At 37.1% G+C, this 72,089-nt stretch overlaps 4 long non-coding RNA genes across 9 annotated transcripts in view; 1 reads left to right on the top strand and 3 right to left on the bottom strand.

The window, feature by feature from the left end:
• Window positions 1–4,967: 4,967 nt before the first annotated feature.
• On the bottom strand, window positions 4,968–8,643 carry LOC141634416 (uncharacterized). Its single transcript, XR_012539133.1, has 3 exons — window positions 8,432–8,643; window positions 5,381–8,239; window positions 4,968–5,267 (listed from the first exon to the last, which is right to left on the bottom strand). It is a non-coding gene; the product is annotated as an uncharacterized LOC141634416 (long non-coding RNA).
• A 10,429-nt stretch (window positions 8,644–19,072) lies between these two features.
• On the bottom strand, window positions 19,073–23,005 carry LOC141627233 (uncharacterized). The gene is made up of 6 exons (XR_012536802.1): window positions 22,788–23,005; window positions 22,130–22,194; window positions 21,795–21,828; window positions 21,513–21,559; window positions 21,313–21,368; window positions 19,073–19,954 (listed from the first exon to the last, which is right to left on the bottom strand). It is a non-coding gene; the product is annotated as an uncharacterized LOC141627233 (long non-coding RNA).
• Window positions 23,006–39,059: 16,054 nt separating this feature from the next.
• On the top strand, window positions 39,060–45,234 carry LOC141626717 (uncharacterized). 6 transcript variants are annotated; one of them, XR_012536309.1, is made up of 6 exons: window positions 39,060–39,369; window positions 41,078–41,147; window positions 41,371–41,495; window positions 43,411–43,515; window positions 43,803–43,890; window positions 44,858–45,234. It is a non-coding gene; the product is annotated as an uncharacterized LOC141626717 (long non-coding RNA). The 6 variants fall into 6 exon arrangements; XR_012536308.1 differs by lacking the exon at window positions 43,803–43,890; XR_012536307.1 differs by having other exon boundaries at window positions 43,803–45,234.
• Window positions 45,235–70,431: 25,197 nt separating this feature from the next.
• LOC141626514 (uncharacterized) overlaps window positions 70,432–72,089 on the bottom strand; it is a 1,869-nt gene continuing 211 nt past the window's right edge. The window contains exons 1-2 of the long non-coding RNA XR_012536094.1: window positions 71,053–72,089; window positions 70,432–70,723 (exon numbers count right to left, since the gene is read on the bottom strand). The exon at window positions 71,053–72,089 is cut by the window's right edge and continues 211 nt beyond it. This is a non-coding gene — a long non-coding RNA (uncharacterized LOC141626514). The remainder of the gene's footprint in view (window positions 70,724–71,052) is intronic.

The following is a 72,089-nucleotide window of genomic DNA, read 5'->3' as shown; positions in this document are numbered from 1 at the left end:
GCTTAAAGGTCGGGTTGTCATTTTAGCTAAATGAAATGCACATTTTGTAATGTAAGCTTAAGTTTAGCCTAAAGAAGTTATATGGGACTTAAAATGAGATATACTCATAACATTTTACGACATCCTAATCTTAGGTAAACAAGTACATTGTTTTTTGACTCGAGATTTGACGCTTTTAGGAAATGAAGACGGTTGTTGACCCGGACTCCAAATGTACTCTAATTACTGCCAAAACGACCGTAATGACACCTAGATGACAACCAAGGGGTAGACACACGTGTACGAGTTACCTTTTATTAACCTATTTACAAAACGTCATAAAATTGCGACATATGTTAAACATGCGGACCAATCATCACTGGGTGTTTGGCGGTAGGTGCAGAAACGAGGTGTCTACATCTCCCCCAAACCAAACCTTTTCTTGTCTCCAAGCAAACTATAAATGCAACTAAAGACAACTAGCAGAACGGGACCAACTTACCAGCAACAAATTGTCCACCCAAGCCAATTTAATGCAACAGATTAACAAAGTAGCAAAGGGTCAGATGCAAACGAGTTAAATCAATGTTTTAAAACTACTGAACCGTCGATCTTGCAAGACTCATATATATCGGACTCTCATGGGTCGCTCATCACATAAATCAAGAACAAAGTGAGTATAATTTTGTGAGATATAAAGAAATAAAGATGCTCACCTAACTCGGCCCATAAGAACATGCATGCAACTAACATGAAACCGATTTCTACCGACCGTACATATGCATTCCAACCAATTAGGACCAAGACATTACATGCCGAGGACTTATATATAGTGTGAGGTGAGGTGATTGGGTAAGAAGGGTCAAAACAAATTTGGATAAGTGGGGGTAAAGCCAAGCTAGTACAACTGTAACCAAATAATAAACTTATTCCGCTTCGCTACTCAATACAAAACGTAAAATCGTGCCATTGTGGCAAAACATCATTCATACCATCAAAAGACTCCCCGTGAGAAATAATGATAGCATGGGAGTCATATTCGGCAACCTTCTTCATATTATTCTTCTTTTTCTTCTTTTTTTTTTTTTTTTTTTGCCTTCTTTCAACTTTCTTCCATAATTTTTTTCAAACTTTTCCATTTCATTTTTTCTTTTTCTCATTCTCCTCATCTTCTTAATTCAAGACGGAATACCAAATTGATAATCACAACACACCTAAAATAACTGTTAAACTAGCTTGACTAAGGTAGGCTAAATTTAGGATCGTAGTTAAATAATGGGTCAAAACATGTTAATTTGGCTATGTGAGCTTCATTGGTAGAAATGAAAGAAGAAATCGTAAGTACCTCTCCACATGTGTCGCCGCCACAAACTCGAATGCATACAGGTACTAAGAAAATAATGTCATACTCGTGCAATATGATGTTACATGTCTTATAAGGAGTACTACTCACATCCTAAATGAAACCGGTCATGAATGTCACCAGTTTATCAAGCTCTAAATCTTAGAATGTATATATAGTTTGCCAATATTAGAGTCAAGTCTATTCGTTCAGCTAAGTTCAAACAAAAACTCGTAGATTATGCAAATAACCATGCCAACAAAAATGTTAAGAGAGTGCAAGGCAAAGGTAAAAAGACTCAATGTAGCATAAAAGTCATAACGTTCCGACTCAACCTATATGCAAAAATAAACGTGGAAAAGTTTTTGATATTTCGAAAATTTTTAGATTTTGTTTTGAAAAGTTAAAACTAATGCATGCAGTAATAAACGTGCAAACTGAAATGCAATAAAAATAGTATGCAGACACAGATATGGGTGCATATCACCTCCCCAAACCAAACCGTACAATGCCCTCATTGTACTCAAAAATAGGGAAAGGAAATGAAAATTAAAAAGAAGAATGTAGCTTCTGAAAACTTACAAGATAACGTGAAATAAGGACCTCCCCAAACCAGTCAGCAACAAGGGAGATCATAAATAGCCCCATAACATCGCAGCACGCGAGTCAAGGTAAACGAACTCGATCGAAGGAGTAAAGCACTCGATCGAGTAAAAATGGGGCATCGGAAGTGCTCGATCGAGTAACCAGAGCACTCGATCAAGAGGTCATCAAATCAGGGTGCTCGATCGAGAGTAGCAGTACTCAATCGATGGAGGATGGTACTCGATCGAGGAGAAAGAGTACTCGATCGAGCTCTTTAAGCCTGAACTTCTAGGCGTCATTTGAAGCACCTGCAAAAACGCGACAAACAAACCATAGAACTAACAAAACCAGTTCAAACATTCCAGTTTATCAAAGTTTCCAACTAAATCACACGAAACAACTAAAAGTTTTTAAGCAAAGTACAATAAATTACAAGCCGGGTTGCCTCCCGGATAGCGCAGGTTTAAGAGGTCCCGCACGACCTTTTGGCTTCAGATTTCTTGCTCATCTAGATGGTCGAAGTAGAACTCGACGTTGCCAACATAATCATCTGCTCCATAGTAATGCTTCACATGATGGCCATTCACTTTAAATCTCTGGCCCTTGGGATGCTCTAACTCAACGGAGCCAAACTTGGTGAAAGCAGTCACTGTATAAGGGCCACTCCACCTGGACTTCAGCTTACCAGGAAATAAGTGCAGTCGGGCACTAAACAGCAGCACCTTCTGCCCAACTTGAAATTCTCGCGGTATTATTCTCTTGTCGTGCCACCTCTTCGTTTTCTCCTTGTAGATGCGCCACTGTCGTAGGCATTTAGCCTAAACTCCTCTAGTTCATCTAGCTGCAGTAAACGGTTCTCACCACACAACTTAGTATCATAATTCAATTCACGAATAGCCCACCAAGCCTTGCATTCTAGTTCAACAGGTAAATGACAAGACTTCCCATAAACCAACCGATAAGGTGATGCAACAATCGGTGTTTTAAAGGCAGTCTGATATGCCTATAATGTGTCATCTAATTTAAGTCTCCAATCCTTCCGTGATTTAGAAATAACCTTAGCTAAAATCTTCTAAAGTTCCCTATTAGAGACCTCAACCTGCCCACTGGTTTGGGGATGATACCCCAAACCTCTACGATGTTGGACACCGACTTTAGACAGTATAGTTGTAAGTTTCTTTTCTTTAAAATGCATGCCCCCATCACTAATGACGACCATAGGGACACCAAATTGGGGGAAAATAATATTTTTAAACAATTTAATCACGGTCTTGGCATCACAGTTAGGTGAAGCAATTGCCTCTACCCATTTAGACACATAGTCTACAGCTACTAAAATATACCTGTTACCCTTACTAGATGGAAAGGGTCCTTGGAAATCCATGCCCTAGACATCAAAAACCTCGACCTCTAGAATGCCATTTTGAGGCATCTCATGTCTCTTAGATATATTTCCCGAGCGCTGGAAAGCATCACAAGCTGAAACAAACACTTTAGCATCTGCAAACAAAGTAGGCCAGAAGAAACCAGACTGAAGTACCTTAGCCACAGTTCGCGACGGACCATGGTGACCGTCATAATATGAAGAATGACATCCCTCTAGGATTGCTTTGGTCTTCCACTGCGGAATACACCGTCTGTAAAGACCGTCAGCCACACTCCTTAAATAAATAAGGATCATCCCAGAAATAGCGCTTCACATCATAAAAGAATCGCTTCTTCTGTTGATATGACAGATTAGATGGCAGCACACCACCTACAACGTAGTTAGCATAATCTACATACCACGGATCAACACATGTGTTAGTAGCAACAGCAAATAGAGAATGGTCAGGAAAAGAATCATCAATAGGTAAAGGATCCTCTCCCTCCTGCTGCGATAACCGCGACAGGTGATCAGCTACTACATTCTCTGCGCCCGTCTTGTCTTTGATTTGCAGATCAAATTCCTAGAGTAGGAGTGTCCACCTCAACAATCGTGGATTAGCTTCCTTCTTAGCAAGAAGGTGTCTCAGCGCAACATGGTCCGTAAAAACAGTAACTGGCGAACCTATCAAATAAGAACGAAATTTCTCCAGCGCATAAACAACAGCTAATAACTCTTTCTCAGTAGTAGTACTACTACTCCTGAGCCTCATCCAGAGTTCGACTCGATAGTAAATCACACTCAAAGCTTTGTCTTTTCGCTGCCCCAACACCGCTCCTAGTGCATAATCACAAACATCACACATAATCTCAAATGGAAGCTCCCAGTCGGGAGGCTGGATAATCGGTGCTGAAATCAAGGCCTGTTTCAACCTGTTAAAAGTAGAAAGACACTAATCAGTAAAAACAAATGGGGCATCCTTTAGTAACAACTGTGTAAGTGGTTTAGCAATTTTGGAAAAGTCCTTGATGAACCGGCGATAAAATTCGGCGTGTCCAAGGAAACTCTTCACTCCTTTAACATTAACAGGAGGAGGTAATTGCTTAATCACTTGCACTTTTGCTTCGATGCCCCTATCAGAAACTAAGTGTCCGAAGACAACTCCCTCGTTGACCATAAGTGACACTTCTCCCAGTTAAGCACAAGATCAACCTTAATGCAGCGCTGCAACACTTTATCAAGGTTAGACAAACAATTATCAAAATCACTCCCATAGACGCTGAAATCGTCCATAAAGACCTCCATAATAGACTCTATATACTCATAAAACATCCCCATCATGCACCTTTGAAAGGTAGCGGGGGCATTGCTTAAGCCAAAAGGCATTTTACGATAAGCAAAAACACCTTGAGGAAAAGTAAAAGTAGACCTAATCATTGGTCGGGCTTGGGTCAGGCTCGTGCTAAAAAAAACAGCCCAAATACATGGGTCGGGCCAGACCGGACTTGGAAGGCGGGTCAGATTTTCAGGCCCAAGCCCATACTGTTCGGGCTATAATGGGCCTCGGGCCAAAAATGGGCCAAAACGGGCCAGAAAAAAACAACCGTGAACAACTAACAAAATGGATTTGTGAACAAACTATTAGCAACGAAATAAATTTGTAAGTCTTATGCGTTTAACTTCCAACCATGAGAACAATACCATAGTACCATATATAACTCATGAGTTAACAAAAAGGTTATTTAATACACTAACAAATTAAAGTTGTACGATAAAAATAGCAAAATATGGAAATAACAACCAACATCCGCAAAGTACTACAAAGTACAATACAATAAATAAAGTAGCAGTAGCCACTTGAAAAGAAAATATGGCTGCACAATGCACCCTTGTTTCGGATGGAGCCTCTGGGGAGTAGTAATATAAAGATCCATCAGCTTCAAATTTCAAAAGCATCGTCACCATCATCGTCAGTTTTGCCAAGAATAGAAGACCCTAAATAGACAAACGATAAACAAATTTTCATCAGATTAACAAGTTGATAAAAATAAAACTTGTGTAAAATATTTTTTCGTATAATCAACTTAATAAAAATATAAAATACTTACTAAGAGAGAAATTCTTTGCTCGTAACCAATCTTCGTAGCAAGCAAGTGACTCAATAGTGTGTGATGTAAGTGAAGCTCGCCATGGATTAATCAACTTTTTTCCCATACTAAAAGCCGATTCCGAAGGAACGAAAAAATTGGAATAGCAAGAACATCACGCGCCAAAGTGGCAAGTTGTGGAAATTTAGACGATGCGCCTTTCCAATAATCCAATATATCAAGTGGAACATTATAGTCATGATTCTTTTCCTCCAAGTATAGATCAATTTCAAATTTCTCAACCAATACTTTCGGCCTCTTACTCATCCAAGAACCAAAACTCATTAACCTCTCATTTATCCCCAAGAGGGATGTCATTAGCACTAGGGGTGTTCAGAATAAACCGAATCGCAAAACCGAAAAACCGTCCATTTTTAAGGTTCGATTAACCGAACCATTTCGACAAAGCGGTTCTTTGAACCGAACTATTAACTTTATTATAGAAAAGGTTCGGTTAAGGTTCGCAATTTTAGATAACTGGTTAACCGCGAACCGAACCGTTTCACAAAAAAGAAAGCAAAAAATTAAAATATTATATAAAAAACTGTTCGTTCGTTTAATTTTCTTAGTGTATCCAAACTTAAAATTTCTTACTCCCTCCTATTCCAAATAACTGTCCCATTTGCCATTTCCGTCTATTCACATAACTGTCCCATTTGCCATATTTGGACATGTTTTTTTACTTACCTACCCTTGGCTCTTTTCTTTATTTACCACCCCAGCCACCTCTAAACCATCATATTCAATACTTTTCATTATTTAACTCCTATATTCTTACCCCTATACAATACTTTTCATTATTTTAACTCCATTCCTTAATTTTCGTGCCATTGTCCAAATGGGACAGTTATTCGGAATAAGAGGGAGTAGATTGATTAATGCTAAAGTTTATCTTATTAACTTTATTGTTGGATATAATATATAATGAAAATTTAATTAAACTATTAGAAAAAATTCCCAAAAATTAACGAAAATTGAAAAAAAAGTAATATAGAACGATTATCGTTTAACCGGTAACCGAACCGCTAATAACCGTTTCAAGTGGTTAACCGAACAGTTTTTAACGGTGCGGTTTAGGTTCGGAGTTTTGCCGAACCGAACCGTGTGCGAACCGAATTAAATTAGAGGTTCGGTGAACCGAACCGCGAATGAACACCCCTAATTAGCACCCACATCGTTCATATTACCAATAGCAATTTGCTTACCCACCTGACTGTAATCCTTAAGTAATGTAGACAATGTTTCTAGCATTTCTTTTGTCTTCTCCTTGGCATAAGTATCGTCATCGTCAGAAAGAGTAGTGTAACAATACTCAAAAAATGATATCTTATAGCGAGGATCCAAAACACAAGCACAAGAGAGCAACAAATTTTATCTACTCCAATATTTATCAAACTTCTTTTATATTGGTTTAACCATGTCAACCAAATATGCATGCTGTCCATTTACCACTTCCTTTAATAAGCACTGTATTTCCCACACCCCTTTAAAATACACATTTGTTGTTGGGGTTTTAGATGCTGAAAATTCAGTAGTAATATCATAGAAAGTTTTCAAAAACCTATGGATAGTAGACACTTTATCCCACTCTTCATTGCTAAGAATATGTTGCATAAGATCCTTATCTTTTTCAATCACATGATCAATAGGACATCTAAAGTAAAGAGCACGATCAAGCATCAAATAGGTAGAATTCCATCTCACACAACAATCACCACGAAGTCTTTTTTTTGCATCCAGATGATAAATGTGTTGAGAAACTTCATAAAACTTTTTTTTCTTTGGTATAGAATGCCTAAAATGCTTACCAATGGCTCTAATCTTATCAACAACCCCATCCAAAAGTTTCAAACCATCTTATACGATGAGATTTATAATATGACAACAACAACGAATTTGAAAAAATTGACCATCGAATAATAGATCACTTCCACTTCTAAGGAGTTGTCGTTTAATTTCCACAATCATGACATTATTGTAAGTAGCATTATCTAATGTAAATGAAGTAACTTTATCGGCAATATTCCAGTTATTCAAGCAAGTAGAAACATCATCGCCAATATTAACCCCATCAAAAGGAGGTGTCAAAGCGCCAAAACTAAGTATTCTCTTTTGTAATTTCCACTCACAATCAACCCAATGAGCAGTTATGCAAATATACTCGTCTTGAGTACTATTATTCCTCCAATTATCGGATGTAAAAGCAATTCGACCCGGTGCTTTTCTTAGATCCGCTTCAACTAATTTTCTCTCCTAATCATGTAGTTTAAGTATATCTCTTTTGACAGTGTGCCTACTCATCACTGTATAAGTAGGACACATACGAGAAGCCATATACTGAAACCCAGGTTCATCAACAATAAAAATGCATGAGCACCAACAGCAACAAACATGCAAATAGCTTTCCTTATCTCATCGAAATCTATAGTTTGTGTTTTTAAAGCCATACTTTGTGTTCCACCAGGTTCTATTTTGGAGCCAATGTAAAAATTCCTAATATCTACATTACGACACGCCATACATTTTTTTTTATGTCTCATCATATGAGAAGTCCCATTCTTAGGATTTGCATAGAAAGTTTTAGAGCAGTAATTACACGTAGCTAACTGTTCAAATTAGGAGGCGGCAACTTATTCATATGATTCCATACCTCATACCGCTTATCACCGTCAATTTCAGGTTGGTTAACTTGTGTTACTCCTCCAACATCTTCCTCTAAGTCAGGATCAATATCATCACCCACAACCTCATCATGATCTTCATCATCAACATCGACAACCATATGAACAATATGTTCTCTTGTCCCCATTTCAACAGAGACTACAATTAAAAAGAAAAAAAATTACATTTACAAATTGTACAGTTATACTGTTATACGTAATAATCGTGATTGCTTTTAATTGAAGAAATGATATATTTAACCACAAAAACGAATAGAAACCGCAAGGAAATCAAATGCAAAATACTCTTGTATAAAATTAGATAAAGTGAAAGATAAACGAGTTAACAAACCTGGATTTTATTGGAACTTTTGAGTGCCACTGTGAGACAAATTGAAAGTAAAGATGAGATATTTATAATCAAATAATGATGGAAGGCTAATAGACGAACAAGTTGTGCCATTGAATTGGAAAATCGAAAAAAATGATGGTGATTTGGGAAATCTGGAAAAATGAAGAACCTAGGTAAACTGGTAAATGAAGAATTTAAGAGGACGTTAGGGACTTGGGAATGTGGAAAGTAGTGGAAAGTAGTGGTGGGGTTGGGTTTTACTTAAAAAACTAGTCGCTGCGCCGCGCCCTTCCGGGCGCGGAGCTTCAATTTGACGAACATTTGACATGATGTTCAGTTAATTCGTTTAAGTTCAAGTGTGCTTAGCTTTAGATTGGCAGGTAAATTATTTAACGTGGTTAGCCTCCACCGTTTCATAGATTGAACGTTAGCGGTACAATAAAATCATGGCAAGGTAAATGCTATAGTTTAGCGTCAGTTGTATTACGTAAAAGCACCGGAAAGGCATGATAAACTGGGCAGGTGGTATTACGTACAAGCAACGGGAAGGCGTTGGTGGTATAACGTACAAGCATCAGAAAGGAATGATAAACAAACACCAGGAACGGTGCCTCATTTTGGCTAATCGTTTAGGCTAACCGTTAGGATGTAACTGAATAGAAAAGGATGTTATGCAAGATACCTAATTACCTATGGTACAATAGTCTTAAAACATAGAGTGAAATGCGTGTGCAGTAAGACAGCTATTTTTTTAAGATAACAGGTACCCAATGCAAATCGAAATAAAGAATGAGATAACAGACAATTAACGATTTTACTTTTAAAAAGCTCTCTAATGAGCAAGGTGCCTCGATCTAACTAAATAGTATTAGTTAATAGGGGTGTATTTGAAAGATAAAAAAAAAAACTTTCCTAAATGCACTAAGCAATAGGATTGGAATACCCTACATAATCCAACTCCTTACAAACTTATTGGAATACCTTACAAAATAGGCCTAAATGTTTAAAGTAGCTAAATCATCTGAATGTCCTGCAAAATTCAATTTCTTTACACTATAAATCAAACAATGTTGAACCCACAAATTTTTACCACAGTATAGCCAACGTATTCAAGAGAAAATGTCATATTATAAACTTACGGAGCTGCAAAGAGCCTGCCCAAATAAATGTAACGCAATAAAATAAATACAACACAATCTCACAAGCGGCACGCATTCTCTGCGAGACTCAAATGATTTTTCAGTCGTGTGAGTAGCACCATATCTTGCATGGAAACTGTCACCCTGCACGTGAATATATAGTAACAATCAACATCTACATTCCTTAGCAACAGTATGAATAAACGAACATTACGAATAAACGACGCGTTGAGATAAACTACAATGGACAGATCATAAACAGAATAAACAAATTCCAACTCATCTTCCATGAAGTAGACACCTCATTTGACACCGTGATTTATCAAGGAATGAAATTGTTACCTCAAGAGCCCTTTTTTTGTGATAGATCGAAAGCTAACCGCCTGAAATGGCCTTAATCAAATAACTCATCACGCCACACAAAAAGATTTCAGGCGTAAGGGTGTTGAGGTTACCTTCAGAAGGCGAAACAATATTGTCATGCTGAAAATAAATACTCCGTACTGAAAAACGGAATCTCTGAATGGGAATATAGCAGCAGCAAGACGACACTCCTCCAAAAGTCCAACTCATCATGAATGAGTTAGCGTGTGTTAATTGTGAAATCGCTATAAAATACCATGATACCAGTCAGTATCTCAAATATTAAAAATGACTAAAACACATAATAGGACCTGTTTGAAGCAGAAGTAGAAAGAACAGCCACATATTAGTCGTAAATACCACACAAGGAAAACAAGAACCACAGTACCCCTCGATAAGGATATCGACTCCGCTAGCTTCCTAGTATGAAAAAGTGATGGCGGACTAAGTTACCTCACTTTGTAACAGTTTAAACCACAGGGTTCAAAGAACAATAACCAACCAAATGACCCACCAAGTTTTCCTCAGTAGGCAAGTCCCTTTTCAACGACATTCAGAAAGCGTCTATGCCCAGCCCTGCCAAAAAAAGATTAAAAAGATCACACCACCAGTTTAACAAAAGCGCGGGAGAAGAGAGGATACATGCTAACAAGAAGGCAACCAACATATGCAACGTGAACCTTTCTTTGAACAACACAAACTGGGTAACAGGGAGATCGTTTAAAAGGAAGAGTATGCCAACTTAACTACTCAAGGAAAGTGAAAAAGAGTTAAGAAGAAGCACGGTTATAACAGTGCTTGGCACATGAAGAGCACAAAAGACTGTTCCAGGACATTATTTCCGGAACTTCTGTCACCTTAAGTCCGATTACTTTTAAAAGACGTTAATAAAGTAAGTAGGTACTCTCCCCCCACATGCTTACTCAATAATTTACACTATCTGACTCATTTAAATGAGTACCATCCCTCTAGTCGCTTATAAACAGCTATCCAACTCAAGTACACAACATACTTGAAAAAAGAAAAAAGGGAGGAATTAATACTTAGCTTAGCTTTACACCTCATCTATAGATCATTTATTAGATGTTCTATTTTAATGTAAAGGGCGTCGCGAAGAAAATCCAGCTTAGTTATCTATACACCCAAAGCACAATTCACACACACCTCTGAATCTCCGACATCATTGAGCATTTCCAAAACAGCACAACACTATACCTCTATGATATCTACCAAATGCTTCTAAAACACTTAAACTACAACTCAACGTCTTACCCCCCTGCCCACAAACAATGAGCTCTTCAAAAATATCAATAATCACAAAAATCACATTAACAACAGCAATAAATGGCCGCTAATTCGCTAACCTTTTAGGAGAATTAAAAGCAACTCCAGCCTAGGCTCGTGCCCACAATTCCAGCCCCTGCAGTGAGTAGTTACATCTATTAAAATAACACAATAAGTACCGAGTAGCGACATCTATTAAAATAACACAGTGAGTAGTGACATCTATTAAAACAAAACTAAAGCTCCTCGCTCTAGATAAAATTTGCACTCACATGTCCTAAGGAAGTGTAGAATCATCAGTGCTTTGATATAAGAACAAGGAACCCCCACTTTCAATGCTAAGAAACTTCAGGGATGCCAAATCTGTACTCATTTGTAACAGAAAAAATGTCCACACAAACCTGCGGCGATAGCAGCCTGTGAAAATGTACATCAATGCCAATTTCAAGTTGCACATAAATCACAGAGTTGCAAACTGAGTTAACTTACCAGATCCTTGTAGAATGAGGTGTGTTCAGGAAGTAGATCAAAGTCAGCATCCTCTCCTTAACTGGCATATTGCTCATCATAAAATCTTGCATCAAGTTGCCCAGCTTCATAACCAGGAGCACCAGATAAGAAAGCAAATACCCTAACTGTAGTATAATTACAGAGAAATCTGAGTCTCTAAGATCCCAGTCATTCGATGTTCCACGTATTTTTGAAAGCAGCATACAATCATTCAATAAAACTATAAAGCATCAATACCTAATGCAAAAGTGGTTCCATATTCGGATCCAAGGTAACTAAAAAGAGCTTCCCTTGCCGCGAACCTCACCCACCAAGTAATTCACCATCTAACTTGACCAGTGGTCATTGGTTCAAGAGTTGCAATGGCAGATGCGATTTGATCCTTACATGTCTCAACCTGAGCAATGACACAAAACCCCAAGATTCAATGGTAAGTTGGTGACATACTGGTCAAGAATGAAAACAAAGGTACAACATCTTCAAGCTCCATTAGAATGGTCCCATCTGATTAAGAAAGTATAAAAACATTCTTTACTACTGGAACGGGCCCTTTCACATCATATAACCCTAATAGTGCTCCCGTTGAAAGTGGTGCAAGATATATTTAAACTAGACCAGCAATAATCAAGAGAAAAATAACCACACAAGGATTTCCACCCTAACCTTACAAAGCTGCCAATAATGCACTCTTGATAAGATCCTTGAACTCTTCAGAAGCTGCAAAACAGAGTTAGTTCAGTCATAAAGAATTTACAATAAAAACACGGAACATGACCAATAGCTACATGAACAATTGTCTAACGTATGACCGTTCACCACTCCCAGCTTACATTCTCTTTTTTCAATGTTATGATAAATCCAAAGATACTCCACTATTCGTATTATCGAGATGTGAGAACATGTAATGTCTCACCTATATACCCTACATCATGATAAAGGTAACATCCCTGACAACTCTACCTAAGGTACAACCCCAACCTTAGTCCGGGCACTGAGCTACTTATCACCCTAGGTCTGGGATAGTATATATTTCAAGAAAGTCAAAAGCCATGACGGCTGAAACCTATGTTACAAAATCTATAAAAGTGGAGTAAGAAAATATTCCCTCCTCTTTTTCGTGTAGGCGACCTCATCGTAGTAATTGACAAAGGATGAGAGAACAGACTTCCAGTAGAAGAACGATTAGATAAAAGTGGAAATAAAATGAAAATAAAACGAACCATTAAAGAAATGAATGTAATAGTCAAGAACAATGATGAGGAAAATGATCAAAATTACCCAAATTACCATCTTTCCCATTTTCTTACTCGACTTCTCCCTCCCGCTCCCCTCTCCTCCTTTTTCTGAAAACGTAAAGAAACATTATAATCCATATGTTTGAGATAAATGATAGCATATAATCAAAAGCTTGATGTATTGATTTCCCAAGTTCATTACACCCCAGGTTGTCTATGGCTCTTGAGCCCTACAAAGATCTCTCTGCACAAACGTCCCTCCCCCCATCAGTGAATATCTATGGTTTGAAGACAATTTTAGGCCATTAGCAGTAGCAAGTCGGCGATTAAAGGCTTATTCCTATCCTTACAACATACTAAAGCGACTAATTACAAGTTATACATACAATTCTGTAGTTAGCGTATTAGTGAGCTAATTAGGGGGCAGCCACATTAATCAATACCAGATATTTGGGAGACTGCTCCGATAATGATAACCCCACCGTGAAACCTAATGCCCTATTGAGTCCTATTATGTCAAGAGCAGCTTTGCAGGGGGAAGATTCATAAAACTGGACTTTCAAAATGCCCAAGAAAAAAAAAACGTAGAAATATAGAATCAAAATGACATTCGTGGCTTTAATTTCACTTACCATATGAGTACGTCGTGGGAAGCCCAGATCGTATCGCCATACCTAAGTAGGCTATCACAAACTGGAGCTTTATACTGTCTTTAGGAAGTGGCGGTCATATTATTCCTGCTCTGCCACTTGAAACAAAGGATACATTAACAGTCTGCTTCACAAAGTTCAATCACATTAAAGTCGGTCAAAAAAAATCAAAGCACATTAACAACAAATTAAATTAGAAGAACATAACCAGGAAGCAATCCAAAATAATAGTGCGTGATTAGAGAGAGAAAGCGATTAGAGAGATAAAGCGATTTTTCTTCGTGATCTGCAATGGCAAAACGCAGGAAAGCCGCTTACAATAATAAACAATCATCCAAAAATAATATTACATCATCTAATACTAATCACAAAAATACTAGTACTACGCTACATAATACAGAGCTGAGGGAGATTGTTGCGGAGGTCTGTCAGGGCGAGAGTTCGAAGACGGCTGAGCTTCGGGCTTTCAATCTGGACAAGGAACTATTGCCGATAAATGAAAATTCAGCAGCTGAAGAAGAAGGTTGGACAGAAGTCACTAGGAAAGGGAGTTCGTCCTCTTCAATTAATTCTGGTAAGCCTCTTCTCAAAATTGATCTAGCGGATGTACAACCTGAACTGGATTTCTGGTCCACCTCGGTCTTCTGTTATGTCCTCGGAGCAAATCCACCTGGTACTGTGGTGAGTAGATTTGTACGAAGGTTATGGAAGAATCTATCGAATGATAAAGTGTCATTTCTGGCAAATGGAATATGTTTGATTCGTTTTCTTAAGCCTGAAGATAAAGTGACTGCTCTTCAATCTGGTCCTCTATTCCTTGATAATAAGCCTTTTGTTGTCAAGGATTGGAAGCCGGACTCTAAATTGTGTAAAGTGAAACCTGATACTATTGCAGTTTGGGTTCGTTTTCATGATTTGGATTTCAAATATTGGGGAGCTGCTTTACCAAAAATTGCAGGATTGGTAGGGAAACCTATTAAGTGTGATTTAGCGACTAAGGAGAAGGAGTTTTTGGGATATACAAGGTTTCTAGTGGAGGTTAAGGTTGGACTTCCACTACCTGATATTGTTGAATTTCTGGATGAGAAAGGAGTCTTACAAAAGCAACAGGTTCATTATGAGTGGAAGCCCTTGGTATGTTCTCGATTCCATGGAATAGGTCATGATGAGGCCATGTGTAGGAAAGCTTAAGGAAGCAAGCGACCTACTGTTGTTAAGAAGGTATGGGTGCCAAAAGTTACTGCTAAACCCAAAGCAGCTGAAGTTCATCACAAGAAACAGGATAGTGTAGAGGGGTCACTCCCCACTTTTAATCCTGCTACTGTGGTGACCCATATGCCATACCAAGGCACTGTTCTCAATTCTATTACCCCTGCTAGAATGTTGTCTCATAAAAGAGAAGGGATTCAGAGTGGTCCTTCTTTTCTGGAAGCAGTCAATAATTCTCTGAGAAGGAATATTCTGAATAGCTTGGGGAAGGGGAGGTTTGCCTTAAATATTCATCATGGATAGGATAGGCTTTTGGAATGTTAGAGGCCTCAATAAATGGAATAAGCAAGGTGATGTTAGACGTTTCTTGCACATGAATAATGTAGGGTTCTTTGGTCTTATTGAAACTAGGGTTAAGAACATTAATGTTAATAAAGTTCAGCAAGGGCTTGGCTCTCACTGGCAGTTTATGACAAATAATAATATTCTGGATAAAGGGAGAATATGGATATTGTGGGATGCTTCTCGGTTTACTATTGTTGAACTTAGCAAGGAACTTTAAGTGGTGCATCTGAAAGTTACTCATTTAAGCTCTGGATTCAGTTGGGTTCACTCTATGATCTATGGTTGTAACAGAGATTGTGAAAGGGTAGATCTCTGGAGCTCTCTGAAGCAACTAAAGAATAGTTTGGTGGATCCTTGGTTGATAATGGGAGATTTCAATAATGTTCTTCACTCTGATGAACGTATTGGATCTCCTGTTACTCAGGCTGAGGTCCAGGGTTTCCAGGACTATGTTGATGAATGTCGACTTTATGATTTAGTTTCTTCAGGTGCTTTCTATACCTGGAATAACAAACAAGATGGCATTGATAGAGTGTTTAGTCGTATTGACAGAGTTATGGCTAATGATCAGTGGCTTCTTCAGGGGCCTTCTGGGACTGTTACTTTCTTGCCTGAGGGTCTTTATGACCATAGCCCCTGCCTTATGGAGCTGTGGCATACCTATCCCAGGCAAAAATCTAGATTCATGTACTTTAATGTGTGGGGCAAAGATGATCAATTTCTGAGCATTGTTCAGCAGGTCTGGGGTAAATCAATCACAGGATGTTTGGGTTTCCAAATTGCAAAAAAGTTAAAGCTTATGAAAGGCCCTCTTAAAAAATTGAATAGAGAAATTTATGGGGACATTGTCAACTCAGCTCAGGTGGCTAAGATGGTTTTCGAGGATATCCAGGGAAGGCTTCATCAGGATCCTACAAACACTATGCTTATGGCTGAGGAGAGGATTGCTTCCAAATCTTATCAGGAGTTGGAAGCAGGAAAGATTCTGTATCTTTCTCAGAAAGCTAAAACTCTTTAGCTGAATAATGCTGATGAAAATACTCATTATTTTCATAATACCATCAAAGCCAGAAGGGCTATGAACAAAGTCTTAAATATCCATGATATTAATGGTCAGTTGTGTGTTGCAGCTGATATCATTGAGCGAGCTTTTTTAGAGTATTATGAGAGACTGTTGGGCACTTCTGAGGCTTTGGTTAAAGTGTGTGCTGGAGTTGTTAAACAAGGGAAGTTGGTCACCCCTGAACAGGATACAGCTATGTGCAGGACTGTTACTAAGGAGGAGATTAAACTAGCCTTGTTGTCTATTCCCATTGAGAAAGCCCCTGGCCCAGATGGTTTCTCTTATGGATTCTTCAAGGATGTATTTAATATTGTTGGATATGAGGTGTGTGGTGTTGTCCAAGAATTCTTCAGGAGTGGTAAACTGTTAAAGGAGTTTAATGCCACTATCCTTACCTTAATTCCTAAAAAAGACTGTCCTGCTTCTGTTACTGACTATTGACCCATTGCTTGCTGCAATGTGATCTATAAGTGCATTTCTAAGGTCATTTGTAATAGAATTGCTATCACCCTTGCTGAGATAGTGAGTCCTAATCAAAGTGCTTTCCTTCAAGGGAGGCATATCATTGATAACATAATGATATGTCAAGAACTTGTGAGGCTCTACAACAGGAAGACCTATTCTTCTAGGGTCTTGATGAAGGTTGACCTCAGGAAAGCCTACGATTCTATTGAATGGGAGTTTGTAGGGGGAATGTTGTATGCTCTGGAATTTCCTGAACCCGTGATAACCTGGATCATGCAATGCCTCACCTCTCCTTACTAGTCTCTTTCTCTTAATGGGACTCAATTTGGTTTTTTCAAAGGCAAGAGGGGTCTCAGGCAGGGAGACCCCATGTCTCCTCTGCTCTTTACCCTATGCCTTGAATATTTTACTAGGATTCTGAGTGTGGTTACTCAAAGACCAGAGTTTAAGTTTCACCCCATGTGCAGGAAATTAGGCTTGTGTCATCTTATATTTGCGGATGATCTCCTTCTATTTTGCAGAGGTAATCTGGGCTCTGTGAAAGTTCTTATGAGAGCTTTCCTTTCTTTTTCTGAGGCCTCTGGTCTTCGCATGAATCAAGAGAAGTCTGATATGTATCTTCATGGATTGACTGCTCTGAATGCTGAAGCAATTCTGCAGCTCCCTGGGTTCAAACTTGGTCAGTTCCACTTTAGGTATCTTAGTATACCCATATCATACAAGAGGCTCACAAATGCTGAATGTAACCTTCTGGTGGATAAAATTGTGGCCAGGATACGACGTTGGGAGGCAAAAAAACTGAGTTATGCGGGAAGACTAGTCTTGGTAAGGTCTGTGTTGTCTCAGCTGCACAGCTATTAGTCTAGGATTTTCCTTATACCTAAGGGTTTCCTCAGTAGAGTGGATGCAGTGTGTAGAAATTACTTGTGGTCAGGCACTGATGATTTCCACAAGGTGCCAGGAATTACATGGGATACTTGCTGCCTTCCTTATGATAGGGGTGGGTTGGGCATCAAGCACAGATTCTTTTGGAATCTGGCTGTTCTTGGGAAATACACCTTGGTGGATTTCCCAGAAGAAGGACACTTTGTGGGTGCAATGGGTGCATCACATATATTTAAAACAAACAAACTGGTGGGATTACAAGGCTACTACTAACTCTAGTTGGACTTGGAGACAAGTTTGCATAGTTAAGGAGATTTTACAGGCTGGGTTCCTTTCTAATGGATGGCTAACTAAGGAATATGCTCTGACAGAGGTTTATGAATGGTTGATCAGGGATCATTTGCAGGTCAGTTGGGTCCCTTATGCTTGGAATAGGCTATGCTTACCAAAGGTTTGCTTCATTAATTGGGTGTTTGTGCACCAAAAACTGATGACCAAGGATAGACTTCTGCGGTTTGGGGTCATTAGTGATGGGCTTTGTGATTTATGTGGTGCACATCAGGAGAATCAGCAGCATCTCTTTTTTTACTGTGTATATAGTCAGAGGTGTTTGACTTTACTTCAGCATTGGTTGGGTTATGACTGTCAGAGAGACATTGTTACACGGCTCATAACATGGAGATGTAGGTCTTTGCTACAAAAGAAGGTTGTCATGGCAGCCTTTGCAACTCTGATTTACTTCATCTGGCTCAATAGAAATTCTGCTCGAGTTGAAGGAGTGGTACAGCATCCTCAAGCTATGCTGGGAAGGGTTCAGAATGTATTACGAGGGAAGATTGACTCTTTAGGAAGTTGTAAGAGTTATAGGAAAGCATTGATTTGGCTTCATAAGATAGACTTAGTCTAATGATACCTGAATATTGTAAGATGTGAAGTGCTTGGTGTAATGTTCTTAATTATTAATACAATTTATATTTCACCAAAAAAAAAAAAAAAAAAGAACATAACCAGAAACAATAAGAATGATCCAAAGCTACTTTTCTTTGCAGATTTGATATCAGAAGAAGGGCCGCATCTACTTACAACAAAAAAAACAATAACAAAAACCATATTACAACTAAGGTAAAAAATGGTACAGTTGTGGTCAACGATTGGGTTGGTCTGGTCGCACACGTGAGAAAAACTGCAGAAACTAAACCTGATAATGTCATTGTTATTGATGGAGTAGATAGTATTAGGGAAGGGAGAAGGGAGTTCAGGAACTCGGGAATGTGAGATGAGCAAATTACGGACTATTTTTTTTTAGCAAAATAATTGTGAAAAGTGTCCGTCCCACGTCCCACTTCAATAAACTGGTAATTGAAAAACCAACAACAGCCTTGAAATACTAAGCAACGACCCACCACAATCAAACACAAAAATGCTTTAATCATCATTAGCATCAGAAGTGCTAAATTAAGAGTACAAATTTAAAGAAAAAGTAGAAAACCTAGATCCGATATGTGGTGATGGTTCCGAGCCTAGACGAGTCAACTCGGTAGGTACAATCTGAAGCATGAAAACCTCCAGGAACAGTATTACCTACTGCTCCAACACCCTACGCATCTGCCTCATCACCTCCTACACCATGGTCTACATAACCACCACTCACAACCATCAGCTACCACGTGAGCAGCAAACAGAACTCAGTCAGCTTTAGCTTCAATCAACAAACCCCAAGCTCACACAAACAAAATCTAATGAAATATTAAGAAAAAAGTAATATAAGCAAACCCATTGAAACAAAAGAGATCAGATTAACTGAAACAAATATATATGAAAGAAGAAGTTCTTGTTCTCTTACTAAATGCATACCCTTGACTGAAAAATAGAACTACATTTGAAATTTATGAAATTCCAGTTATCTTACTGAACGCGTATCATTTGGCACAAATGTCATATGGAACCCATCAATATCTAATCCGGTAAACTCCAATAAAAAATAGCAACCCATCAATATCCAATTCCAAGGAGCACAATTCGTGTACAGTAAACAGGGATAAAGCCCATGAATCCTCAAAATAACTAAATGATCAAGTACCTCACCGCACACATTGAGCTAAAAAGTACATGACCCGTATCAAAAGCAACTGACCTGCAATTTATCAATAAAAAAAATCTATGTACAATGACAGCAGGTTCACCGCGACCGCCCACCATTTAAAACATAAAAAACATGCATACGTGAATTCTAATAAAAAATGAACAAACGCAGAAAAACGGAATTATATCTACCGGATTGAAGAACTTACCGTGCATTAGTATCAACACTTCCACCGCCTCAGACCTCATGCTCACCATCAAACCGGCAAACAATGTGATTAATTCATACTGACCTACAACAAGCAACATGCGCCATTGATCAATTTGACAACGCTATTGCAAAAATCAGACATTGTAGATGGAAACGAAAAGCACAATTAGAGGTATCCGACATGCAATACCCACATCAAACAAAACAGAAATAATCATTTCCCAACCCTAATTTCTCGCGCATACTAAAGTATCTTGATGTATAAGTTGGACCCAACATCTTGACAACTCAGTAGTCCGAATCATAATTTCATTACTTATGTGCACTGGTAGGTCATGTAACAGCCCACATCTAATGGCCATACACCAACCACGCTTACGGCTTACCTGACATCACCAGTTTTCTATAATATGAAATATTTGCAGCTCAGTATAAATTATAAGATAATAGGCACGAATTCAACTCTAAGTTGAACCACAATTCGGGCTCTAGGAAGGAGGCCAGGACAAGCCGAGTTTAAACAGTATGGCTAAGTTGGAGTTGGGCCATAGAGTCCCTACCTTTGGCCCACCCACTTCTGCAACTTCAGTGCATCTATAAACCATAGAAGACGATAGTCGCCTATTGAAGTGCCTAATCACAATTAGTTAATTAATTTTTGTAAGATGGTCATAAATGTGAGACTTATAGGGTTAACTCTAGCCTCTAAGAATGCGGAACCAGGGTGGTCAATGAAAAAAAAGTAATACATGTAATCTAAGTCGTCGGCGTCAGCATCACTGCCCATCTCCTCATCAATATTGGTAACAGTTTCACTCTTGTACGAGAGATAGACCAAACACAAATAAACTAAATAAAACCACTGGAAAAATTAAAAATGGTGTCAATCCGAAGATCTCAAAATACCTGCCACATAGATGGCCAACACTGGCATAGCCATCTATCTCATAACAAATCACCTTTATCATTTTTGACATAATGCAAAGGTTACTATTCGTTTAGCTATCATATTAACGTCTTACCACCAATGATTCTGTCACAGATCCATCATAAGTATCCGTGTAGGTTTCCATTTACAGCAAACGAATGAAAAATAAGACCAGGAAAGAATATCTAGGCTTTACTCCAACAATCGACAAGATCAAGAAATTGAAGTTTGGGAAGAGGTTTAGTTGTATTTAGGGAAATAACACAAGCTAAATTGCAAAGTGACATTTCAAAAATTATAAACAAGACGGACAAATCAGAATGGTGCAGAATGCACCTATTACAGCAAAATTATGGAAAGGGATCATGAACACTACTGCAAACACCCACGATAACATCCCTAACACCCACAATAACAGTCGAATAGGTAGAATCCACCTATGCATCAACTATGTAAAATAAAAGCAAACTAACCCTATTAAAGTAATAACCTAATTAAGCAACAGAGCTTACCATCAACTGTTGACCAACAACCGTCTTGCAGGAATCACCCAGAAACACCGAGCACACTATAAAAAAAATAAGACGCGGGCTACACATTCACCATCCACAACAACAGATGAATAGTTAGAAGCCGCCTCTACAGCAACTACGCACGATTAAACCAAACTAACTCCATTAAAGTAATAACCTGATTAAGTAAGAGAACTCACCCACAACTGTCGAGCCACCGCCACCTCACAGGAATAACCCAGATTCACTGAGCACACAATCAAATAAACAAACAAATTAAACATCACTCAGCAGAATAAACCTTTAGGCGTACCTCGTAAACCATACAGTATTCTAAATACAAATTCAAAACCGATCCTAAATGCTGGAATTATAAACTATTATCATCAAGAGATACCCATTGCAACAACCACAAATTTTCAGAGACAATCAATACCTATCACGTAATAGTAATTAATTTAGTTACAAGGACTGAAACCCACCTTTAACTTACAGCTCGATTATTATCCTGCGGCGCTGAACAAGGTCACAATAATCCAAATAACAGCACATACAAGTATACAATGCAAAACAAGATCATACAAACCCATTATAAAGAGTACAACCATTACAATCAACAACGCACGGTTAGATGTTCTTAAAATTAGAGATACTATTTTTAAAGGTAAAAAGCACAAAAATCTAAATCAAGAAATATGAGGGGAAATTGTATGGAATGGTTTATTTGGCTTAAGTGTAGTGAATATAGAGCAAAACCCTCAAAATGAAACGGACACATAAACCAAAATTGATGAGAAATGGTAGTATAACGAAATACCTGAGATGGGGAAAGCAATCACCATGTGAGGATGAAGCACGAGATAGAGAATAAAGAAGATTAACCTGCAACGTAAACAAAAAACGATGAGATAACGAATCTCACCCAGCATCAACAGCCAATATCAAACAAAGAATCATTATAATAGCTTAAACCATTGAAACCTTAATTTGCAGAAAAAATAAGGGGATTAAATTGCATTTCAAATTGACATAGAAACCCTGATTTTTAAAGGGGGAGGACATTTTTCCAGAGAAGTGAGAATGAGAAGAAGAAAAGAATACCCCGAATGTAGAAGCTCACCAAATCGAGAATTAAATTGAAAGAGTAACCCTAATTCTAAAAAAGGAGAAGACATTTTTCCAGGAAAGGAAAATGAGAAGAAGAAATGAATACCAGAAATGTAAAAGCTCCCCAAATCGAAACCCTAATCTAGAAATTGCGAGCGATTTGCAGATAGGGTAGCACAACAACCACACTGCAACTGAAATTATTAATTCATAAATCCTAATTTCTAAACTAAACCATGAAGACGGAAATCACAGTAGATCAAACACAACAGCACGTTGGCAACATAACAATCAATTATAACAACAAAGGAACGAGATAAATTTCAAATAATCAACAAAGAATAGAAATTTGTATTAGAAGTAAATACCTGGGTTTGCTGAGGGATCTCGATCGCGGTGTGAGATACAAGAGATGGATGAGAAATCAGCGGTGGAGTGGAATGGCAGAGGAAAAAGATTAGATTGTGGTTGTGAGTTAAGGAGAAATGAAGGGAGGAGATCCTTAAGGAGGATCCAACGGTGGAAGGGTCACTTGATACCATACTATTCATCGCTACAGTGGAGGTAAGTTTTCTCTTTTTAAATGGTAAGGATTTTATCTTTTAATATTCCAATGCATTAGAGTGAGATAGTGAGTCTGATATATTTTCCAACTTTCGAGCTATTTTTTTTATTATTATTATTTCGGGTCGCGCCGGGTCAAAATTCGGGCCTTGAGGTTGGCCCAAATCCCGCCCTATATTCATATCGGGCTTTTTGGGCCGGGCCATGGGCTTTTGGGCCAAATCACAGGCCCAAGCCCGAGAAAAAATCGGGCTGGGCCGGGTCGCGCCGTTGGGCCTGGGCCATCTGATCAGCTCTAAGTAAAAGTAGTCTTTTCTTGATCACCCGGATGAATAGGGATCTGAAAGAACCCTGAATATCCATATAAATAACTGAAAAACTTATGAGAGACTAACCTTTCTACCATCTGGTTAATAAAAGGAAGGGGGAAATGATCCTTCTTCGTGGCGGCATTCAGCTATCTATAATTTATGCACATCCGCCAACCAGTCACAACTCTAGTAGGTATCAACTCATTTTTATCATTCTTAACCACAATAGTTCCTCCTTTCTTAGGAACCGCCTGCACTGGACTCACCCATTTAGAATGGCCAACAGAATAGATAATACCTGCATCAAGTAGCTTCATTACCTCAGCCATCATAACATTCTGCATCTTCTGATTCAGCCTGCGCTGACCTTGTCTGTAAGGCTTGTGATCTTTTTCTAGCTCAATCCTGTGCATACAAATATCAGGAGTGATGCCCTGAATATCATCCAACGAATAACCCATCGCTTTCCTGTTTTTCTTAAGAACAGCTAACAAAGCGGTCAGCTGCTTATCATCAAGCTTAGCACTAACAATGACTGGATACTGCTCAGTATCATCTAAAAATGCATATTTAAGATGAGAAGGAAGAGGCTTACACTTAGGTACCTTTACCTCAATAGCGCAAGAAGTGTTAACCAGCTGTTTTACCTTCTCTCCTTCAGCGTTGGTGAGTTCACGCTCATCTATCGCAGCTTCAAGCAGATCCAACACAGCGTCATTGTTCTCCGGGTTATCTGCACACTCATCTAATAACATCAAAGCTTCCAGTGAATCCCTTATCAAGGAATCTGACCAGACCTCATAAACAGACTCGTCAATGATATCAACTGAATAGCAAGTATCCTCTATCATTGGTCTAGCAAGTGTACCAGGCAAACTGAAAGTGATAGCATCATCCCCCACCGTAAGAGTCAAATGCCCTTATTTGACATCTATAATGGCCCCAGCTGTACACAAGAATGGTATCCCCAATATAATCGGGGTCCAGGCATCCTCAGCTATGTCTAAGACAATAAAATCTACTGGGATAAAGAACTTGCCTACCTTGACAGACACGTCTTCTAGGATGCCTAAGGATCGTCTAACCGATCTATCAGCCATCTGAAGAGTGATATTAGTCATTTTAAGATGACCCATATTAAGTTTCTTGCAAACAGATTAAGGCATGACACTAACATTGGCTCCTAAATCACAAAGAGCCTTTTCTATCACTTCATTTCCTATCACACAGGTAATAGAAAAACTACCTGGGTCTTTCGATTTAGGCAGATCTTTATTAAGAATTAAGTTACTAGACTCTTCCATAAAGGCAACGGTCTCATACTCACTAAGCTCTCTCTTACGCGTCAAAATATCTTTCATAAATTTTGCGTAAGAAGGTACCTGTGTAATTAATTCGATAAAAGGAACAGTTACCTGAAGGTTCTTGACCACCTCCACGAACTTACCGAACTGTCGCTCGACCTTAGCATCTTTCAGACGTCCGGATAAGGAATTCTGGTGACAATGAGTGGGTCTGCAACTTTCCCTTTACCTTTGTTTAAACTTGGCTTCTCTGCGGCATGGGAAGATGATCCATCAGCGTGTTTAGACTTCGAAACAGCGTCTCCGCTATTGCATGTGCTCGATCGAGTACTTTGATCACTCGATCGAGACCTTTTCTCCTGGGATCCGCTCGATCGAGGAACATAAGCTTCTCGATCGAGGTCATCAATTTCAGCACTGCTCGATCGAGCACTTTTATCACTCAATTGAGAGTTTTCAGAGGGGGAATTGCTCGATCGAGTACCCATTTCAATCGATCGAGCACTTTGACCAAGATCAGCAGCGTCTTCGTCAATTTGCTCTTCCAAAACAGTTTCCGATTTCCATCAATAGATAAATCAGCATTTTCCGGCATTATTGGTCCATCATAGGTAAGACCACTATGGAGATTAATTGCATTAATCAGGTCGCAAGGAGGTGATCGATGCACGTGATTCATTTGCTCGGATGCAAATTGTGTGAATTGATCTTTCAACTTCTCTATGGAGTTCTCATTTTCTTCTACATTTCTCAGGAGTTGAAATGCTAAAGACAGCACCAAAGACTTCAACTCCGCAATCTCTGCACTTGTAGAAAAAGAATCCTCTTGCTACGGCATTGAACTGATAGGACTAGACGTACTTGGTGTGGCTAAATCTTCATAAAGTTTAGAGAACGAAATTCCTTTCTTATATTATTGGTAAGCAGGGACTCGCTCTACTTCTGCCATACAAGTAATTGGATCATGTCCTTCCGCACCGCATCTACCACAAAATACCTCTTGCTCAATCATGGCATGGACCTGCTCATGATCACCCGAAATTCGCGGAATCTCCGAATTATTACGCCCGTCATTAGGAATTTCCACCTCAGCTACAAGGGATTCACCATCTCTTTCGTTCACTCTCCTACCTCCTATGGGATTCCCATACTTAGCTACATGAATGGCCATGTCTTCAATAAGATGCCATCCCTTATTGTCTTCAATATTTTTCTAAAATCTCCCTTTAGCTGCAACATCCAATATGGCTCTTTGATCGGCATACAACCCATTGTAAAATTGGTTTCATAAGAACCATCGTTGGAAACCATGATAAGGCATAGAGCAAACTAGCTTCTTGAATCTAGTCCAAGCTTCACTCAAATCTTCAGTAGCCATTTGTGCGAAGTAGTGATTTGGCCTCTTAATGCGTTAGTGCGCTGTGGTGGAAAGTACCTTCTGTAAAAGCTAAAGTTAGGGAATTCCAGTCAGTAACACCAGCAGCTTCCCTATCCAAATCTCTCAACCAATCCCGGGCGTCATCAGTCAAAGAAAAAGGAAAAAGAATTTCCTTGACCCTATCTTGTGTGACCCCAGCAACTAAAGGAATGGTGGAGCAGTAATCGGTGAACAACTCCATATGCTTGAACGGATCCTCACCAGCTACTCCCTTGAAAAGATTCCTCTCAACCAACAGGATGTAAGATGGATGAATTCCAAAGGTACCAGCATCTATGGTAGGAAGCAGGAAACCTTTGGGTAGAGAATCTATAGTAGGTTCCGAGTGACTGGCGATGTTAGGCATTTTAGCAAATGAAATTGTGAGAACAGCAGATGTTTCAGTGCGCTCTTTTAGGATGGATCACCTGCAAAACAACTATAGCACTACAAAAATATGAGAACAGTCTCAATGAATAAATTCCTTGAGACTAGAGACAAACATAATATAAAGCAAACAAAATAACACCGTCTCCCCGGCAACGGCGCCAAAATTTGACACGGCTGTCGCAACCCTATCAAAAATAAAACCAACCAGTCTCTATAAAATGTAGTAGAGGCAGTCGGGTATCGAATCCACAGGGAGATGGGAATAATGTAAGCCAAACTAAGTCTGCCTAAGTAACCTTTTCTTGGGTGTTGGATTTTGATTCTAAACTACAGAGGTAAAGAAAGAAGAAACAATAAAGGAACAAGCAGTAAATACTAATGAAATTACCAGAGAGAGAAACGGCTAGGATAGTCGGTTCACCATGGTTTTGTAGAGATCAAATCTAAGGTCAAAGGTCAGCTTGAACTCGGTCTGTAGGGTAATGAAAAGGTCCTTCCGGTCCGCTATTTGCCCTAAAACATCACTAACTTAGCTTCTGCCCTCATTAGAATGTCCTAATGTTCACTGCAGATCTCACCCCTTCCAATATTCCGATCTAGGTCAAGGCGTATCAAATCAACTAGCTAATTGCGTCGACCCAAGCAGCTAATCGCTAATAAATGCGGTGATTAACAACACAAACCTAATTCTAGCCAAGCCTAATCACCTAATCATATCTTTCTAATTACCATGGCTCCCCTCATGTCCTAGCAGAAGAAAATTAGCTATGCATAATGTAAATTGAGAAATCAATGAAGACAAACAAGATAAATAAATTGAATATGATAATAAATTACTAAAGAAACAAGAGAAAGAGCAATAAAGAAGAGAGATGAAAACAAAAACAATAATTGCAATAATTAATGAACAAATTAAAGATCGAAAATACCAAATACAAAGGAATTCCAAGCAATAGAGTTTTTAGGTCTAAGGAGTAAAAGTGCCAAGAGAAGAGATAGATCAACCGTCATTCTCTTTCTCCTTATTTTTTCTAAGATACAAAATAAAATATCTGAAAAGCAAATCTAAAAGAATGCATAATAGACAAAACCTCTCGATCGAGTAGAATCAAACCACTCGATCGAGAAAAAAAAGGGTCAAACATCTCGATCGAGGACAATAATTACTCGATCGAGGAATACATCAAATACCCTTCTCGATCGAGAAGAGCAAAGACTCGATCGAGGGCTTCCAGCAACAAAATTTACTCGATCGACCAGAGTCAACAGCCAACTTAATCGATCGAGCATAGTAGCACTGTATTAGCGTGGATGAACTCAAAACATCTTCCAAAACCACTTCACGCATCCCTAAGTGACAATTTTCGGGCCCCGATTCTTCTATCTTCAAAATGCACGCACACGGGACAGGTTTAGGCTCGATTATGCTCCTCTCCGGCTCATTCCTGCAATTAATACAAGACAAACCAAAGTAGACTATTCGGGGACATTTGTAGCTAGATACTACATAAATAACATAGAAATGCGTGTAAATATAGGGTAAAAACCATATATAAAATGCACGCATCAACTACACACTTTAGTGTATAGTCAGGTGTGTGGAGTTGTGATGAAGTTTGGGTTATATGAATGTATATCTTGTATATTGTATTTGTGTAATCAGTAACTGATCTCGATTAATTGTTTTGAAAACTGTGGTGATCCATTCAGGGATGCTGAGCAGTTATTGAGCAGGTATGAGATGGACGCGCATGGGATAGCTGGGTTGAGTCACCACGAGATGTCTAGAAGTCATCCGCTTTGTCTTGAACATTTATTTACTTTATTTGATTTAGCTTTTTGAAACAGTTGTAGTTCCTTTTGACAGTTTTGGTTTGGACTTGTATCGCTTTAAATATATTTAATAAAGTACGTTCTTTTATGGTCCTTTTGATATATTTGTCTCGGGCAACTGTGATGGTAGCATTCTCGTGCATTAGGTGGTCCTGGTAAGGCACTTGGTGTATAGGGGTGTTACAAATTCGAACACCTAATCCCGCCCGCCTCGATAACGGCCTCTACTAATGATTAGGAAAATTCTTCATATTTGATATGTCATCAATGTAATGCATGCAATGCAACAATCATGGATTAATCCTAGCATGTGAAATTAGACTATGTCGGTTAACACATATTTAGCAAACAATTTGGTCGAAGTAGATATTAGATTCAATACATGTGAATGTCATACAATTAAATCATACATAATAATAATTACGACAAATGAATTACAATAATTAAAATTACAAAAATTACAAGCTATATTTGATCTATGTCAAAAGCACGCTCAAAGACGAGATTTCGAAGAAGAAAATAAAAGAAAAATAAAATTGGAATTAAAATACGAAAATACGTCAGATTAGAGTGATCATACGAATAATCGTTGATTTAAACCGTAGTTAGGATCTACGTCAAAGCGAGAAAGAGTTCAGGGGCAGAAACCAACCCAGAACAGGCGCAACATCTGCTGCGTCCTCTTGAAGAGGCGCAACACTTCATGCGTCTGTTCTAGAGTTGGGTTCTGGCTGTGAAGTCATAACCGCAACACTGTTATTGTTCGTTGGTAGATTTAAAGACGTATTATTGATATTTAGACTCAAATTGAAGTGTTTTAACTGATTATATGTATCTGGGCAAGTCATAAAACGAATTAAAACGAGAAATTACAGCGGTTTACATGATTACGATTAACTCGTGTCGGAAATACAAAAAGGCAAGTTTTTGGGATTAGACTAAGACGAAACTGGACAAATAAGATTCGGAAGAAAACTTATGTATCAAATTGGGACTCCAGAATCTCGACATGAATAAGTCGAAACCCCGGCGAATCGATTTGAACTCAAACGGCGAAAACCCGCAAGTATTGAATTACTCGGGATTAAGGACGAATTAAGCATTGTAATTAAAAGGGAATTGTTGAAATATAATTTATGTATGGAAATAACAAAAAGAACGAAAGAAAAGGAAAGAATAAGAAAAGAAGAAATTTACAGGAAGTCGAGAAAGAAGAAGAAGAGCAGGAGCAGCAAGCAACCTCTGGAAGAGGCGCAGCAAGGCTGCGATCCTTCGAAGAGGCGCAGCTGCTGCTGCGTTTCTTCTCGACGTCTGACCTCTGCTGTTTCGTAAAAACGGTTTTAAAAGATGGATTTTAAATCGGTTTTCGAACGTGCTTTTGATATAGATTTACATTAATTGACACAAAATAAAAGTACAATAATAAAATCGGATTTACACCTTCAGACTTACATGTTTGAAGATACGAGATTGACTAAAATTATCGTTTTAGTGATTGCTCGACTCGAATATGCGTAGAAAGTGCTCTCGTTAGAGGATTTAGTAGATTGACTAGATTGATTAAAGGTGGAGTTGGTCAAATTGGTCGGTCTATGCAACGTGACTGGGACTCAGAATGATCTGAGCTTACGTGGTCGATTGATCAAGCACATAGGCGTAGAAAGGCAATAGCGTAGTCACGAATGCAAAGAGAGAGAGAGAGAGAGAGAGAGAGAGAGAGGGGGCGGAACACTTGCGTGCCAAATATGGAGGCCGAAGGCCTCTATTTATACTAAACATACGAAAGAGTTTAGGAATGACATGTATACGGAAACAAATCACGAAAATATTCTGAAAAGTGCGAAAAGAGGGCTGGAGAAGAGGCGCAGCAACTACTGCGACCCTTGGAAGAGGCGCAGCACCTGCTGCGTCATTTCCCCAGAGGTTTCCTCCTCAACAAGAAAGATTTCCGCGTTTTATTATGGAATTTTGGTAGATCTATACTTCCTTATTCCATAAAACACAATATTACGGTAGATATTTACTTAAAATATTAATTTTAATTAGGAATAAATATCCAGAGAATTTTAGAACACTCCGGAATATTCCGACTCGGCATTTAAACGGTTTTTAGAAAATGAAGCGATTTTTGACCCGGACTCCAAATGAATTCTAATTACTGTCAAAACGACCGTATCGGTGCGTAGATGACGGCCCAGGGGTTGACTCAAGTGTTTGAGCTATCACTTGACGATGAACTTACGGACTGTCATAAATCATTTCGTGTATCAAAAATGCAGCCCAATCATCACTGGGTGGTTGGCGGGACGTGTAGAAATAAGGTATCTACAAGCTGTTATTGAAATTTCTCTGGTTGATCTAACCTTCTGACTTTTTATTGCTCCCATTACCTGACACATGAGTATAGTAACCTCCATCCTGATTTCCATTGCCATAGCCTCCCTTTCCATTACTAGACTTCGCCGTCGATCTGCATTCCCTTGCCTTGTGTCCATATTTGCCACAAGAGTAGCACACCCTCCATACCGAATCACCATTTCCACGACCAGCCCCTAAGCTCCATCCAAATCCAAAGCCACTGGATGTATAGGTCCGAAATTGGTCACTATTTGGCTTCTTATCTCCTCCTTCACTTACCGTCTCAATTTTTCTCTTCTTCCCCTTCCCTTTATTCTCTTCCTTCTCCTTCTTTAACATATCTATAATCCTATCCGCATGCCCGGCTCACTGATAAACATCATCCATGCTACTTGGTTGGCCAGCTGCAAGCCTCTTTTTAAAAGTTGTTGTTAACCCCTTCTCAAACCTAAATGCTAGAATCTCCTCATTGAAGTTAAAATCATACACATATTTTGCCAACTCCATAAACCTATTGTGATAGCTTTCTACCGTTATCTCATCAGTCATCTTGAAAGAATCAAATTCAGCTCTCATCTTGCTTCTAACATGTTCTGGTATAAACACAACCCTCATAGTCTCCTTGAAACCTTTCCAAGTGATAAAGATTCATCACTCTCCCTCCAAGCTTCCCTTATGACCTCCTTACTACGATTCCACCACAAACTAGCTTTTCTCCTCAAATAGTAAGCATCTTAATCTACCTACAGCTCCACAGGACAACTCAACAACTCAAAAAGGTTGTCAAACTCCCTATGCCAATCTCCTAGTAATGATGGTTCACCTAATCCGTCATACTTTGTCGGGTTGTGCCTTGCGATATTAGCACCCATCTTTGTTGGATCCTGAGCTGACCCCTTAGCCTTCAGTGCCACAGTCAAGGCCTCATTCATGGATATTAAATGGTCAATCTCCTCTTGGGATATGGTAGAGGGTGTAGGTGTAGATCTCTTTGGAGGCATGTTTCTATAAGAAATAAAATAAGGTAGAATACAATATTTTCTTAGGGAATGTGGCATAAAGGTTGAAATAAGGCTTCTGCAAATAAAACAACATGTGGTTGACTGGATTGACCAAAGACCGTCCAACCACAGTGATCCTACCCCTACCCTACGGCCTCCACGGCCCTATATCCTCACGGCAAAAGCGTGAGCCCTACCCCTTATCATAAACACTAACTCAACGTACTTTACCAACTATCTATATCGAACATGGTTTCGGGTTCAAAAAAGCCGCATATTTCTAGACATGTTATTCTACTTCACATAATTTATAATATCCAAATATCAAGGTGCAAGAATGATGAAACAATTCCTTTAAAACATGGCATAAAACTTACATTTTCAAGGATCAGAAAATATGTTACAACTTTCAAAAATCATTAATAAATAATCGCTTAACTATTTCTTGAGTACTTATACTTTTTAGAAAATACAGAGAGTCAACAAATAATGAGAGAAATAATCAAGTCTAAAGCTCATAATATAAATTTATAATGAATTTTACAACTTATTTGGTCCAAACTGGAATTTAACAGCAGATTGTCAGAAACTTGAGTGAACTTGTAAAAATTACCATTAAATGTAGAGACATCAAGAATTAACGTAGTTTATCAATTTGAAAACATATTATATGTAAACGATAAGTACATTTTTATTGGCAAATTTTACAAAAACATGGGTCGAAAACATGACTGTACAGAAACATTCTTACCACTGTCCACTAAAATATTTATTACTCTTAAACCGTAAATCATTTAAGCATGAACCAGTGGCCTATGAAAGCTACCACAAAGGGTTATCACCCAAAACAATTTTATCCACAAATGTTAAGCAGGCAAGAAATGGCAGCCAAAGCAAACAAGGGTAAGAATCTGAGAAATCGACCAAAGTTACATTCTTCACAATTTCACGCATTTCCATCATGCTTCACATGTTAATCATAATTACGCCTCCCTAATACATGCCAACACACTTTTCCCATACCCGCATACTTATACCAACACTTTAAATTTTATAATATCACATTCCACTCTCCTTAAAAGCAAGGTTAGTCATCAATGAAAACAATATTCATCATAAGGCAAACCATTGACCCTTAAAAAATACTCATTTTAAATTACCCCACTCTTCAATATCTCTTAAGGTAACCGGTTCAAAAATGGAAGGGTCGGGGTTTAGAGTGAGGGTACCTTCTCCTCCTAAGCCAAAAGGGCTCCTAACAGTTTCTACCCGGGTTTATTTTGTTAGACACATCCTAAATTCATTTATTACAATAAGTAGGACTGTTACCATCAATAAATAGGACTGTTACAGCTACTGCTAGTTGTGTATAACAAGAGAGTTGTTACTGCCAGATGTGCATAGTACGGGGGGTACTACTGCCAGTTAAGCATGGTATGATAGTACCACTGCCAGTTGAGTTGAGCATGGCACGGTATTAAGGGGGTTGTGCTACTGCCAGTGAAATCGTTTAGTTAGTTACAGTATTGTTGGATGAGTTAGCAATGACTGGATATCGGTTGGTTGTGTTTTATATTGAATAATTATTGTTGTTTAGTTTATTCCTGCTCAAAATCGTGGTTGACAGTGTATTCGTAAACACCTGTGATGAACCGTAACTGGGGAGCAGACTTAACAAGTATTTGAGACTACTTGGCTAGGAGCTTGGGAGGCGTGTGAGGATATGGACTGGACGACTTAGCCTTAGCTCACTATTTAGTTACTTATCACCACTTGTTGTCTTTTAATTCCACTGTAAGATTGTATTGTATTTATTTTGAGAAGAAAATAATATGTATAAGACATTTGAGTTTAATTTATTTAAATTGCCTTGGTTTGCTAAACTTTTTATTCACTACCTCGGACATTCCGAGATGGTAACAGACCCACTTATCTAGGAAGGCCTCGTTAAGGCTCTTAGATAAATGGGGGTGTTACAAAAAGCAAGACGTGTAGGTGGATCGACTCATCAAGTTCCCATTGAAATAGGATCCACACAAGGAAAAGCACTTGCCATTCGTTGGTTATTAGGGGCAGCCCGAAAACGTCCTGGTCAAAATATGGCTTTCAAATTAAGTTCTGAATTAGTGGGTGCTGCCAAAGGGAGTGGCGATGCCATACGCAAAAAGGAAGAGACTCGTAGAATAGCAGAGGCAAATAGAGCTTTTGCACATTTTCGTTAATCCATGAACAATATCTATATAGACACCTAGATCCATGGATCCATACATCTCGACCAGAAAAGAATCAATAGAAAAAAGAAAGAATCGGAATTGATCAATATCTTTCTTTTCTCGAAACAAATGAAAGAGAAATCAATTTTATTATTATTATTATTATTATTATTATTGTTATTGTTATTATTATTATTGTTATTGTTATTGTTATTGTTATTGTTATTGTTATTGTTATTGTTATTGTTATTGTTATTTATTATTATTATTATTATTATTATTTGCAATAAATTATAATCCTTTTCCATTCATCCACTAGGGGAAACAAAAAAGGATAAATTCATTACAAAAGAATATCCACTAGCGCTTACCAAGTAGGCTAAAGAGAGTGAAGGGCAGCAATAACAGTACTTCTAGCAGCCAAACAGGAACGAGATAGCAGAGCAGTAGTAGAACGCCTCTTAATAAATTATTATTATTATTATTATTATTATTATTATTATTATTATTATTATTATTATTATTATTATTATTATTATTATTATTTCAGTTCATTTCAACTCCAATCATCTTAGTTCAGTTCAGCTCTATTAAGTTGATTCGATTGATTCAAATTTCGATTCCATTAGTTGATTCGGCTCCATTAAGTTGATTCGACTCTCCATTCAGTCCCACTTCACTCCATTAAGTTCACTCGATTCGGTTGATTCGGCTCTAAAAAGCGGTAAAGAACATGTCCTTAATCACGCAGTTTTATTATCTCATTTTGATACAATATGATTTTTGGCTTTGATTGGAAATGCATTTCAGGTACCTTATTTGATCAAAGTAGCTTATTTGAACAAAATTTCAGCCACCTTATTTCTTTTGTAAGTGCTTGGCAAATAGCTTATTTAACTAACTAAGGTACCTGAAATAAAATGTTACCTAGAGTAGCATTTGAGATTCCAGGTACCTGATTTGGTTTTATTTTCTTTTTTTTCCTCCTTAAATCTATACTATAAATAATTATTATATCATTTTACGTTATTTCATAAAAATCAGTTATCTTTTTAGTTAGTTTGCTAAACTTTTTTTATATAATCAATTACCTTATCAGTTCCTAATTTTCAACTACCTTATCAATTACTGTTTGAGGTTTCAGTAAATTTTTCAGTTTTCAGTTAACTTTTCAAGTTTCAACTATCTTTTCCGTTAAGGGGTGTTTGGTTGGCATCATTGGAATGGATTTGATTCATTCCAATGTTTGGTTGGAGCATTTTGGAATAGAGTTAGATATATACCCAATGGATTCTAACTCCATTCTAACCATTTGGAATCTCATACCCACCTAGGATTCAAACTCCGTACCTTTATGTTTATTTTTCCAATGAACCAAATAAGTTTTGAAAGGTATGGAGTTTAAACCCCATACTTCTCTAATTTCTCATTCCAATCCATTTTATTTCTAAACAACGAACCAAACGACACCTTAATTTTAACAAACACTAGGTAGTATACCGCGCTTCGCGCGGCCTGTTTTAAAATTTAATTATTATAATTGAAAAAAAATAACATTATTTATATATGAGCTTTAATATTTTTACTTATAAATAAAAATAAATTAATTTTTCTCAAATTTAATTTTTTTTAGATTTATTTTCAATATTTTAAAATAAAATACATACTATTTTAATTAAAACTAATAAGATTATTTTGTGACTGATCAAATATCATATTAATTAAAATAAAATTTATTCGAATAATGCAACAATCAACATTAAGTTCTTAAATTATATCATTTCACAATACGTTAGGTTCCAAATTAATTAATATTTGTTCAAAATGATGTGAATATAATTTTATGTCATTTTTAATTTTTTTATGTATAACGTGTGATATTTATGTATCAAACATATAGAGTTCAAATTCAACTTAGTCAAATGTTTTGATTGTGTTTTTACATCTGTTATGTGTCAAACATATCTATAAAAATTGCACCTTTTTTTTATTTTTAAACAACTATGTATAAATTATGTTTGAGAGTTTACATGTAAATAAAATAGGTTAAACTTTCTCAAATAATATTTTTTGAGGTTTAACTTCAATGTATTTAAAATATAACATATAAAATATTTAACTAAAAGTAATATTTAGCTAGTCATAATCAATATTTATACTTGACTTATACGCATTTTAATTGAAGATATTAAAGAAAATTGTAACTTTTTTTTCAACTTTTTCATGTCTTTTATAATACTATAATATTTAATAATCATTACTTTTGTTTTGATTATTCAAATGTGTTCGCGATCACTGTGTACATGCGTACTCGTACACATACTCGTTATCACACTATTTAAACCCAAAATCTCATATGTATTCAATTTATCGCAAGATAATTTTTTTCATTCCCACGTAAAAACTTATCTGTTAATAGTTTTCTTTAAGTTATGTTTTTTAAGAAATACAATGACTCTTCCAAATGTTCATGAAATCCGGATCGTTGGTTGGCGCAGTGGTAGCATGGGGTTGCGCTTGGTAGGGAGGTCTGCGGATCGATCCCCCACAACTGCGATTGGGAGGGGTTTAAATACCGTAATCCTTGGACACGTCCCGAAATCCGGATTAGTCGGCCCAATGTGGTTCGGATTACCGGATGGTTGAGACCAAAAAAAAAAAACCAATGACTCTTCCAAATATATTTTTCTTAGGATTTAATGGTCTAAGTTTTATAACTTTCTCAAAATGTCTTTTTACGTAAATATAAAATATTATGAGACACTCACTTTAATCATCCCTACAAATCAAAATATTTCAATAAATATAATGAAAATTATACTCAATTTGAAGCATTTGCGCAATAAACGTAATTATTTACATTTTAGGATTTTTATCAAAATATTTTTTTTTAATAAATTTAGAATCAAATCACCGTAATTATTTAATGTAATTTTATAATAAAATTTAATAAGCTATAATTAATATTTTGCTGAGATTTATACAACATTTATTATGTCTATATTTAATATTCAGTTGTAATTAATACTCGTATTTAAAGCTAGGTTGACACGTGGCGCATTCACAGCGCTTCAACCCAGTTTTATATATATACTAGATTTAATGCTCGTGCGATGCACGGGCCGTTTGGTAGAGCCTTTTTGTATTATTTTTTTCTATATATATTGAAAAAAAAAACGTTATTATTTAGCTCAACTCTGAGAAAAAACTTATTTAAAAAATAAAAAATTTATACGACTTTACTTGAACCCGTGAAGATAATTGAAACTGATGAATTGTCTGTACATACTACTTCTCAACAATATAAGTCTAAAAAGTTCTTGGCGTTTATAACAATAAAAAAATAATCAAGTTTTACTAATTTCATTCATTATAATAGACTATCAAGAGTTATCTATATTACTAGACCTCTAAAGACTGAAGAGGGTCTAAATTGATAATTCTTCTTTTACGTGCCATATATGACATTTTGCAACATCGATTACAAACTCTTTAACTAAGTATTATTTTAGAAATCCTACCGTTTGCCTCCAATAATTAAATAAAGCTACAATAATATGAATTCGTGTAAAAGGAAATGGAGGAATGAAGAGAATGAAGATTGTGTGTTATTATTAAAAGAAATCTTTTTCTAATGGATTTTCATAATTGGCCATATATATCTTCTCCTTTTTCCATGAAAATAAATTACCTGTTTAGCTACTTTTTTAGGAGAATTTCCTTTATGCATATTCCAAGATATCTAGGTAGTATTTATTTGTTAGTATAAAATAATACGTGTTCATGTGCAAGTGCGACCTGAAAGACACCTTGCATTGAGTGGAAGATTGTTGTTAAAACGGACAAGAGAATCGGTAACACACCCTTGTAGAGTACAAGCAGGATAATGTTGGGATAAGGAGTTATCCACAATTGTGTGTTATAATCATCGCACAACTTGTCTCGAACAAGTGGGAGATTGTTGGATTATTTGTCCTCCACAATAGTGCATGATAATATTATTAAATATCATTAAGGAATATGCATGGGATATTCATTGGTAATACTAGTCAGCTGATCAACGTATATCGGTAACGGTTGGCCAACTAGGATTTGACGTTTCTGTCGTGAGACGGCGGTGTTCAGCTGATCCCTTTCAGTCACACCTAAAGGAACGAGCCCCAACACGAAAACTAATTAATTGTATGAGATACAGTTTAATTAGTCCCTTGATAAATTGACTAAGAGTTAGTCGATTAATTAATTTAGAGAGATATCGAGTTGTGAACTCGAGGCAAGGAAATTATTATTTAATTATGCGATAATTAAATAATAATTATTTGAGACGGGAATTAATGATTAAATATTTAATTGTTACATTAGTACCAATTGACTAATGTGATTATTATTGGTACGTAAAATATATGTGTAGCTGTACATGTATATTTACGGAGTGTTTTAGACGATATTAATCGGGAAGCATTTAAACATAAAATGATGTTTAAATAAAATCTACACGTATTTGTGCGACAAATGTAAGAACCAAAATGGATCCGTAAATAGGACACTTTGGACCGTGTAAGTGCATGTGGTAGCGTGTGTGTTGCTTTAAACACCATCATTTCTCTTACACATTTGGCTTCCCTATATTTACTTTTATTCTAACCAATTCACATGTGCATTGGGTAGAATAAAATAAGAAACAAAAATACTCCACCAACTCCCTCTCCGTCCCTACTCCCTCCTTACACACACACATATGCATTTATTCATTGTTGATTATCTTTTTGCATGTGAAAATGAAAGTGTATTTCTCTATCTAAAATCCTCAAAAAATTAGAATCACATACTAAGAGTTAGTATTATAAATCTAATTTTTTTTTACTAAGTGTTAGTATGATTTTTCAAGGGCAATCTTACATAATATTTAGTTAATATTAGTAAAATTTTGGGGTAAGTTCTTGGGTGCTTAAGAGAGGAGGTGTTCTACCTTGAACACTTGAAGATGGAGGATCTTGCCATTTATTCTAAGCTCAAGAACAACCAAGATGGTGATCTTGGTTGTGCCCAAATACTACCATTTCTCAATGTAAAGAAAATTATTTTTCTCATCTTTTATATTAATATTCTTTGATATTGCATGCATATTACATATATCACATAAATATAAATTATGAGATAATTTAATATTTAATTAGAGTGTCTAATTAGAATAAGATTGCTATCTACTACTCTTTCGGATGTTCGCCCTTTCTAATCAATATTTTATTATATCTCTCTTTTCATTTTCATCATTTTCCTCCCTGCCTTTCGTTCTCATTTCTTTCTTTTCCTCATTTTACTCTCTGCCTTATGTTCCCCTCCCACCTCTTCCTTCATCTTCATCACAATCTACATATATTTTCTCTCCATACTTTTTGCATAACAGTCTCCCTTCACCTTCATTTTAGAGAAACCTTCTCCTTTGCTTCACCTTTACCTCAATTATTTCTTAAAAAATCAGATAAATGGAACAATGAGAAGACTTGGAGACTCTAGGACACGAAAGTGGATGTGATGATTAGGGCGACTACAAATATGGTTAGTAGTTCGTTATTTTCACTTTAATAAAAAATCGGACCTTAATTTTTATTTTTTCGCTTTTTTATCTCACCTTGATTTTTTTTAAAACAAAAATTAAGGGTTGCATTACTTTTACTGCTCTCAGGTGTATTGTCCATGTGTGTGAATTATCTTTTAATTTACGCTGGCGTTTGGGATTTATGAAATTGTTAGTTCATTGCTCCTAATTTTTTCATATCATGTCGGATGGTTTGGGGCTTAATTATGCCTTTTCTTTTGGCTTTCTCTAACTAATCAATGCAGTTTTTACTGACTAATCTATGTAGTTTTCGCTCATCTTGTTTTTCATTTTATTCAGTAAAATGCCAATTCTTGTCCAGAGCTCGAAATTTACTTTTCAGAGATGTTTAGCAACTAGAGTTTGGATGGACAGTAGGTAACCTCGTAAGAATGTTGGATTTGTTTGTATTGTTTTTTATAATATTATTAGAAGTAAATGTAAAATTCATGTTACTGTAAAAATATGAAGGTCGTCGACATTCATTAAGGCTCTAGGATAGTTTAAAAGGCTGTTGAGTCTATTTGGTTGTTGAAAATCAATCCTCTATAGCCTCTGTGTAAGATCGTTAGGATGCTGGGTTTATTTGGTTGTTTATGATCATTATTGTATAGTTTGCCATCTAACCTTGTCATATTTTAACAAAAAGTAGTAGTTGAGGGAAGAGGGTAATAAAAGGAGGAGGAGGAGCAACTGAAGTAATGGAAGGGATAAGAGGAGGAGGAGAGAAGGGGAAATGAGGGACAATTGGAGTAGGAAGGGAAAGAGGGAAAGGAAAAGGAAGATGAGTTTGACTTGAGATAAAGAGACTAGGATAGATAAATAGTACTTTGTAGTAGAGCAAAGGACAAATGCATATAGATGAAAAGGGACGGAACGAGAAAAAGCAATGATTGAAGAGAGAGAGGGGGGGGGGGGGACATACCCAAATTGAAAAGTATCAACTACTATGGGGAGTATGAGGAGAAGAGTTAGGGCTAAACTCATCTTGATTAACCTCAAACGTTGCTAAACATAGCTTTTACTAGGGTGGCTGGCTATGCTTGATGGTCTAAATGTCAAGACCAGGTTTTATTAATATCCCAATGAACATTCAAGGTGGATGTTCCCAATATCGACATTCGAGCTGGATGTTTCCAATATCTGTTTAATAGGATTACATAGAAGATGGGAATTGAAGTTGTGTTTCGTGGGACTAGATAGAAGTAAAGATGGGTAGTTGTTATACAATTCTTCTCTTCTTGTAGTGTATTAATGTGTGATTAGAGCAAATATGTTTGTACATTTCTAAATCTAAAGTTCCCAAATAGTTGATAGACACTCTTTCGGTCAGATTATTGATCTCATTTCCTTATAGCTAAAGCAGCTGGTGCTTTTATTAATATCGCAAATGAACACATCAAAGAACTTTGTATAGTACGTAGTTTTTAAGAAGGGGCCCGAACATTGTATCATCTCTCATCTACGAAACCTTGAGTTTTTGTCATCTCTCAAAACTCTTTAACACAATTTATCTTCTAGATCATCTTTGCTATGTAAAATCACTTAAAATTTGGTCATGATATATGAAGTTTTAGAAAATCGAAATTAAATGTAGTATGGTGTACCAGTGAGCAAATTCAGAGATTAACCATCAAGCCGAATTTTAACACCATGGTTAAACTGCAGTCCCGAGGATGCAACTGGAATAGAAGGAGAGCGAGGGAGAGGCAATTTATTAATTGTGGCTGATTAAGAGGTATTTATCTCACTTGGGTCATTTTTACTTCGGTGGTTGATTAGCTGGTAGGGGTGATCATATAGTTTGATTAAGCATCTGCAATGCTTTAGTGACTGCAAGGTCTGTCACGGCCTAACTTTTCTAATAATTTTTTAAAAAACAGAAATTTTTCTGTGTAAACTTTAACTAATATTCCAAGTCACTACATGGTGATATAGAAAACTATAAATGACAAACGTAGGTTACTATCAACATTGTCATATATGAGTTGCGGCCGTGGTGGATGCAGTCGGAGGAGAGAAGAGTCTTTGTTCAACCTTGGAACGTCTTTAAGCGTGGGAGAAAAAGCTTTACGAAGAAGTAAAGGTAATTGTTTGCTTCAAGTCAAATTTTTTCTTTTATTGATTGTTATTAGTGGGTATGGTTTATTATTACCATTGCTTTTTCCATCTTTTTGACAAAATTTCTGCTAAAAGATGATAAAATTTGTGTTATTGATTAGCTTTTGACATAAATATATGATCAACATAGATAGTTACTTTACTCGGTCCCTTAATCTTGATATTGACATATTGAGACCTACTTTGTTGAGACTTGAGAGTGGAATGTGAAAGATGGGTTGGGGCTCTACTTTATTCTTCAGTCTCATGAACCTATGAAACTGGAACCGCATGCTAGGCTATGTTGTTTCGTCGGCTACAACAGCACCCACAAAGTTTTTCCCTTCAAAACTGATCAATTTTACGCTGTTTTCCTTCTCTTCAGTTTATAGTTAATTTTCTCTGATGATTGCTTCTTTTTGCTATTACCGTTATCATTAGTCATTGAGGGGTTTAAATTGTTTATTTGTTTCTGATGCTGTTTTAGGGTAAATGATTTGATTAGGCATGCTATGTTTCGTAACATATTATCAATTTTCAGTTGCGTTGTCTCAGGTATTTAAATTTTCCAACCTTATCTTTTTTTAGACCTAATTTGTGATCTGTGTTTTTATTTGCCTTTGTTTTCTGGGTTATGAGTTGAGATTTTTAGCTTCAGGAGGGTTTTAATTTATTTTGCAAAAAAAAAAAAAACAGACTTTGTAATTAGGACGTTAGATTAAGATGATGTGGAGAGATCAGGAACAATCTGTCGGTTCATATTGTGTAAGCTTGGAATGTGCCATGTTACGTTATTTGCAGATCAGGGACGTTATTTCTTTTATTGTATTCCTGATATTCTCTGCTTGAAAGAATTAAAGAGTCATATGTAGTATATATATCCATAATTTGGTATGTCTTGGTTACGGAATGTGTTAAACGTTCATGATACATGCCCTATAGTATTTTTATTCATCAATGATATGCACAATTTAAGAACTTTTAGTTGCTTCTGAGTGATAATCGGATAAAGTGAGAAGCAGTAGTTCACAAACGGTTTACTACCTATTTTAGTCTAGTAGGACCATATTATTCGAATTAAGTAGGAAGGAGTAGTTTTTCAGAAATGAGATATTATAGTTGATTGTATGTGATGATAATCTTCTATTTTAGTTTACTAGAAGCATTTTCGTAGGGTGTTCTTGTGCTCACATCAATGTCTCTGGCAAATGAATCTAGATATTTAGAAGTAATGTTATTTAGAGGGATGGAATCGGAAGAGTTTGTTTCCCAGATCAAGGTATTATAGTTGACTGTATTCTATTTATATCAGATCAAAGAACTATTTTACACTATTGCACTAATTTGTTGTCTGCTATCGTTAGTGCGATGCATCAAACCCTAATGGTGCTTCCAAACCGGTTGATTTTGTGTCTACAAACTATATACTTATGACGATTATTAATTACTCCGTAATTAATTTCTACCTCCACATTTAAGACTTTGATTGCCAAAATTGATGCCTGATACTCTAATTTGTGCCATCTGAATTCAAAGCAATTATTTTTGCTTTAGCTTTTTGATGAAGTTGTAGCATATTAAGATATAATTACAACAGTACTCAGTAAAGTTGGAAGACAATAATGGATGGAAGGAGGAATTTATTACACTGTTCTTTGGCAAGTGAATTTGCACATATTTCTTAAAGTTTAGCTCATAGAAACATGTTTCTTATATAAGGAATTTATGTGGCTTCAGTTGGGCGGATAACAGAAAGGAGACGTCTTTGGTGTTTCTGACACAGAACTTTGTCAAGTTGTTCATCTGTTCTAATATGAGTAGTACTAATATTTTTATGTATTGTGTACTTTAATATTATCTTATACTATTACATGCCTCAAGTATTGTCATCTAACTTTTAGGTCAAGTTGATCTCACTTGATGAAGCAACAAAGTTCTTGATTGGAGATGGCCTTGGGCTCTGTTCAGGAAGTCTTTGGCACTCACCCAGTCATGATGTGAAGCAAGTAAATCTCCTTTGCACTTCCTCTTTTCTTTATTAATATTATATATAGGGCATATAACTTCAATGTCTGGCTGTAATATATATATGATAATGCATCTTATGTAAGCCGATTATATGACCTTATCAACGGTATATCCTCCACACAAATTATTGAAAAGGTAAGAAGATAATTGTCGATGAAATATTTGTGTTCTATGCTTTACGTATACTTTCTGAAGATACTAACGGCCAAAGGATATTTAAGCTGGGAGTAAACCAAGTTACATTATTTTGTTTCTTACATAATAGTGGATTGAAGACTGTTCTGAAGGCTACATATCCATTGATCTTGTTGAGATTAGGCCGTCTTATGCCAACTACAATACTTGATTACCAGGTGAAGATCATAATTACCTTTCCCTTGGTTTCTCTCTCAACCTTTTCAGTAATTTTGAAGAAAATTGTACTGGTAAGATGGACGAGTGTGAAAAAGAGGATAAGAAAACCTTGAGTGAAAGATTTACCAATTACCATAGTTTCATTCTAAGTACATAAATTTTCTAATGTAAGCCCATCTAGCTTACCTGTAACTCTGTAAGGTTCAAGTAAGGATACCTAAAATTAATTAGACAACTAAGGATGAAATTTGGTTTATAAGTCCTGCTTTGATTAAAATGACACGCAAGATATTGTTAATGCCTAGGAGGTTAATAGTCTTATGGAAAAGCTTTCGAGTGGCGAATTATTAGAGTTTGGAGAAGCTTGGATTTCTGTGCCTTGTGATAGTGTTGTAAGCAGTGGATTTATGGTTTTTTTGTTGGTCATTATAGTCTATATGCGGAGTACTATACAATTGTATGAATGCAACGAGTAATAATGTCAAGAAGCGGTTTTTTGCTGCAATGTGCTCATTTTTACTAATTCATGATCTTTACTGGTTGAGGCTGTAGATTGTGCCAATCAAAGGTGTGGACTTCGGTCCCTCGAATGGACTAAATGTTCCATCCATAAGTTTATCGAGCATATAAATATGAACTAACTCTAGGATATTAGATAGATAGTTGTTGATATTCTTATATGGCATTGTGGGGCGAGAAGAAAGGCTCAAGTACAACACTTTCTTGAGCATGCTTTATTTTGTTAATCTTTTGATTAACGTATCTGAGATGTATTGTTATTATGTCAAAAGGGAGTTAGAAATTATTATTTCTAACCTGTGTTATGTATGGATAAATCATACTTCCTCCAATTTCCTATGTTTGCCCCATAAAATAATGAAATGTGAGGTATATTTTAATGAAATGGGGCAAACATAGGAAATTGGAGGGAGTATAATGTTTTATTATTGCTTTTATGTTTTGCAGTATTTGAAGGAGGACCTATCTAGAATCAATGAAAGTCTACGACACGTCTTGGTTCCCTGCCTCATGTGGTCCATCATATATTGACCTTGAAAGATTTAGAAACTGGATTACAAGTATCAAAAGGAGCACACTGATGGGTTACGGCATGCCTTCAGATATATGCGTATTCAGATCCCCTACAAATGTGGTCACAAGTTTTGAAGTCTTATAATTTGAAAATGCGTTTGATGCGGCAAGATTAGTTGTTTGACAAATGTAAACATAATTTCACTGTTGGATTTAGTTTGTTGCAACACCATTCATTTTCTGATGAGATTTTCTGATGAGATAAAGGGTTATAAACCTTGTTAAAATCAAGAGTTGTGTTCCTCTTGCAATTATAATTGTCTGTCTTATCACTTTCTTATCTGCGAAAGTCACAAACCGTTTTTTTTCCTAATTACGATTTGACACTTGCCAGTTATTGTGCTACCCAATAATTACGAACTTTAGACAACATTTGGCGTTACTAATTTTGAACAAATTAAAGTAAACGCTAGGCAAACAACTCGCGATACAACAACTAGTATTTAACAAAGTACCAATGAGAACTCAAAGCTTTAACTAACATTAGTTTTAATAAATAGAGAAAAAAGGGTGACTCTCGGTGATGTTAAGTTGGGTGTTGGCCGAACTATTTATAATGGGAGAGAGTTAACATAAAATTAGGACACTGATAAAATAAGGAATTTCAATTTGTGAAGAAAGAATAGTTGTAGAACTCTATTCTAATAGTAGGTCTCCAACGTAATAAGGAGTATAATGCATATGAATATTACAAACAATAAAGAAGGTTCCAAGAGAACGAAATTCTAATTAATACAATAAAGAAGGTTCCAAGAGAACGAAATTCTAATTAATATTTCTTTAGATTTATCTTTTAAGGAAAATGAGTTACCGTTACCCAGTGGCGCCCAATTTCGGCGCCACCCTCTCACATACAATAAGTGGGGACCCCATAATAATGGGTGTACCCATTAATATTAAGTGGGGGACCCCAATAACTGATACGTGCATTTTATATAATCTTTTTAAATCTCTTATGCACGTATTTCTATGCGGTTCTCGTAGTTCTATGCTACGAAATGCCCCGAACATTCTACTTTGGTTTGTTTTGCTTTATTTGCAGGAATGGACCTGAAAGTAGCAGAATTGAGCCTGGAACTGTCCCTTATGCTTGCATTTAGAAGATGAGTGGAATTGGAGCGGAAATGTTGCTGCCTTGGGATGCATGAAGTTATTTTGGAAGCTAAATCAACGAGTCATAGCTGATTTCAGTAGTGGAGTCATCGATCGAAGGCTTTTGTTAGCTGATCTGTTCGATCGAATGCTTTTGGAGGATGAGAAGACTCGATCGAATGGTTTTTATCTTCGATCGAGAGGAGCTATTTACGAGTTCCTCGATCGAGTACTCGTGTGCCTCGATCGAGAGGTTTTTGCTGGATATTGTTCGATCGAGCATTTCCAAAGTGCTCGATCGAGTAGCTTGCTTTTAGATGCGAGATTTTAATTCGTGTTTTAATATCTTAGGTCGAATAAATATCTCCCCTATATAAGGAGAGACATAATTAGGTTTAGGGATCTCGGGACACATCACTTTTTACCAACTTTTCTACGGTTGAACGTTGCTCTTTACCTTTCCGGATCTTGTTTTATGTAATCTTTCTCTTACTCTCTTTCTATTTAATCTTTCCTCTCTTTTGCTCATCTCTATATATCATGTTTGTTGTTGCTTTATCTTTCGTTATTGTTTTATTAGTTATTATGCGCAACTAATCCCTTAATGCTAGGATTAGGGGAGCCATGGTAGTATAACGATGATGCGATAGTTGGTTTATGAGATTTAATGTGAGAATTGTTTCATTAGCAATATAATTATAATCGTTTGGTTGAATGCATGCAACTGAATTAGTTAATCTGGTTAAATTCAGACCTAGATCAAAAGATTGGAATGAATAAACCTGCTATGAACAATAGACTACACTAATGAGGGTGAAAGCTAAGTTAGTTGTATTTTAGGGCGGATAGCGGACCGAAAGGACCTTTCCTTTACCCTTCTCACATCAGACCGACTGACCTCACCTTTAGCTGATTTGTGTAATATCATGGTGAACCGACATCCTGGCATATTTCTCTTTATCTGATCAATCTTCTATTTCATCCCTTACTTTTATTAGTTTAGTTCAAATACTCAAACCTCCCAGCTTGTGACTTTAGACAGATCGAATGTCAAGTAGATAGTGACCGCCTCCCTATGGATACGATACCCGACTTACCTCTGCTGCATTAGCAAAGCCAGTTGGTTTTATTTTTGATAGGGTTGCGACAACCGTGTCATTAACAAAGGGTGAATGAGAGAGGGTGGCGCCGAGATTGAGCGCCATCCGGTGGCGCTGTATTATTATCCATCTTTTAAAGGATAGGGTAGATATCTATATTCTAAATAAATATATAAATAAATAACTTAATTACTTCTAATAAGGATTTTAGCCAACACTAAATATCAATTTATTTGTTGCTAATTTGTAATTTTTATCATCTATTAAAATCTAAAATTTAATTCATATTTCAGTCTAATTGAACCATGATTCTTGCCTTATTTGTTAATCCGTATTAAGTTTCAAAGTCTACGTCAAATATTATTATTATTATCCCTCGAATAAAATTTGAGTAGAGTTTGATTGCACTAATTATATTGGTGGTAAACTTTTATCTTTCTATTCTATTATATCTAACTAGATTTCATGCCCGTGCGTTGCACGGTAACTATATAGTGTTATGTTTTTAAATAAGCTTGCGAAAAATGTTAGTTCTTACTCGTGAAAAATATATGTTTGTCTTTATTAAATAACTTATCAGTTCAAAATTTTATCTAATGACTTCATGAGAAATTTTAATTTCAATTAATTTTTAAGTTGGATTAGCTCTTGTAAGCCTATATTATAGGCCATGTTTGACAATTAGTAGAAGTAGATTTTAAATAATGGATAATATTAGCAGAATACGGTCCGCATATTTAAACGAATAACATGTTTGACTAATAAATCTCGTATGTAAAGCATATTTAATCTTGTATGTAAATATACTAATGTGTAACTGAATTAGCCATCTCTCCATCTATAACTAAAGAGGGAGAGAGCAACATACAAATTCGACATAACTGCTCAGGTAGCAACATACTTTGTATTGTCGTCTATTTGTTTTTATCACATAGTAATCTCTATTTGGTATTATCACATAGTAATCGTATTTCAATTAAATTTGATGGGAACTTGAGATTTGAGAAATGAAAAACGCAAAGACTACTTTAAATTTGTATATTCCAATAATAAAGATACATTTAATTAAAAAGTTTTACCAGGTTCTTGATTTCTCTATATTGTTTTATTAAAGATATATGCAGTAAGTCCTATGCGAGACCGTCTTACATTGTTTTATTAAAGATAGCATGTTTGGCCTCAATTCTCAAAAATGATTTTTTGTTTTTCAAGCTTAATTTTTCAAAAGTGTTTTTCAAAAGCAGAAACAACAAATAGTTGCTTCTATTTCTATGGACAAAAATATGGATTTTAGTTTTTGAAAAATTTTGTTTTAACTTTTAGAAAACTATGTGTTTGGCCAAAAAGTGTTTTTGAGTCCAAAAACACTTTTACAAATTAGGCCAAACACACACTAAATTTATTGTGAGATTGACTCTTAATTCTTAATGCTCAATTATACTTCGTAAAGATTGATTCATATGCCATGCATCTGCCCACTAAAAAATAAACTGTAAGCCTGTGAAAGTCTTACGTTGTTATAATAATATGAGGGTGGTTGGTTTGGTAAAAGTCAACCAAAAACATGTTTGAGTACACCTCAAAATCCTTTAAATCTTTGATATTTGTTATTATTGACGACTTGACGTTTAGTGTAAGTTCAAAGAAAGTCCTCATCTACATGAAACTTGTTCAACAAATTAATAATTTTCCAACAGATTTAGTTTACAAAGGTTTCTTAAGTATTAATTTTGAGATCTTTGATTTAAGTAGGTAGTGGGCGCAACAATCTCGCGCCGCGATATACCTACAATTATACGGAGCACATAATAAAATCGTTGATAATTCACGATTGAAAAGATATTGAACAAAGATTAGGATAGATTATAGCATGAGGGCATGATTTGTATATATAGTTATATATAAACCTTTCCGTCAACACTTGAAACATGACTATCAATGAAGGGCTCACTGGCCACATACATAACTCCTTTTACTCGTTAAGTTTACTACCTCAACTAATAAGCGTCCCAAATTCATCACTGACGGTGACCATCTTTTAGGGGTTAATCATTTTGTATTTCTTGTGATAATTCTAAAACGGTTTATATTCTTTATTTTAAATTATAAACTATAAATTAGTATTACAATAATTTCTTGTAGGATTGACTCTTAAATTTTAATTCTCAATAAAAAGTATACAACATTAGCAAAAGTGCAAGACACTCTCTGATCATGCTCCTGCAAATTTATACAACAAATTTATAACATAACATCAGTATATATCAATATAATGTTTCATGAATACTATTAATGATTAACGATATGAAATGTAACATCGTATATTATAAGCTAAAAATATCGACACCTGATGAAAAATACCCTGATGTGACAAATTTGACGATTGAATGCTGCAAAATTCAAGTTGGAAGAATATATTATCCCTGCAAAAACATTGCACTATATAAGAATTTGTGACGCTTTACAACCATGAGCCCATAATGAAATTAAGAAGCGAACACCAAGCTAAGAGAAAACCAACACACCGACACATAACAATCGTAAGTTTTAACTAAAGAAAGAAGGATAATAAAAAAACAAAAATAACATGAGTACCCATAAAGGGAGGGGGAGGAAAGTACGTAGAAAACAAAAATTCAAAATAAGCTACAAAGTCCTACGGAGTATGCCATGATGAGAGTATATATAGCAACACTAAAGATAGAAATTTTATTAAGAGGTAACTTGAAAGTTGGGATATTCCACCTTAAGTATGATTCTAATGGTACAAAATCTCTTTTAATTTATGGGTAAACCGTAAGATTATAAAATTGACCAATTTTTTTTTTGGTAAGTGTTTTAAAATTGTTGGAGTCTCTCACGGTGCCTGAAAAAAGCCTCTTTTATATAGATACTAGATTTAATGCCCGTACGATGCACGGGCCTAGTTGTAATGTTCTATTGTATATAATGTAGAATGTAGTTAAGAAAATTATTAACTGAAATAGTTGGACTACCTCTACGCGTTGTGGTATGCCTATACTCTTTTTTTAGTCTCGCATATACATTTACGTAAGATATCAATATACGAAATCAAAATGACCAATAGTAAGTATTGAACTTCAATTTGCTTAAATTATATGATATCTAAATCCTGAAGCTATATGGGATATCGTAATTTTTTTTAAAAAAAATGATGCTACTCCTTTTCCGATTTTAATTATACCCTCGCTCTTTTATAAGTTCATTCATCCCCGTATTAATAATCTCGTTGAAATTTTGTACGGAGATAGAGAATAGTTGTAGTATAACTCTTAGTTAAACCTTCGTCATAGTCATAGTTAATTTTGGCTGCCGTTCAAATTTGAATAGCTAAAGTGAAGAGCAAATGTTTTTATTAATAATAAGATTGAAAAGGATAATAACAATAATAAGAAAGCTGATAATAGTGCTATATCAGGACTCAAGCTAAATCTTTGTAGCTATAAGAAAGTTATCCGGTTCAATATAAATATATACGGGTCAATTAATAGTGCTATATGTAACATTATGAAGCACAATGTACCTTTTTGTAGTTATTCTCTTAACGCTCCAATCAAACTCATTCTATTATCATTTTTTTTTCGTACATAGTCATCTTGATTAAGACGTAAATAGTATGTGGAAAGTTTGACTATGGGGAGAAAATGACCCTTATTTGTTGAACGTCATAAATTCTGGGAAAAAAAAAATCAAATTTACGTTTATCTCAGCTTGCCTAAATCTCATTTTTGTTGGGTAATTAGATTAATTTTTTTCAACTATTAAACGCTCAAACATATCCCATGAATATTTGCATCCGCAACTTAACTTTACAAATTCATCAATTGTACTTTGTATTCAAAGTGTCACAAGACACAATCACAATTTCACAAAGGTCTATCCCCTGCTAACAATGCTAAGATTTTCTTATGCCAATTTATATCATCATATAAACTTCTGCAAACAATAATAATATAACGTAGTTTAACTTTTACTCCCTTTCGCCAATAATTGAATGCGAAAAATAAAAAAGTAGATTTGTCTTATTCACAAGTGACATGTTACTTGACATATTTTAATTTTAAGACGGATACATCAACCATAAGGACCATAAGCATATCCGGTGACTCGGTGAGATTGTCTTTTAAGTATAACTTGTCTTAACTTAAGAGTAATTATGGTATAAGACGGTTTTATACTGTCTCATTCGTATAAAAGTATGAATGGGCTTTATACAAAAGGACGGTCTTACAGCAAAAAAAAAAAAATCAATGAAATTTATATAAAAACAAATATATAAATCATGATTATCGTTATACAGTATTATAATAAATAAAAAGCTGATATACAATTCTTCAGCATACCTGGAACATAAAAATCTCTCCGAGAATTAAACAACCAAGCTAGCCACTCACTGATATTGTACCTGAAATTTCGAATCAAATTACACGGTTAGTAATAGATAAGAAAGACTGTGATACAGAGTAATACGGAATAGTTACTAATAAGCAAACACATGCAATATTAGCATAGCAATTAACTAATTGTAATGGTAATATATATTATACACGCACATCAATCAAATAAATCAACAGTAGATCAACGTCAAAAAAATAGAAAGCAAAAAAAAAGTAGAGAGATTAGATTAAATTGATTTCATTAAAAGTTGTATGTATTCCCTTTTATAGGCCAAGCTAAACACAAGTTTAAACTCCTTAAAAACTCTTCTTATCTCTTCTAATAATTAATTAATTAATATAATATAATATAAGGTTGTTATATGAATTTATGATAGATATAATCTACATAGTATAAAAGCTGAGTTTTTTTAGAGAGTTTTCATTGGTTATTGAGTTTTAACATGTGGGTCCCCATGTTTTCTATTCTATTTAATTAGCTTCTCTTATCAACTCAATTTCCTTTAATAATATAGATAGATAAATAGATATTATACTTCTAATTCTAATCAATTACATCTACAACTTTATGATAGAATTTTATTAGCTTAGTATTATCTCCAAATATACTTCTAATTCTAATTATTATATCAACAACTTTATGATAGAATTTTATTAGTTGTCTACAATTTTATGATAGAATTTTGTTAGTTTAGTATTATCTTCAAATATATTTTAATTTATAATTATTTTTGGTAGTTTCAAAAGGTTGGAGTCTCTCACGTCGCTCGAAAAAAACTTCCTTTATTAATATAGATAGATACTAGATTTAATGCCCGTGCGATGCACGGGCCACCTTGTAGAGTCTATTGTAATACTTGAACTTTAAATCAGACTACTCATATCACTTGAACTTTAAATAAAACGACTCGAAGATCAATATAAATTTGTAATTGTTGGATTCTCTGTAATCACTCGAAATAATTCTTCTTTACATAAGTAGTATGTGATGCACGTGTCTAATAGAATTATGTCTTCTCATTAATTTTATCTTTAATGTATTGCAAATAGGATTTACTCTGTATAACAGAAATGTAAAAGTCATTGCTTGGTTGCTTATAAATACAACACGAGGAGTATAATAATAATAATAATAATAATAATAATAATAATAATAATAATAATAATAATAATAATGTATAATTTTTTCTGAACTTATTAAAGATTATAAGTTAGATTTTAAATTTTTTTGCCGTCAAAACTCAAATTTAACTAATATATAGAAATAGGATCATATGAGTTTGGTTTTTTTGGTGAGTTACCCCTCTAAATCTGAACCACTAATCTAATCTAAGATGGATGGCTGAGATTAGATCTTACTCAACCTACAAATACCCATTTTTCCCTCAATCTTCCCCATTATTAGAAAAAATCACTCTCTCTCCTCCTTCAACCTCTAAAAAACCAGAACAAAAAAAAAAAAGAATCGATAAAAATTATGAAATTCAATCTTCATCAATTTCGTTCAAGTTGCAGCTACAAACTCAGTCTTCATCATACTCGTTCAAATTCGTCATCAATTAAGGAGATTTCGTCGTCACTTTCGCTTCATCTTCGTATTTCTCTTCAATTTCACAATAGGTAAGTACTAATTTTGTTTTTCTAGATCTGATTTGTGCGTTTTCATTATCGTTCTTATCTAATGTTCGTTTCATTTTCGTTGATTCGTTGTATATCTGCTTGTTCTTATGTCTTTGTTGTTAAATTACTTGTTCTCTCATTGTTTTTGCCAATAATTTATAAGGTTTTGAGTTTGAGATGAGAATTCTAAATGATTTGTGCATTTTCATGTTGTTTGTAAGGTGTTTGAGTAGGTTTTTTGTTATTCAATTGTGTTTTTGTATCTTTGATAATATCTCGGATTCTCTAGTTAATCAGTTAATAGCAGTTATTGTATTACTTTAACCGAGTTATTGTATTATTCAAACTCAGTTATTGTATTTTGTATTTACTTCTTGTTTGCTATGTTTGAATATATTCTGTTAATAATAGTTATTGTATTGCTTTAACCGAGTTATTGTATTATTCAAACTTAGTTATTGTATTGTTTTAACTTAGTTGTTTCAAATTAGAGTTGTTGTAAGATGGCGTATTCTTATATAATCTGTTTAAGTTGGTTATAATAATATTACACCTCAAATATTGTATTGTTTTAACTTAGTTATTTCAATTTGGAATTATTATTGTGGTCTCATATAATATGCTTATAGTCGGTTATAATAGTATACTTTACTTCTCTAAAATATCCAGCTATTTTGTAGTAGTTTTACGGTTATTTCAATACTTATAGGTGGTTATTGTATATCAGTTGCAAAGTAATTTTTTCTGTTGGTGTTAGTTATTGTATTGCATTGACCAAGTTATTGTATTATTCAAACTCAGTTATTGTATTTTATAGTTATTTCTGGTTTATTGTGTTAATTTGTAAATAATTGTTATTGTATTACTTTAACCGAGTTATTGTATTATTCTAATTCAGTTATTGTATTTTCTAGTTATTTCTTGTTTGCTATATATGTTAAAATATATTTTGTTAATAATAGTTATTGTATAGCTTTAACCGAATTATTCTATTATTCAAACTTAATTATTGTATTGTTTTAACTTACTTATTTCAAATTAGAGTTGTTGTAAGATGATTTCTTTTAATTTAATCTGTTTAAGTTAGTTATAGTAATATTACATATCAATTATTGTATTGTTTTAACTTAGTTATTTCAATTTGGAGTTATTGTTGTGGTCTTATATAATTTGCTTATAGTTTCATAATTATTTATAACTTACCCCATTCTTTTTGCTTTTAGATCTTTCAATGAGCTTTTGTTTTCTGCGGATTCAGCCCTCATCAATAGGCAAAATATGGTTCTCGCCGGGAAGAAATACTGGTGGAAAAACGGTGAAAACAATGACAAGACGCGATTTTCGTTGGAAGAAACACTTTTAGACGTAGTATCGGAGATAAATATATGTAATATTTGTGATGTTACCATTGTTTGATGTATTATTTGAAACGCTTAGATGTAATGTTACTGATGCTTAGTTATAACTTATTGGAGATGTTTAAATGTAATGTGTTGGAAAGTTATATAATGAAAGTAAGTGATTTTTTTTTAACCTTGTTATATATATTATTATTTCATTTTTCTGATTTTGCTATTGCATTAACCAATCTCAATTATTGATTGAATGAAAATAACTAGTTATTCAATTAAACAACATGAAAACAAACACAAGATAGAAATTTGATTATATTTGAGTTTCATCTCAATACAATAACACGATTTACTCATTACAATAACCGAGTTTCTGCATTACAATAATTACAAATACCAAAGTTTTACATTATAATAACTGAGTTTCTACATTACAATAATTGAGTTTCTACATTGGAATAACTACAAATACCAGACTTTCTACATTACAATAACTGAGTTTCTTTACATTACAATAACTAAGTTAATCAATTAAACAAGATGAAAGCTAACAAAAAATGACCAAGTTCTGCATGGTTCCACTCTGCAAGAACTCCGAATCATTCTCTTGAAGCTCATCCTCTCCATCATAAATGATACGCTTGCCCCGCAATGACCCGACCCAATAAGGAAATCCCAATGAATTGGGATATACATCAATTTTTCCATTGGACATCAATTATCCGCGTATATCGTGACTCAACCTGCAAATCACCAAAAAGCGGGATATAACTTAACAGAACACCCAAGAAGTAACTGGATTGTAAAATAACTATAACTCACGAGTGAATAACTGAATCACATATAGAATAACTGACTTTATTCATTACAATAACAGAGTTTTCGCATTACAATAATTACAAATACCAGAGTTTCTACATTACAATACATGAGTTTCTACATTATAATAACTGAGTTCCTACATTACAATAACTGAGTTCCTACATTACAATAACTGAGTTTCTATATTAAAATAACTATACATACAGGAGAACATTATTCTCAATAAACAAGTTATTTTATTATAGTAACGTAATTATTCTATCATACAACATCAGTTATTCTATTACACGACGTCAATTATTCCTTGGAGCATCAATTATCCCATGTTCAACGTCGTTATTCCACCTGCAAATTACCAAAAATAATGAAATCTTATCAGAATTTGTTGTAATCGACAAATTTTCTGTTGAATTGTTCTTTAGTAATGTTATTAATCATGAATTCGCAAAAAGACAGAAATCTGACGATTGTTTGTTATTCTCATCCTGCTTTTACTGAAATTCACGGAAAATTAAACACAAAAATCAGATTTTATTTGATATATTAGGGTTTTTCCGAAATTTCATCGTTAATTGGAGAATAAATTGATCGTATCAATTAAAATAATTAAATTTGTGAATGAATTTGGTGTAGACGATTGAAATTACAAAAAAAATTGGGAAGAATTGATGAATTTGTTGATGAATCTGGGTAATTTTGATTGATTGATGAATTTGTTGTGTTTGTAAGGAGAGAGAAAGGAGAAAAAAAAGTAGAGAGAAAGTGCGATGAAGAAAGTGCGATGAAGTTTTGTGTGAGCAGGTATATTTGTTACATCACTTGTATATATATGCGGGGGAAACTCACGAAAAGTGTCAAACTCACCGGATCTTGCCTATATATATATATATATATATATATATATATATATATATAGAGTCGGGATCCGGTGAGAACTCTTAAATAATTGAGGATTGAGTAAATAATGAAATATCACTCGTTCTTCTAAACAATATCACTCGCATATAAAGTAAAATAAAAAAACTCAGCCATCGATCATAAAACATATCGCGTAACGTTTTATTTACTCTACACTTTCTCTCTCTAAAACTGAATCAAAAACGAAGAAAATGAGGGATTAGATTGACAAATAACTCAAAATTATGATGCAACAACGATCATTCTTCAATATAATTTTGTTTTGATCAGAATTCAGGTATAATTTCAGCCTTAATGCTCTCGAATTTATGAATTTAGGTATATTTTTGTGAATTAATTGTTAAAATCGAGGGATTATTCAATAAATGTTGTATTTTTGTTTTGAATCTGCGATATAATCAAAAACTAGATAAAATTATGCGAAATTGTGCAATTATTTTTAGAATTTGTTTCGTTTTTGCTCAAATTAGGTCTAAAAATTAGGTATACAAATTACTACTAAAATTTATTAATTTTCAGTGACTCTTGTTTGAAATGATGTCGCATGTGAGATTAGCTCAAATCGTTGTATTGCTTAGTTTCATTATAGGGCTATTTGGTTGGTCTCACATATAAGACTGTCTCACCTATGTTTTGTGGTGTGACAAATATTAAAGAATCTGAGAAAGGAAATTAGTCTGATTGGAGCTTGGTAATCGGTTTATCGTGTGTTGCCAAACTTTTATCCAGGAATATTGTTGGTCTTTCGGTGGTGATGGTACAACGATGCATCTTCAGAACTGATACTGGTTGGGGTAGTTGAGATAGTTTTATTGATGTTGTGTTATATGTGAGACTTGTAATATATCACATATCGTATCCACATACTAGAATTCATCATATCCATATACTAGCAATAACATTAAGCATTAAACTATATATCTATCTCTAATTAACCCTGATTAAAGCTTCTGGATGATTTCATGATTAAGGTCTTTTAAGTATTCAATATCTTTCTGTATTTGAATGGCTGTAACATTCATCACTTATTAAGCTCTGAGTGTATAAAATAATGGTGGACATGTATTAAGTATTAAACTCTATATTTTTGTGTAGTGGTATTAAACTATTTATAGCCAAGACTCTTAATCATTATATCAGAAAAAATGTTACAGTGATTTTGACATATTGAGATTTACAACTTGCTGTATGCACTTTGGTTCTCGTGAGATTCCGTAGAAGATGGTATTTGACAAAAAGAGCAGAGCATCTCTATCACCAGATGATTACAAACACAAAAGCAAACTATATTATGTGGTTTCTGACTAAACTATTGCTCAAATGAAGTCTCTTATTCCTCTGCACTTCAATGTTAATGGTACTCTTACGGACAATCCTTTGTTTTCAGGTTGGGCCTATACATGTGGATGATGATGGGATTAGTAAAGAAGTTGCTGCAAAATTCACAGCTGACTTGATGTCAAATAAAATTGATGGGGCATATTCTGCACCGCTGACCAAGTCAACATGATTGAGCAAGGTTAAAGATATCCACAGCGAGTCAACGACTTGGACAATCTAGCCGATGCAGCCCATCGGCCCATCAGCCTGGGTCCCGGCATGGTAACCTGCCAGCCGGGACACATATCCGCGTACTCGTATCCAAGACCCCTCGGCGGCGAGTCAACAGGGCCCGCCGGCCTGCCATAGGTCCCTCGGCCGAGGGGTAAATCAGTCTTTCCACCTGCTAGCCACTTGGCCACTTGGCCACTACGTGACAAAAGGTGAAAGCCTATAAATACTCCTCAACCTTCATTGAGGAAGAACCCAACTAGTCCACAACTAAACCTAAATACACTATTCATCTGGTAATATCTTCCTTATCTCTCTACAATACACATTCAGCCAAGTAACAACTTATCTCTTAAGTTTACTGACTTGAGCGTCGGAGTGAGTACGCTTGGCACAAAGCCAAGCCCTCGGTTCGTTCATTGTTGCGGGAGAGAGGCCGTGAGGAACGATTGAGACCAAAGGAGAATCCAACTCAAGACATCATTCAACAAGCCAAGGGTGGTAACTATACTTGCTCGGAATTACCCCGGAACAATTGGCGCCGTCGTGGGGATAGACACTAGAAGCTAGTCACATTCATTCCCAAACAAAAAAAAAAACAACAAAAAACCCACCCAAAAAGCTAAGAAGATGTCAAAACAACAAGACGCGGTCGTGACCGACGAAACCCCATTCCACCAGGATGACACCTTCAACAATTCGGAGTCGTGCGGCCCTCCACGGCGGGGTAATCCAACCAGAAGTCGGCATGCCAATAACGCCGGACACGCGCGCGACCAACCAGGTCACCATCATGGGACATGTGGTTGACATAGCGAAACTGAAAATGGTCCTGGACCTAATTAGTAATACGCCCTGCTCACACGTCACGCCGACAAGAGCGGCGGAAAACGCCAGAGACCAGGGCCCGAAACGTAACTCCGAGAAATTTGAACGGAGCACGGGAGAAGCGACCCGGCCAAGTCGCGGGGAGCCCAAAGTGGGCGTGGTAGACCTAAGTCCTTCCCGCACTCATGGGAGGACAGCGTCCCCGCAACACGAACGAGGCTTACCCCGGAGGAACGGAGGAGTCCGACTCGGCGAGTTGGAGAAGAAGTCCGAGTCGAAGAAGAAGTCCTTCCCGCTACGAGGAGAGGAGCCGGATTAGGAATGCGAGGAGCCGATCGCCGCGCGTCGTTCGATACGCGGTCGGACGACCCCTCAACGCCTACGTCCTAGACGCGTCCGGTGCCAACTAAGCTCAAGTTACCACCTCTATCATACAAGGGAGACGGTGATCCGGCCCGACCACGCCGAGGCTTTCGAGTCTTACATGTCGGTATGGGAACGACCCGATGAGGTGCAGTGCGAGTCTTCCCGACAACTTTGCATGGGATGGCTCAAAGTTGGTACAAGGGGCTTCCCGACGGCTCGGTATACTATTACGCCGACCTAAGAGACGCCTTTCTAGCCCAGTACTCTTGCAACAAGAGAAGGGCCGTGGAGACATCGGACCTCCTAACTATCAAGCAGGAGGGGGGCGAATCTCTACGAAGCTACGTGAAGAGGTTCGACGGAAAGGTCCAGCAGATTCGAGAAATTAATCCCGAATTGGCGGCCTTCGCGCTGATGAAGGGCCTCCCAAGGGGAGACTTGAAAAATGAGCTCATCAAGTGCGGAGGCCTGAACTTGGACGCCGCTAGAAAAATGGCCGACCAGGCCATCAAGGTAGAGGACTATCACAAGACCTGGGTAGGCCCCAGCGAAGCCGAACACTCAGAAAAGAAGAGTCACCGGGAGGACAACCCGGATGAGAGACGCCGTGACAACAACGGGTCACGGTCCGATGAAAGACGCCGTGAGAATAATAGGTCACGGTCGGACAAACCTGCCAGGAGACAGGACTTGACGGGCGCCGGGTGGAGTTCGGGAACGTACCACCAGAGGCGGTATAGTGATAAGACCCCTCTCGTCGTATCAGCCGCCGAGGTCTTTGCCCTGAGCAAAAGCGAGGGCCAGAAGTGGGAAAGACCCCCAAGCCAAAAAGTGACGGTGACACGAGCGATCTTTGTGGAGTACCACGGCCCACCGGCCATTTAACCACGACGCTGCTAGGCATCTAAAGAATGCCATTGAAGAGCGATCCGGAAGGGGAGCCTCGGCAAGTACGTTGCCAAAGGCCAAAAGCGCGACGCCGAACGGCTCGGGTAAGAAATCCGTCTTCGAACGGATAGGAGTGATCCATGTTGTCATCGGGGCAACGAGAACGGAGGGTCGCTCATGGGCACAAACGGCACTGAGAACGAGCTATATCGGGCCATCAACTTTGTGCCCAACACAGCGATCCCCGCTTCCAACATCCCCGATATAACCATCGGAAGGAAGGACTACGAAGGAATCATCGCTCCTCACAGCGACCCACTTGTAGTCAATTTGGACATATCCAACCACCTCGTCAAGAGGTGCACGATTGACACAGCGCGTACACGAACATCATGTTCGGGGAGTGCTTCCTCGGCCTCGGCCGAAAGTCAAGGACTTGAGCCCCCGCACCAACCCACTATACGGCTTCTCGGGGCCGGCTTGGTACCACTGGGATCAATCGGACTCCGGTGACGTTCGCGAAAAGAATGCGGCTAAAAATGTCCTAGCTGAGTTCGTGGTCATCGACGGCTCATCCGCCTACAACGTTCTCATAGGCCGAGTCACCCTGAGCGAGGCTGACGCAGTGATGTCCATCCGGGCCCTAACACTGATGTATGTCTCGGACCGGGGGGAAGCACATAAGCTCGTCTCCAAAGACGAGAATGACGAGGTGGTCAACGTCCGGATAGCCGCCGAGAGGATGCAACATGCAATCCCTCAAAGTGGCAAAGAAATCGGAGAAAGGGAAAGGTCTATCCTTACAACAGGAGGGCGACCTCATGGATGTAACTAGCGGCTAACTAGGACGTTGTGCCTTCGACAGGCCATTAGGACGCTGATAATCTCGGGAATAACCTATGTAGCGGCGGAGGTGTCCAAAACAAATCGTGGGCACCCCCGACGCATGTTTTTACCTAAATGAAAAATCATCCAAGTCTTCCATCAAAATGTTCACTCTTCCCATAGTCACTAGGAAGCAGCAGACGCCGACTCACACTGTCATGTCGACAAGAGCGGCGATCTTTGTCGATAGCGAGATGTCGGCTCACACTTTGTCATACCGACAAGAGCGGCGATCTCCTTGAAGAAACAGCGCGCCGTCGCAGTCACCCCAAGTAGTAGACGCCACGGCAGATCACCCCAAGAGGTTGGACGCCGTCGCAGTCACTCCAAGTGGTAGACGCCACGGCAGTCTCATGAAGAAACAGGCGCCGTCGCAGTCACCCCAAGTAGTAGACGCCACGGCAGTCACCCCAAGAGGTTGGACGCCGTCGCAGTCACTCCAAGTGGTAGACGCCACGGCAGTCTCATGAAGAAGCAGATGCTGGCTCACACTGTCACACCGACAAGAGCGGCAATCACGACCAACGCAGTTGATACTCACAAAGCAATCAAAATGCCTTAGAAGCGTTAACACGATTGAGATACGCGCTCTAGACTGCCTCGGCCAAGCCGAGGCGGAAACAAAAGAGACACTCAATTAATAACGTAAGAAGACAACCCGGACGAAGACAGAGGCGCTAAAAGTACAGTTGAGGCTCGAACACTAGCGCAAGAAAAAGAGGTAAGGTAAAAACCTCGGCTAGGCCGGAGGCAGAAGAAACGAGCTCTTATTAAAAAAATGTTCAACAAATTACAAGAAATTACAAGGACAAACCAAAAGACAAAAGGCTACGGATATCATCTCCCTATGTCTGCCGTTGCTCGCCATCAGCAGCGGTAGCAGCACCTTCTTCAAGGGGCAACCCAGTAGCTCCCCCAGCAGCCTCAGCTTCAGCAGCCCCAGCCTTAGCCTCGGCAGCCTCAACTGCCCTTGCCCAATCGGCTTCCGCCTTGGCCGCCTTGGCCTTCTCAGCGATAGCTGCCGCCTCCTCGGCCGCTTTTTGCTCTATCTTCACTCTCGCCGCCTCCTTGACCCTCTCCTCCACGGCTTTCTCCTTAGCCTCGAGCTTATCGTCAAACAGCTTGTCGTATTTGTCCCACGGAAAGGAACCTTCAAGAGGAAAAAGCTCCTCAATTACTTCCCTGGCAGCTGCTTCGGCCAGATCCGGAAGTCGGAACACAGTCGGGAGCATTTTGGTTTGGAGCATCTCAATGTCGTCCTCCTTTTGCCTGATGATGGCCTCCTTGCTCCGGATCACCTTCCCCTGGATCTGAAATTTGCTCCTAAATTCATTCCTCTGCTGGAGATAAAGGTCGGCATGCCTCTGAACAAGGTCACACTTCTCCAGCAACTTTGCAGCTTCGGCCGCAGCAGCCTCGGCCTTGGCTCTCTCAGCAAGGACCTCCTTTTCAGCGTCCTCCCTGAGCTTTCTCTCAGCCAAGAGCGCCTTCTCGGCCTCCCCCCTAAGCCTCTGCTCATTAAGGAGATCCAGCCTCGCCTTCGCGGCCACCTTCTTCGTGACATCAAGCTCAAGAGCGGACTAAGCCACGGCCTTCTCTTGCTCTATAATGCGAGCACCGGCCAGCTCGTTCCACCTCGCCGACTCCTCGACCAACCTCGCACCTTCCGCCACGAGCGGGAGGGGGAAACCTTCGGGATGAAGGGTCAACGGTGACATTTCGACCGTTAGTCCGCGGTCGGGAAAGGGAAACCTTCCGGGATGAGGACCCAATGGCGACGTCATGATCAAAGCATGCGCGGGTTTCTCACTCACTTGCGCTCAACAGAGCGGCGATCGACAGCCGGGCGATCTACAAAATTTAAAGAAAGCATCGGTATCAACATACATCGACATGCCAAGAGATGTCATCGCGGCGCCGATGAATCGGCTAAAACGAGCCACGGATAGATCGATGCGTGCTTGGCCTTCTTGGCCGAAGGGCACACCTCCTCGTCAGCAGCAGAAGCAACGGCAGCGGTAAAGGTCGTCTGCTTTCTCTTACGAACAAGGGGAGACCCCTCCTCCTCGTCAGAATCATCCCCATTAGAGATATAAACGATCCCCACCGTATCCTTCTGAACAGGGGGGATGGGGGGTGGAAGGCGATGTCGGCGCCACCACCGCCGAAGACTTTGTTCTTCGCGTACGGCGCGACACTTGACTAACGACCCTCGCACAGGCTTCCACCGCATTCAAGCGTCTGTTCTTTGGTCCATAAGCTCGGTCGGCGACGTCCTGCGGTCATGGGTGAGAGCCTTGGGATGCAAGTTAGCAACGGTCTTATCTTTGTGCAGCCCCATTCTCCGGAGGATATTCTCGACATGGTCGCCCAAAGCGGTCTGCAAAGGAAACAAAGCGGGGAGTTAGGTGGAAGAAATAAATCAAAGTTCGAAGAACAAGAACATTGAGAGCGATGATGGGCCTTGCACCGACCCCACTCACCCCCGCTAGGGGGGTATGAGACCGACATAGCAAAGCGGCTCATCTGAAGAATGATCTCGCGTCGGGGAATCCATCTTCTCGGCGAGCCACTCTCATCCGTCTCAAAGAGCCTCATCGCCGCCTTCTCATCCGCGTTAAGGTAGACACACGGTGGCATCCATCTTGAGCTTCTTGTATGAAACCCATTTGTCACGCTCCGCCTTAGTCTCGCACCGCAAATTAACCGGTAGGTCTTTGGAAGGAGCGAGGCGTGGATAGTCATCCGGCACCTTAACGTACACCCATCGATCCCTCCAGTCCTTGCAGGAGGTAAGCTTGTCACGAAGCATAACCATGCTCCGTTTGCACAATCGTACCATCCGACACGTTTAGGTGCGATGGCGGAGATAATGAAGCCGGCGGAATAAATTCACTGTCGGGGCCTCTCCCTTGAAGAGACACAGCCAAACAAAACCGACTATGGTCCTCATGGCCAACGAGTGTAGTTGGGCAACGGCAACGTTCATGGCCCTAATGATAGCCATAACGTACTCATTTAGCGGAAACCGGAGCCCGTACTCCAAATGCCGCATGTATACACCAAGTATGACCGGGGGAGGACAACAGACCGCCTGACCCTCCCTAGGAATAACGATCTCATACCCCTCGCCAAAGAAGAAATGGTCCTCGAAAAGTCTCTCGCCGGAACAACGGGCAAGCTTATGGGTCCAAGCACAGTCAAGGCTGACCTTACAAGCGTCGTCGTGATCCATAACGCGCTGCCTCTCCTCATTAGGGCAAGCCTTTTCAGCATCATCACCAAAATCGTCATCAACCTCATCGGAGTCATCCCATTCCTCCAAAACTCGAGGATCAACTTCAGGAGAAGGAGACCTAGCACCCCCCGGTGCAGAAGTACTAGCCCCAGCGTCGACAGAAGACATGATAGCAATAGTTACTTAACAAAATAAGAAGGAAGTTTGTTTGTTTACCTTGAAAAAACGCTCGCCGGAGTAACAACTCTGAAGATTAGAAGACAAAGAAAACCCTTGAAAGTTTAGAGGAAAATTTTAGAGAATGAAATTGGTGGCCAAATTCACGGGATAACTGCCCTATTTATAGGGAAAAGCCCATGAAGAAGGACCAATCGAGAAGAAACAGACCCATGAAGCGTCAACCAATCGGCGTGCGGACACGTGTCGGACATGCAACCACGGGATGTCAATCGTTGCAACAGTTAGACGTCAATCAATGCAACAGTGACCAAGCGTCTTCAACACGCCTATTCATATCTCCTTGCCTATTCACCTTCCTCAACAAATTCCCAAGCATCTGCTCTCCGCCGGCCACATAATCAACCAAGCTAAAAAGCGCCGGCCGGGGGCAATCAAAAACAACCGGCACTCTCAACCCTGGTCTCGGCCAGCGTCACTTTCTTTTCCACATCGGATGCCCTTTACGCATCCATGTGGAGGGGGGATATGGTACGGCCTAAGAAAGACCAGGCCGAGGTAAAAGAAGCCGCCGTGAAGAAGCCGATGCAGAAAATTTTTTACAAATTACTTGCGCAGAATATACGCTCAAACATACATCGGAGCCCATACCACGGCATAGACTACGCTGGGGGCAAATTGATGGGGCATATTCTGCACCGCTGACCAAGTCAACATGATTGAGCAAGGTCAAAGATATCCACAGCAAGTCAACGACTTGGACAATCTAGCCGATGCAGCCCATCGGCCCATCAGCCTGGGTCCCGGCATGGTAACCTGCCAGCCGGGACACATATCCGCGTACTCGTATCCAAGACCCCTCGGCGGCGAGTCAACAGGGCCCGCCGGCCTGCCATAGGTCCCTCGGCCGAGGGGTAAATCAGTCTTTCCACCTGCTAGCCACTTGGCCACTTGGCCACTACGTGACAAAAGGTGAAAGCCTATAAATACTCCTCAACCTTCATTGAGGAAGAACCCAACTAGTCCACAACTAAACCTAAATACACTATTCATCTGGTAATATCTTCCTTATCTCTCTACAATACACATTCAGCCAAGTAACAACTTATCTCTTAAGTTTACTGACTTGAACGTCGGAGTGAGTACGCTTGGCACAAAGCCAAGCCCTCAGTTCGTTCATTGTTGCAGGAGAGGCCGTGAGGAACGATTGAGACCAAAGGAGAATCCAACTCAAGACATCATTCAACAAGCCAAGGGTGGTAACTATACTTGCTCTGGAATTACCCCCGGAACAAAAATATCTTACACATATTCAAATGGACGTGATTTAATCAAAAGTGTATGATGTTTAAGTGCTCGGACTCCATTTGTGCTGATATCCTTGCGTATATGCAATATTGCACCTGGTGGGAAAGCCAGAAAGGCAGATGTTCTCACACCCATACAATTGCATATATTTGATCCCCCTCACCCTGTCATAGATGGTTAGATAGAGCCTTTGAGGCCATTATGTCATGTTTTTATACATAAAACTCCGTTGTTCACGATATGGAAGAATGCCATCTCACTTATTTACATATACGAGATTATAGATCGGACTGGGATCTGCAAATGAACCAACCTAAACGGGATATCCGTTGCTCCCGCTCAAGTTAAATTGGACCATTTTCATTTGAGCAGCCTTGTGCCTTTTGGATTTGGGTTCGGTTACACCGGCATTTTTGCATTCTTTTTTTGTATGAGATCTGAAATTAGTACCACGCCGGAGTTGGGTGGAAATCTTAAGTTGTCTCATTTTTGTATTCTTTTTTTTTTTTTGCTTATTAATATCAGGATTGTTACTTGTATTTTACTTTTGTGATACTGAGAAACAATATCACACGTAATTAGAAACAATATCACACCTTATACAAAATAATATCATAATTTCACAAGTACTTTAAATGACTCTCCAATTTTGTGATGCTGCGAAACAATATCAGAATCATTAAAATAAAAATACCACAAGTCCTTAAAAACAATATCACAGTTTTGATATTAATGTGTTAAACTTACTACCGATTTTTTTTTTTTTTTTTTTTTTTTTGCAGACTCTTCACTTGCGGATATTGATTTAAAGCTTGTGTAAAATCTATATTACATCATCAACTTAACAAAATCGTCTTTTTTTACTCATTTTACTCACATATACAAATTCTTTTATGCTTAGATGGAATTCCAAATGACAACAATTTTGTATTCTTTCTCCATTTTTGGTTAACAATATCATAAATCCCAGAATCAATAATATAATTTGCCTTTTATAGTTTACAATATCACACTTCATTTGAAACAATATCACCATTCTTCTGAAACTATATCATCACATCACACTTAATTGTAGACAATACCCCTTGTGTGATATTGTTATATAATATCACATGTACTTGCAAACAATATCACTCTGTATAAAAAACAATATCACGGTTAAAGGTATTTTAAAAGGAGACTCTAATTTTGTGCTACTGTGAAACAATATCACAACCAGTAAAATAAAATACCACAAGTCATTAGAAACAATATCACACTGTATGTAAAATAATATCACACTATATACAAAATAATATTGAAGTGAAAAGGATTTTAAAATCTCTATCCACTTTTGTTATATAAAAAAACAATATCACAACCATTAAGTAAAATATCACATGATATCTGAAACAATGTCACACTTTAACAAGAATTATATCATAGTCAAAAGAAATTGTTTACTCATAACTACTTTTGTAATATTAAGATACAATATTCACCTACACCAGAAATACTTGTTTACCAGTAGATTACTTGTCCTACCGGCATTACATCCATGTACTTCCAATTACAATTTTTTGTCCAACCTATCTAATTGTCATTCTAATTGCTTCCTCTACCTCTACCTATATTCTTAAGATTTGCAACGGTCTTGTATAGTAGTGGTCTTATTTCGATCTGTTGTCCATGACCTTCAGCATCTTCTCCGCAATTAGGTCCTCTGTATATCAAATAATGCATAATAAATAACCACAGCAACATACGTGACATTAAAAGAAACACCATCAATATTAAGTGCAAGCTGTACAAAATTAGAGTGACTGACAATGTGAATTGTTTTATTTGTAAAAGAGATGAGGAAACAATCACCCACCTCTTCTTCAATAGCAAATATAGCAGAATAATAGTCCTGGAGGGAATCGAAGCATGGTTGGGACTGGAAATGAATAAGACCAGCACCTTGTCATGGATGATGAAGTGTAGATTCTTGAGACTTCAAAAGAGAATACTCAGAGCTATGATTAACGCCACGATCTACCACATATTGGTATCAAAGAAACAAAAGTAGATTGGATTATCAATTAGAGATACCCAAATAGTAGCTAATCAGATTGTTACTGAAATAAAAATGAGATGCTTACCCTTGATTCACCAACCAATACACAGGAATGAGGAAGAATGGGTCAGCAGGATTGAGAAGTGACGATGCTAATTGTGTGAAGTTGATGAAGATGAACAATCATTTTCTTAAGCTAAGCATTTTCTCACAAGTTAATCTTGCTCTTTTGTATATCTTTTTTTATATATATATATATAATTTACATTTTAGCAAAAACAAAAACTAATGTGTAAATTAACCAAAACACTATCATCTAAACTAAAAATACACAAATCATAACATTGGGTTCACATTGATTTCAATCATAATATTCCAAACCTCACTGATATTCAATAGAAGATGAATACGGAAATATGGCAGAAACCTATCAAAGGCTCTCCTCATCCTATGATGGCCTTCTCAATTCTTGTGCATCTTGCTGATGGTTCTCTTTTAATTGTCGACTTATTTTGAAGAAGCTAAAATTAATATATTTGCTCCAATTACGATAAATTAATCCAGAATAACAATCCTAGAAGCGAAAATTAATTGCACAGATCAACAATAATGAATGAGATTTAGATTGAAATCATACCTGGAGAAGAAGGCAACATTAATTCCACGCTTAATACAATTGACTCCAATAATGACGAATTGATCAATATGGTAATTATAAATTTATAATTGATCTGCTTTCTTAGATTAACAAATAAAAGATATAGATTCTAAAACGAATCTAGATTAAGCAGTGCAATCAAATTGGGGGATTGAATTGCCGAGGTTTAAATTATGGTTAAATCAATTGAGTTAAGTGATTAAAATAGTATATAATTGAAAGAGACAAACTTATCTGGGAAGGTTGATAACAAAAGTTCCTTTTTCTCACCGTATTTCTCAGATCAACGACGTATTAACGAGATCTGCGTAGTGTAACTTGTTAACAATGGAAAAAAGAGTAAGAGAAGAGAGAAGTTAGAGAGAGAAGCAATTTTAGGCGAGAATGACGAGTTTGGCTGAGGAAAGGGGCATATATAGGCGCGCTAAAATGACAAATTTGCCCTTAATGATCCGCGTTCAGTAATTGACGTTGGATTTGTTTGATCTAACGGATGGTATTAATCCTCAATCCTCAAATATATGAGCCATACTCACATGATCCCATTCATATATATATATATATATATATATATATATATATATATAGAGAGAGAGAGAGAGAGAGAGAGAGAGAGAGAGAGAGAGAGAGAGAGAGAGAGAGAGAGAGAGAGAGAGAGAGAGAGAGATTGGATTTGGTGATTTTGATTCTTATGGTGAGTTGTGAGTTGGGGAATCTCAACCATTAGATTAAGTTAGAGATGAGTGGCCAAGATTAATTTTAGTTGTCATATAAAAGCATTGTTATTTAGTTTATTTTCTCTTTTTTCTAGTGCTACTCTTTTTTTTTTACTTTAATTTTTTTATCTCTTTTTTTTTTACCTCGTGTTATTATGCTTTTTTTTACAACTTTGATTTTTTTTTCTCTTATGTTTTTCTCTAATTTTCTCATTATGTTACCTTTTTTCTTTTTCTTTTTGTACCAATTTTTTTTTTGCTTGAATTTTTTTCACTCTTATTTTTTTTACCTCGTGTTATTATCTTTGTTATTGTGCTTTTTTTAACTTGATTTTTAACGACTTTGATTTTTTTTTCTTTTTTTACCACATGTTATTGTCTTGTTATTGTTATTCATTTGTTATTGTGATGTTATTAACATTACTTTGATTTTTTTTACGACTTTGATTTTTTTTTCTTTTTTTTTACCACGTGTTATTCTACTGTTATTCTGCTGTTATTGTGATGTTATTCCGGTGTCACTTTGATTTTTTTACTATTTTGATTTTTTTACTACTTTGAATTTTTTCTCTTTTTTTTACCGCGTGTTATTGTACTGTTATTCTGGTGTTATTGTGATGTTATTCCGGTGCCACTTTGATTTTTTTACGACTTTGATTTTTTTTTACCACATGTTATTGTGCTGTTATTCTATTGTTATTCTTCTGTTATTGTGATGTTATTCCGGTGTCACTTTGATTTTTTTTACTACTTTCATTTTTTTTTTTTTCTTTTTTTACCACGTGTTATTGTCTTATTATTCTCTTGTTATTCCGGTGTTATTGTGATGTTAATCAGGTGTCACTTTGATTTTTTTACTACTTTGATTTTTTTTTTTTTTTTTTTTTTTTTTTTTTTTTTTTTTGGTGACGAGGGGTTGAATCCCCCCGGGCACATGCAATACCCTGCAAACCACGTGTGCCATGTAAGACATCCTTTAGGATGACAGCAGAATCGCAACACTCCGTGTAGGGAGTCGAACCGGGACCTCTCAATTCGTTGCCATTGCAACGCTTTGAGGCACTCCCGCACTCCAATACACTCAAGCCACTTTGGTTTTTTTTACTCTTTTTTTACTACGTGTTATTGTGCTATTATTCTGGTGGTATTGTTATTCTGGTGTTATTGTGATGTTATTCCGGTGTCACTTTGATTTTTTTTCCCGTGTTATTGTGTTGTTATTGTAGTGTTATTTTGATGTTATTGTAGTGTTATTACGGTGTTATTCTAGTGTTATTCTTATGTTATTGTGGTGTTACTTACTAATCTATCAAATATCAAATAACAGCTTGTTTGGTACTCTTATGTTAAGCACCTTTAATATTTACTTGGTATTCAACATTTCTCTCAACATTTCTGTCCCCATTAATTCGATTTCCTAGCACCCACACTTGCTCAATAAAAAATGGTAAAATTTGCCATATGACAAGTGAATGAAATCACAAATGGTAAAATTTGCCATGCTAAACTATAAATTAAGTGCAGCACTTGTCTGATCAAAATATCAAGAACCCCTAGATAAGGTTTGATGAACCCGATATCAAAAATTGAAAACTTGTAAGGATTCAATTATGAATCTTGGTCTGCAACGAGGCATTTGGATTACAGAACTTCAACTTGAGTCAATTAGTGACAATGATCTAACCCACATGGAACATTAGCAGTTAGTTAGCTCATCCTTTTTAGCTTGCTTCAAAGCTGTTTAATACTGGCATGAGACAGTCACCTGTGCGTAAAGAGGTTACTATTAGCACTATGATTAGCTTAGAATAACAACTTCAGACACATATTATATCTACGTCGTAAACTTCAATAAAGAGTTGGCATTGAATTTGGAGCTTCAAAAATCTGTTATACCCAAGTAATTTTATTTATAAATTGACAGCAAGATGGATAAAAGGATTTGGGGAACTTGATGCTTACATTTCAAAAGCGTTAAATATGAAAACAGGTCAATACCACACCCATGAATCGAATCCATGATTGTGTTATCAATCAGCATAAATCAATTCAAAGTAAAAACAAAGACCATGGAAAATAACCAATATTATATACCCCATTGTATCCGGTTATCAACATTCAGCATCTTGACTGTCGTATTCGGTGAGAAAACGAAGTACACTGCCCTCTTTGATTTTGTCTTTCTTCATGTGTAATTGTTTCTTCTCCACATTGAATGTTATTTTCGACGAATCTGACTTCTTTGTATCCACACTGAAATTTCCTGTTGCCAGCACATCTGTTGCACCACCTACAGCATCAAAAATCTTGCTCCTCTTGACAATGTCATATACAGTTTTATCTGTACTCAAGTCATAATCATCATCAGGAGAAAAGCGATTGCTAGTAGTCCTCTTGCTATGTCATGGCAAACATCTAAGTTATTCCAAGTGATCTAACATCTCATCTTTTAGACGGTTGGCCACCATTTTCCTCATCCAAAAAGCTCAACAAAAACACACTACTCAAACACAAACATAAGCTCAACAACGGCGGTATAGTTCGACTCCCAACCGAAATCATCACACAAATCTTGACTCGTCTTTCAGTAACCCTTATTTCGCTTCAATCCGTCTCTAAATCAAGGTACATTCACATCAAATCCCCCAATCTCATAAACTCCACATCACCAACCACCCTAACCACCACCGCCATGTCATCATCTCTCACACCACTTTCTCCTCTGCTGTCATTGGCGACCTCACCTTCTCCGTGATAGATCACCGTCTTAAACATATTAAGAAAGAGGACGTGCTCAACTAATTTCCCGAACAACTACTTTCCTGAACTTTCCTGCAATACTTCCTATATAATTTCTAACTCCTTTATCAAAGTCGTAACAATTGGTGTGTGATAATCAGGCTACACCAACTAAACTATTATAAGTTCATTTTTTAATTTTTCATTTTGTGGGTTACGAAAGCCCGATTAAACCTTTTCTCAACCAAACTCAACCCCTTAAAATCCTCATACGCCTCAATCCCAAATCCCATCATCTACAAATTCCCTAGTTTTACCGTCGGTTACAGAAATTGTTGTTTCAACCTCAATTGATCGCTGTCGAGAGTGAATTGGAGCTCACTGGAGTAATC

The sequence above is a fragment of the Silene latifolia genome, chromosome Y, assembly GCF_048544455.1.
Source record: "Silene latifolia isolate original U9 population chromosome Y, ASM4854445v1, whole genome shotgun sequence".
NCBI lineage: Eukaryota > Viridiplantae > Streptophyta > Magnoliopsida > Caryophyllales > Caryophyllaceae > Silene > Silene latifolia.
This window is presented reverse-complemented; position numbering and strand designations above follow the sequence as displayed.